Below are 71,421 nucleotides of genomic sequence, written 5' to 3' on the forward strand. Positions count from 1 at the left end.
TTCCTAATATGAGATTATGATTGCTTGAGTATGTTATGGTTAGATTTTCCCTTGTCTGAATACTGCTTGATTTGTGCATTGTGGGATTCTAAGTGATGGGAGTTAGCCATTAGGTGGATACGTCACGTCACATGTGATCAGGGTTGAATAATCTCAGAGTGCTGGATTTGGACCTTTTACGCAACTCTTGTTTGAGTCGAACCGTTGTAGGGACGAGTCTTTTACTCGAAGGATTATCTAAACCTCGTCAGATGTGATGGTATCCAGGTGATGGATAATTAGCATCACAAGGAGGCCTTCAGCGGCTGAGGACTGGTTTGGTTTGAGTCAGAGGTTTCCCTAGGGTAAGCCTAGGATGAGGTAGTGCTGTGAGTAGTAGTAGTAGAAAGGGGACCTGGTGGAGTCGAAGCAGTTCTTGAGGAAAGTACGGATAGATGTGGAAGGTAGTATGGGCCCGTACTAATGAAAGCAGAGGATCCGTACTCAATTCGGGAAGGGACGAGATAAGACCGGGAAACTGGTAGTGTGTGCGTTTGGTCTCGCAGCAGTGATAAGTATTCTGATAAGTGGTTGTACTATATTTTCAGCATGGTGATGTTGCGAGAGAGACCAGTGGGCGGATCAGGCGCCGGAGAGGGATCAGGCTCGGGTTCAGGAGCCGAGCAGCTCGAGGAGCGGATGAGGGAGTTGATATCAGCTGAGGTTACGCGCAGCATACTAGACCAGACTCCTGTGATCTTTGGCACGGTCAAGGAGGGTATACTGAAGATCTTGGATGAGAGGATGGGAGCCTTCCGTACCGAGATGATGGCTTTGATGGGAGCGCGTACATTGACTTTCCGAGAGTTCAGGGCTTGCGTGGCACTAGATTATCATGGGGCTAGGGACCCCATTGCTAGCATCAGATGGTTGGCTGATGTTGCCAACGCATTTCGTACGAGCCGGTGTCCCGAGGGGGACAAGGTCAGACTCGCCTCCTATCTTCTGAAAGACAGAGCGAGGGATTGGTGGGAGGAAATTGGTCATGCCATTGGTGACGATGCCGCGTTGGACGCGATGACCTGGAGCGATTTCTCAGCCAGGTTTAGGGCTAAGTTTTCACCGATTATTGACGTACAGCAGTTGGCACGGGAGTTTCAGGATTTGACGAAGACTATTGAGACTGTGGTGGAGATCACCGCCAAGTTCAGGGAGAGGTCCCTTCTTGTTCTGTAGTATGTCGCGGATTAGGAGATGAAGAAGGCCCGATACCATGAGATGTTGAGGGATGACATCAGGCAGTTTGTGAGCAGGTCCAGCTGCAAAATGTTGGAGGATATGATCGCGCGAGCTAGAGAGAGGGAAGTCGGATGAGGTTTAGGTAGCCACAGGTTCGGGCAAAAGACCCAAGGGATCGGATTCGAGATCGAGGGATTATCAGGACCGCAGACGGTGCGGGAAGTGTGGTAGGACGCACGGGGGTACGTGTAGGAGTGGTAGCGGTAGTGAGTCTGGCTGCTTCAAGTGCGGTCGGACTGGTCATTTTAGCAGAGATTGTACTGTTACCACCACACAGGAATCTGACTTGATATGTTTTCACTGCAATCAGCAGGGCCACAAGAAGGCCCAGTGTCCCAGTTTGCTTTCGGCAGGACAGGTGATGACACCTGCTCCTGCAACCTTGAGGATCATAGACGGCTGTCAGGGCCGAGCAGAGGCGCCTGCGGTAGGAAGCAGGGCTTTTCAGATGTCTACCATGGAGACGTGAGCAGCGTCGGACGTTGCAGGTATGCGACTTCCATTTTCTATTTTTCTTTATGCATTATTATATTGTTATGGTTCTACATCATTATCTGTATTAGTATTTTAATTTTGTGCGGCTTGCTTGTGATTGAGTTATATGCCATCTGCATACCTTGGATATCTAAATGGTAGTTAGGGAATGTGCCCTATCGGAGAAAGTCACTTAGGATGCAGTAACGGTAGCATGCCTGTGCAGGACTTGGAATGTCTCGCTAGTTCGGAAATGTATCGTCTTAGAGATGGACTAGTTAGATCCCTAGCTATGGTAAGCTTGGGTTCCTCGGCAGATTGATTATGGAATGTTAGAAAGGATTGGGAATTCTTTTCGAGCATTGAGCAGCGAGGTGTAAGCAGGATCGAAGTGGGGGAGAACCCTCTGAGTGTACAAGGGTAAGAGCACGCAAATCCAAGATGAGTACACGACCTCTGAGGATGAAAGGAAGTAGCACTGTGATTGATGGGTTGAGGAGTTCAACGTTGGGAGTTTGAGAAACTCCCCATCAGTTGGTTCGCATATCGAGGTGGTCAGCATCGGGTTTGGAATTCGGGTTGGAGGATCGCCTGCATGACTCGAGTGAGTCAGAATGAAGGTCTTGAGGACAGATAGCATGGGATGTTTTCGTGTTAGTAGACCGTGACAGAGTCAGCATGTAGATCATGGTAGAGTAGCGGGTGAGCCTCATCATTTTCTAGCAGTTAGAGGTGGGAAGTGTTGTAAGATTACGGGTAAGCCGTAGCATTCCCTAGTAGCTTCGTTAGCCAAGCTGGGGCGAGGCTCTTATCTCCTAGTGATCAAGGTAGTGATCAAGAGTGGGTAGTGGTTGAGGATAGTAGGGAGCTTGCATGTATAGCCCTAGAGAGGTGAGACCTTGGGAGAGGCCGCTCCAGGATGTAGTTGGGTGGGACCTGTGGGCAAGGGCCGTATGTGAGTAGCAGTGTAGGTGATACCTGAGAGCAGGGTTGCTCAGTAGTATGGTTGGGTGAGACCTGTGGGCGAGGCCCGTGGGAGAGTGGGTAGACAAGTGAGACTAGAAGGATAGATCACTTAAGGTTATATGCAGGTGAGACCCGTGGGTGAGGCCCGTGAGTTTTAGTAGCGCAAGTGAGACCTCGTAAGGACCTTAGCGTCAAGTTAGGGGATCGAGGATCCCAGTATTTGTAGCGCTAGAGTGGCAGAGTAGAGGGGGAGGTATTTGATAGCGTAAGTTTCTTCGGAAGTTGCTGAGAGCGACTAGGAGTTGGTGTTGGGGCTAGCGACCGGTGGGAGCCGGTAACCTAGATATTGATACATCAGTAGGGACCAGGGTGGTCTCGGTTCATCCGGAAGGCGGATAAGGGACAGCAGAGATTTTCAGTTAGTGGCAGTGATGGTAAGCAGTCTATGGTTGAATTCAGTTAGTTGATCGAGGGGTGCTCAACACTAACTTATAATAGTGAGAAGTGTCCAATGGATACTGGCGGTAATGACTAGTACTGAAAGTAGCGGGGGTAATGGAGTTGGTGAAGGATAGGACATTCACAATGACAGAGGAAGTAGTTGATTATGGAATGTTTCCTTGGAAAGGCCAGAAATTGCACAAGGAAAGAAAGGGGTGAACCCCCGGGGTGTTCAGTATAAGTACTCGGGGAGTATCAGAAGGTTTGTCAGTTGAGTAAGTTGTGTTCCCAGAATGTTTAGGGTCAGGGTTGACCTGAGATTTTTTTATCCGCAAGGAGTAATGTTGGTCAGAATGACCGGGCGGAAGGCCAGTGAAGGTATTCAGCGGATGTTAGCTCTACCAGCAGAGTGTTGGAAGCAGATCTTAGGTCGGTTGGCCATAGTGAACTTCGAGGACGAAGTTTAGTTTAAGTGGGGGAGAGTTGTAACACCCAAGATCAGAAAGGCCAAGAAAGGAAAGAAAACCCTAAGTCAAAGGGTCAACTCGCCAGGTCCAGGGAGGACCTCGACGAGTCGGAGCGTGATCTGTGTCGTGGCTTAAGTGACCAACTCAACGTGTCGGGGAGAGTGACTCGGCGAGTCTGATCTGGGTTAAGAAAGCCCTAACTCCAGGACTTGGACCCTATTTAAGCATCTCATTCTCCTTCTATCAGCCTCATTTGTAGCCCCCATTGTCCAGAAGCTATTCCACGAAACTCTAGTGCTCTCTTTGAGTGTGTGAGCCATTGTTGAAGAGTTGGAGTGTTCTTGAAGCCTAGAAGAAGAAGAAGGAGTTGAGGGTTCAAGAGGAAGGTTGTGGATCCAGAAGATTCATCTATTTAGCTGCTCATTTTGGTAATCAAGTTCCTTCCTTGCCTTGTTAATTGTTGGATCTTTTCATGTCTCTCTTTATGAGATTTTGGACCAAGTGTGATGCATTTTGAGGTTTGGACGTTCCCAAGCTGAATCCCTTCAGCTCCAGTTGTGTCTTGGCCTAGAGAGTCATAAAGTACCAGCCTTGAGAGTGTAGATGATGCATGGTTGTCTTAAACTCTAGTTTGTGGTGTGTTTTGCCTAGATCTCCTTAGCTACACGTAAAGGTTGCAACTTTACGTGGGGAATGGGCTTTGGGAGAGTGGATCTATAGTTTGGAGTCCCTACATGACTCAAAATCCTCTGAGTGTATGAAGGATTAAATAGACTCGGCGAGTCCTTCGAGTGGACTCGGCGAGTAGTACGAAGATTTGGAGGAAATCGACGAGTTTGATGAACAACTCGGCGAGTCTGTTGAAGATTGTCATGGACTCCATGAGTCTGTTCTTGGACTCGGCGAGTCAATTCGTGAAACCCCAAACCCTTCGAGTTACGACTCAAATCAGTGAGTCAAGTGGAGACTCAGTGAGTTGGTCAGGAGAGGACTCGGGAATCAGTTGACTCGGCAAATCATGGGCTGACTTGGCGAGTCGAGTCGCGGATGGAAGGACTCTGAGCATATGAACTTCGCGAGTCAGTAGGCAGACTCGGCGAGTAGGGTTGACCTGGAACGTTGACTTTGACCAGGACTAGGACTTTGACCAGAGTTGACTTGGTTGACTTTTAAGAGGTCAGTTAGACTAAGTGTTATATTAATATTGGTAGCTCGGGGAACTAGTGGAGCCGCAGTTTAGAGAGTTGTCGGGCAGCATCCAGAGGGGTTATCAGCAAGTTCAGCAAGTGCAGGTGAGTGTCCCTTTTGTGTGGATGGGTCTACGGCCACAATGCCGACCCATATAGTTATGAGTAGGAAGACCCGAGGGTTAGCCCTGGGCACGGTATGCTAGAATGATAATCAGGACGAGGTCCAATGTTAGCAGGCGGGTGCCCAAGGAATGGTTTGCATGATAGTTATACTTGTTGTTTGTGTGATACATGTATGTGCCTGGTAGGAAGGTGAGTGTGGGCAAGGTCCTGTATCTCACCAACAGTAGAGTATGGACGGTGGTCCATATCTCATTAGCAGCAGAGTAACAGATGGAAGAGCTCAGGGTGATCGCATGGCACACACCATAGATTAGACAGCCTGGGATGATTTACTCTGATAATGAACATATGTTTTGGAAATTAATACTCTGATTATGTTATTGATTGATAATTGTGTTTTAAGTAATGTTTTATAAAAGGAATTTTTAGTCTTGAATTTTGGGACGTTACAAGTTGGCATCAAAGCCTTGGTTTGAGGGATTCGGAGATACTCTCGGGTGTGTCTGAACTCAAACTAAGGAATTGGTATAGAAGTTTTCAAAATGAAAAGACAGTTTTGTAAAAAGAGTTTTGAGAAAGAAAACAGTTTTAGAAAAGCAAAAAAGAATTCAGAAAGAAAAGAACTTTGAAAAGAGAAAAGGGGTGTGGTGCATGCAATCAACCGAGCTCAAGTAAGTACCCCAAAATACCCATACAAGTTTATGTTATGATTATCAGTTAATAGAACAACATGCTAGATTAGGATTAAGGATCTAGGGAGGATGGCTTATGTGCCTGTTATATGTGCTTGTGAGCTGCATGATAGTGTTGGTTAGACAGTAGTAGGATAACTTGTTTAGGTTATGCCTGAGTTTATGAGCTTGTGTTGCTTGCTATTACAGATTCCTGATATGAGATTATGATTGCTTGAGTATGTTATGGTTAGATTTTCCCTTGTCTGAATGCTGCTTGATTTGTGCATTATGGGATTCTAAGTGATGGGAGTTAGCCATTAGGTGGATACGTCACGTCACATGTGATCAGGGTTGAATAATCTCAGAGTGCTGGATTTGGCCCTTTTACGCAACTCTTGTTTGAGTTCAACCGTTGTAGGGACGAGTCTTTTACTCGAAGAATTATCTAAACCTCGTCAGATGTGATGGTATCCAGGTGATGGATAATTAGCATCACAAGGAGGCCTTCAGCGGCTGAGGACTGGTTTGGTTTGAGTCAGAGGTTTCCCTAGGGTAAGCCTAGGATGAGGTAGTGCTGGGAGTAGTAGTAGTAGAAAGGGGACCTGGTGGAGTCGAAGCAGTTCTTGAGGAAAGTACGGATAGATGTGGAAGGTAGTTTGGGCCCGTACTAATGAAAGCAGAGGATCCGTACTCAATTCGGGAAGGGACGAGATAAGACCGGGAAACTGGTAGTGCGTGCGTTTGGTCTCGCAGCAGTGATAAGTATTTTGATAAGTGGTTGTACTATATTTTCAGCATGGTGATGTTGCGAGAGAGACCAGTGGGCGGATCAGGCGCCAGAGAGGGATCAGGCTCGGGTTCAGGAGCCGAGTAGCTCGAGGAGCAGATGAGGGAGTTGATATCAGCTGAGGTTACGCGCAGCATACTAGACCAGACTCCTGTGATCTTTGGCACGGTCAAGGAGGGTATACTGAAGATCTTGGATAAGAGGATGGGAACCTTCCGTACCGAGATGATGACTTTGATGGGAGCGCGTACTTTGACATTCCGAGAGTTCAGGGCTTGCGTGACACTAGATTATCATGGGGCTAGGGACCCCATTGCTAGCATCAGATGGTTGGCTGATGTTGCCAACGGATTCCGTACGAGCCGGTGTCCCGAGGGGGACAAGGTCAGACTCGCCTCCTGTCTTCTGAAAGACAGAGCGAGGGATTGGTGGGAGGAAATTGGTCATGCCATTGGTGACGATGCCGCGTTGGACGCGATGACCTGGAGCGATTTCTCAGCCAGGTTTAGGGCTAATTTTCACCGATTATTGACGTACAGCAGTTGGCACGGGAGTTTCAGGATTTGACGAAGACTATTGAGACTGTGGTGGAGATCATCGCCAAGTTCAGGGAGAGGTCCCTTCTTGTTCTGTAGTATGTCGCGGATTAGGAGATGAAGAAGGCCCGATACCATGAGATGTTGAGGGATGACATCAGGCAGTTTGTGATCAGGTCCAGCTGCAAAACGTTGGAGGATATGATCGCGCGAGCTAGAGAGAGGGAAATCGATTTGGAGCAGATCCGGAAGAGGAAGCCGGATGAGGTTCAGGTAGCCACAGGTTCAGGCAAAAGACCCAAGGGATCGGATTCGAGATCGAGGGATTATCAGGACCGCAGACGGTGCGGGAAGTGTGGTAGGACGCACGGGGGTACGTTTAGGAGTGGTAGCGGTAGTGAGTCTGGCTGCTTCAAGTGCGGTCGGACTGGTCATTTTAGCAGAGATTGTACTGTTACCACCACACAGGAATCTGACTTGATATGTTTTCACTGCAATCAGCAGGGCCACAAGAAGGCCCAGTGTCCCAGTTTGCTTTCGGCAGGACAGGTGATGACACCTGCTCCTGCAACCTTGAGGATCATAGACGGCTGTCAGGGCCGAGCAGAGGCGCCTGCGGTAGGAAGCAGGGCTTTTCAGATGACTACCATGGAGACGTGAGCAGCGTCGGACGTTGCAGGTATGCGACATCCATTTTCTGTTTTTCTTTATGCATTATTATATTGTTATGGTTCTGCATCATTATTGGTATTAGTATTTTAATTTTGTGCGGATTGCTTGTGATTGAGTTATATGCCATCTGCATACCTTGGATATCTAAATGGTAGTTAGGGAATGTGCCCTATCGGAGAAAGTCACTTAGGATGCAGTAACGGTAGCATGCCTGTGCAGGACTTGGAATGTCTCGCTAGTTCGGAAATGTATCATCTTAGAGATGGACTAGTTAGATCCCTAGCTATGGTAAGCTTGGGTTCCTCGGCAGATTGATTATGGAATGGTAGAAAGGATTGGGAATTCTTTTCGAGCATTGAGCAGCGAGGTGTAAGCAGGATCGAAGTGGGGGAGAACCCTCTGAGTGTACAAGGGTAAGAGCACGCAAATCCAGGATGAGTGCACGACCTCTGAGGATGAAAGGAAGTAGCACCGTGATTGATGGGTTGAGGAGTTCAACGTTGGGAGTTTGAGAAACTCCCCATCAGTTGGTTCGCGTATCGAGGTGGTCAGCATCGGGTTTGGAATTCGGGTTGGAGGATCGCCTGCATGACTCGAGTGAGTCGGAATGAAGGTCTTGAGGATAGATAGCATGGGATGTTTTCGTGTTAGTAGACCGTGACAGAGTCAGCATGTAGATCATGGTAGAGTAGCGGGTGAGCTTCATCATTTTCTAGCAGTTAGAGGTGGGAAGTGTTGTAAGATTATGGGTAAGCCGAAGCATTCCCTAGTAGCTTCGTTAGCAGAGCTGGGGCGAGGCTCTCATCTCCTAGTGATCAAGGTAGTGATCAAGAGTGGGTAGTGGTTGAGGATAGTAGGGAGCTTGCATGTATAGCCCTAGAGAGGTGAGACCTTGGGAGAGGCCGCTCCAGGATGTAGTTGGGTGGGACCTGTGGGCGAGGGCCGTATGTGAGTAGCAGTATAGGTGATACCTGAGAGCAGGGTTGTTCAGTAGTATGGTTGGGTGAGACCTGTGGGCGAGGCCCATGGGAGAGTGGGTAGACAAGTGAGACTAGAAGGATAGATCACTTAAGGTTATAGGCGGGTGAGACCCGTGGGCGAGGCCCGTGAGTTTTAGTAGCGCAGGTGAGACCTGGTAAGGACCTTAGCGTCAAGTTAGGGGATCGAGGATCCCAGTATTTGTAGCGCTAGAGTGGCAGAGTAGAGGGGGAGGTATTTGATAGCGTAAGTTTCTTCGGAAGTTGCTGAGAGCGACTAGGAGTTGGTGTTGGGGCTAGCGACCGGTGGGAGCCGGTAACCCAGATATTGATACATCAGTAGGGACCAGGGTGGTCTCGGTTCATCCGGAAGGCGGATAAGGGACAGCAGAGATTTTCAGTTAGTGGCAGTGATGGTAAGCAGTCTATGGTTGAATTCAGTTAGTTGATCGAGGGGTGCTCAACACTAACTTATAATAGTGAGAAGTGTCCAATGGATACTGGCGATAATGACTTACACTGGAAGTAGCGGGGGTAATGGAGTTGGTGAAGGATAGGACATTCACAATGATAGAGGAAGTAGTTGATTATGGAACGTTTCCTTGGAAAGGCCAGAAATCGCACAAGGAAAGAAAGGGGTGAACCCCCGGGGTGTTCAGTATAAGTACTCGGGGAGTATCAGAAGGTTTGTTAGTTGAGTAAGTTGTGTTCCCAGAATGTTCAGGGTCAGGGTTGACCTGAGATTTTTTTATCCGCAAGGAGTAATGTTGGTCAGAATGACCGGGCGGAAGGCCAGTGAAGGTATTCAGCGGATGTTAGCTCTACCAGCAGAGTGTTGGAGGCAGATCTTAGGTCGGTTGGCCATAGTGAACTTCGAGGACGAAGTTTAGTTTAAGTGGGGGAGAGTTGTAACACCCAAGATCAGAAAGGCCAAGAAAGGAAAGAAAACCCTAAGTCAAAGGGTCAACTCGCCAGGTCCAGGGAGGACCTCGACGAGTCGGAGCGTGATCTGTGTCGTGGCTTAAGTGACCAACTCGACGAGTCGGGGAGAGTGACTCGACGAGTCTGATCTGGGTTAAGAAAGCCCTAACACCGGGACTTGGACCCCATTTAAGCATCTCATTCTCCTTCTATCAGCCTCATTTGTAGCCCCCATTGTCCAGAAGCTATTCCACGAAACCCTAGTGCTCTCTTTGAGTGTGTGAGCCATTGTTGAAGAGTTGGAGATTTCTTGAAGCCTAGAAGAAGAAGAAGGAGTTGAGGGTTCAAGAGGAAGGTTGTGGATCCAGAAGATTCATCTATTTAGCTGCTCATTTTGGTAATCAAGTTCCTTCCTTGCCTTGTTAATTGTTGGATCTTTTCATGTCTCTCTTTATGAGATTTTGGACCAAGTGTGATGCATTTTGAGGTTTGGACGTTCCCAAGCTGAATCCCTTCAGCTCCATTTCTGTCTTGGCCTAGAGAATCATAAAGTACCATCCTTGAGAGTGTAGATGATGCATGGTTGTCTTAAACTCTAGTTTGTGGTGTGTTTTGCCTAGATCTCCTTAGCTACACGTAAAGGTTGCAACTTTACGTGGGGAATGGGCTTTGGGAGAGTGGATCTACAGTTTGGAGTCCCTGCATGACTCAAAATCCTCTGAATGTATGAAGGATTAAATAGACTCGGCGAGTCCTTCGAGTGGACTCGGCGAGTAGTACGAAGATTTGGAGGAAATCGACGAGTTTGATGAACAACTCGGCGAGTCTGTTGAAGATTGTCATGGACTCCATAAGTCTGTTCTTGGACTCGGCGAGTCAATTCGCGAAACTCCAAACCCTTCGAGTTACGACTCGAATCAGTGAGTCAAGTGGAGACTCAGTGAGTTGGTCAGGAGAGGACTTGGGAATCGGTGGACTCAGCAAATCATGGGCTGACTCGGCGAGTCGAGTCGCGGATGGAAGGACTCTGAGCATATGAACTTCGCGAGTCAGTAGGCAGACTCGGCGAGTAGGGTTGACCTGGAACGTTGACTTTGACCAGGACTAGGAGTTTGACCAGAGTTGACTTGGTTGACTTTTGAGAGGTCAGTTAGACTAAGTGTTATATTAATATTGGTAGCTCGGGGAGCTAGTGGAGCCGCAGTTTAGAGAGTTGTCGGGCAGCATCCAGAGGGGTTATCAGCAAGTTCAGCAAGTGCAGGTGAGTGTCCCTTTTGTGTGGATGGGTCTACGGCCACAATGCCGACCCATATAGTTATGAGTAGGAAGACCCGAGGGTTAGCCCTGGGCACGGTATGCTAGAATGATATTCAGGACAAGGTCCAATGTTAGCGGGCGGGTGCCCAAGGAATGGTTTGCATGATAGTTATACTTGTTGTTTGTGTGATACATGTATGTGCCTGGTAGGAAGGTGAGTGTGGGCAAGGTCCTGTATCTCACCAACAGTAGAGTATGGACGGTGGTCCATATCTCATTAGCAGCAAAGTAGGGGTGAGGCCCAGGGTAGGGAATGAGTGAGTGTGGGCCAGGCCCGTATCTCACTATCAGTAGGAGCGTAGACGGGGTTCCATGACTCATCAGTTACAGGACATGGGCGAGGCCCAAGATAGGCGAGGCCTTTAGAACAGGATTCGGTAGTATATGTTTAGTTTATTTGTTGTGATATGTTTATGTGTTAGTATATGTTGGTGGGCGAGGCCTAGTGACAAGCGAGGCCTAAGTGAAATAGATATGTATCTGAGCAGGGCTCGAACCCAGGCGGGGCCTGGAGCGGCGGGGTCGTTGTAGCGGGCGAGGCCTGAGGGAGGGGCAAGCTCCAGAATAGCGGGTGTGGCCCAGTGTGTGCAGTATGTATTTATGCATGGTATGTGGTAGGTTGGGGGAACTCACTAAGCTTCGTGCTTACGATTTTCAGTTTTGGTTTCAGGTACTTCCGGTAGCGGAGGGAGGAGCTCGGGGTGATCGCATGGCACACACCATAGATTAGACAGCCTGGGATGTTTTACTCTGATAATGAACTTATGTTTTGGAAATTAATACTCTGATTATGTTATGGATTGATAATTGTGTTTTAAGTAATGTTTTATAAAAGAAATTTTTAGTCTTGAATTTTGGGACGTTACACTATATCTCCTTAGTTATACGTAAAGATTGCAACTTTACGTAAGGAATAAGCCTTGGAAGAGTTGATCTACAGTTTGGAGTCCCTACATGACTAAAAAAGCTTCTGAATGTATAATGGACTGAATAGACTCGGCGAGTCCTTCGAGTGGACTCGGCGAGTAGTATGAAGATTAGGAAGAACTCGGCGAGTTGGATAAACAACTCGGCGAGTCTGTTAAAGTTTGCCTTGAACTCGGTGAGTCTGTTCTTGGACTCGGTGAGTCGGGTCGCGAAACCCCGAACCCTTCGAGTTAAGACTCGAATCAGTGAGTCGGGTGGAGACTCAGTGAGCTGGACAGGTCAGGACTTGGAAATCGGTGGACTCGGCGAGTCATGGGCTGACTCGGTGAGTCGAGCCGCGAATGGAAGGACTTTGAGCATATGAACTTGGCGAGTCAGTAGGCAGACTCAGCGAGTAGGGTTGACCTGGAAGGTTGACTTTGACCAGGACTTTGACTTTGACCAGAGTTGACTTACTTGACTTTTGGAGGACAGTTAGACTAAGTGTTATCTTGATATTGGTAGCTCAGGGAGCTAGTGGAGCAGGAGTTCAGAGTGTTGTCGGGCAGCAGCTAGAGGGGTTATCAGCAAGTTCCGTAAGTGCAGGTGAGTTTCCCTTTGTGTGAATTGGTCTACGGCCACAATGCCGGCCCATGTAGTTATAAGTAGGAAGACCCGGGGGTTAGCCCTAGGAACAATATGCTAGTATGATATTCAAGACAAGGTCCAGTGTAGCGGGCGGGTGCCCAAGGAATGGTTTGCATGATAGTTATACTTGTTGTCTGTGTGATACATGTATGTGCCTGGTAGGAAGGTGAGTGTGGGCGAGGTCCCGTATCTCACCAACAGCAGAGTATGGACAGTGTTCCATACCTCATTAGCAGCAGAGTAGGGGCGAGGCCCAGGTTAGGGAAAGAATGAGTGAGGGTTGGGCCCGTATCTCACTATCAGTAGGAGCGTGGACGGGGTTCCATGACTCATCAGTTGCAAGACATTGGCGAGGCCCAAGATAGGCGAGGCCTTTAGAACAGGATTCGGTAGTATATGATTGGTTTATGTGTTGTGATATGTTTACGTGTTAGTATATGTTGGCGGGCGAGGCCCAGTGACAGGCGAGGCCTAAGCGAAACAGATATGTATCCGAGCGAGGCTCGATGCCAGGCGAGGCCTGGAGCTGCGGGGCCGTTGTAACGGGCGAGGCCCGAGGTAGGGGGCGAGGCCCAGAATAGTGGTCGTGGCCCAGCGTGTGCAGTATGTGGTTATGCATGGTATTTGGTTGGTTGGGGAACTCACTAAGCTTCATGCTTACGGTTTCCAGTTTTGGTTTTAGGTACTTCCGGTAGCGGAGGAAAGAGCTCGGGGTGATCGCATGACACACACCATAGATTAGACAGCCTGGGATGTTTTACTCTGATAATGAACATATGTTTTGGAAATTAATGCTCTGATCATGTTATGGATTGATAATTATGTTTTAAGTAATGTTTTATAAAAGAAACCTTTAGTCTTGAATTTTGGGACGTTACACAAGAAGACCTGCATGACGTAAAATGTCATGAGCATATTTACTTTGATTGAGAAACAAACCATCCGAGGTGTAAGTAACTTCAAGGCCAAGGAAATAACTTAATTTGCCTAGATCCTTAATAGCAAATACAGTTTTCAGGCGACTAATAAAATGTGCATTGGATGGGGAGTGATTTCCAGTTAACATGATATCATCAACATAAACAAGGAGGTAGAGTAGGCATGACCCTTGACGAAAAATAAAAAGTGATGTATCAACTAGACTACATTTGAAGCCTTGAGCAACTAGGAAGGAACTAAGGCGTTGAAACCAAGCCCTTGGAGCTTGACGAAGGCCATATAACACCTTGTTGAGACGACACACATGATTTGGATGCTTAGAATCAACATACCCCAGAGGTTGCTCCATATATACGGTTTCACGTAAATTACCATTTAAAAAAGCATTTTTAACATCAAGTTGATGAATATTCCATCGATTTGTGACAACCAGGATAAAACAACACGAACAGTTGTGGCCTTAACAACTGGACTAAATGTGTGGGAAAAATCAAACCCCGGAATTTGGGTCAACCCTTGTGCTACTAGACGACCTTTTTGCCGATCAACACAACCATCAACATGATATTTAGTACGAAAGACCCACTTATATCCAAAAATGTTGACATTTGATGGCCGTGGTACGAGAGTCCAAGTATGATTATCCCATAGAGCTCGAATTTCTTCATTCATGGCACGACACCAATGATCATGTTTGGATACGGATTAAAAACCCTTAGGTTCTTTAGCAGCAAATAAGGCAGCATGTAAATGTGTCGGAGCAATTGAAAGAAGATCAAAAATATGGCGGGGTTTAATAGTGCCAGCTTTCCTTTAAGTGATCATCGAATGCCCAGGTGGTGAATGAGCAGCTGGTGGTGATGGCCGCGGCGGTAGAGAGGGCTGTGGTGAAGGCGGAGACACAGGAGTCAGAGATAACTATGGTGAGGGCGGTGGTAGGGTTGCAGCAACAGTGATAGGATCATCATGCAGACACGTAATATATGGGGCTATAGAAGGACTCGAAGTTGATGATGGCGAGGAAACAAGTGTTGTTGCTTTATCGAATACAATGACAGGTATGTCATCCGAATAAGAACTTAAAAATAAAATGAGCTCGTCAGTAGATGATGGACCACCAGCAAATGGGAAGAAAGTTTCTTCAAACTTGGCATGCCGACTAATAAATGCTTTAGTAGGAACGGGATCAAAACACTTGTATCCTTTGTACTGTGTGCAGTAGCCGAAAAAGATGCATGCAATGCTCCGTGGTGCTAATTTATGTTCCGCATAGGGTCGTAAGTAAGGGAAAACCCGAAAACCAAAGGCCTTGAAATTGTTGTAATCATGGACAACTTTGAAGAGAATCTCGAAAGGAGATTTATTTAGTAGTAATGTAGTTGGCAAACGATTTATGACATATGTTGCAGAAGTGAAAGCTTCTACCCAACGATCTGCAGGGGCATTAGCACTAAATAACATGGCGAGTCCGGTTTTAGTGAGATGGCGATGCTTGCGTTCAACACAACCATTTTGTTGAGGAATATAAGGACATGACATTTGATGGTAAGTGCCATTTTCAGCAAATAATTTAGCAACCCAATAATTAAGAAATTTTGTACCACCATCACTTTGAAAAATTTTCATCTTGCAAGAGAATTGGGTTTGAACAAATGTCAAGAATGTGACTAAAACCTCATAAAAGTCAGATTTCTTTTTAAGCGGATAAAATCAAGAAAACCGAGAGTAATCATCAACAAACAAGGCATAATATCGATAACCATCAACAAAAGTAACCGGAGTTGGTCCCCATAAATCACAGTGAACTAAATCAAGAACATGTAAAGATCGTTTCTCATTCAACTTAAAGGGTAAACGATGTTGCTTGGAAAGTGCACAAGAAGATCATATACTAGAACTTGGTAAAGCCGAAGTAACACTCAAATATCCATGTTTATTAAGAAGAAAAACAATATCATAAGCGGCATGACCAAGTCTTTTATGCCATAAATCAAAGGATGCTTTATTAGAAGAGACCACGGATACCACCAAAGCTTGAGATGCGGAGTAAAGCACATATAGACCATCCTTATGCCTGCCGGTTGCCAATATCTTTTTGGTGATTTTTTCCTAAATAGTAAAGGAGGACCGAGACGATATAAAATCAACCGGGTAATCATTAGTTAATTTGCTGACAAATAAAAGCTTCTTTTTGATATGGGGAACGACAAGAACATCTCGCAATTTTAAGTGAGGAGCAATTGATAAAGTACCAGTATGAGAAATGGGAAGCATATTACTGTTCCCAAAGACAACCTTGTCTTTGCCATGATAAGGAGCGGATAAATCAAGATTAGCCTAAGTCGGAGCCATGTGGGCAGTCGCACCTGAATCGACATACCAATCCGTAGGAGATTCATTGATGTTGCAATCCGCATGAAAAGCTTGAGCGAGGTTTGTGGCAGAATGAGAGGACCGGTGAGCATAGTTGTTGGGATCTGGACAGGCACTCGCATAATGACAATCCGTGCGACATAGCTGGAAGTGAGGAGGTCGTCGACCCGACCGATCTCTGCCTCGATTTGAAGAGTTCCCAAGGTTGTTTGATTGACCCGATCGACCCCTTCCACGAGAGGTATTTGCATTAAAAGCAGAAGGGGGAGGTGTTAATTCATGCCAGGAAAAGAGAAAAAGCTCGTGGTCTTTAGCGTGAGCAACCAAATCACGAAATAGAGGACGCGTAGGGAGAGCGCGGTGGGCAGTGGAAAAGGTCTCAAAATTTGATCCCAAACCACACAAGAACCAGTGACTTTTATCATCGTTAGAAATTGGTTTTCCAATGGCCTGTAACTTATCACAAATACCCTTAAATTGCTTAGCATAATCAGAGACAAAGAGATTACCCTTCTTAAGTTGACGTAAGGAATCTTTAAGATTTTGTGATCGTTCCTGTGAATCGTGACTATAGGCAGATTCCAAAGTAGTCCACACTTCACGGGGGGTGGAAAGACCGAGAACTTCTGCCATGGATTCTTCAGAGAGGGACGATTGAAGGATCAAAAGGACTTTTTGATCGAGTTCCACCCAAGCGTCATGGGCTCGGTTGGGAGCTTTTTTCCGTCAACGGTGATGGTGGATGGTGGGATGGTAGAGGAACCATTGACACGACTCATCCACTTTGATGAAGAAGGAGAGGTGTAATCTGATTCTTCCAGATGAGGTAATTAGAAGAATTTAGCTTGATTGTTAGCATGTGGATGAGGCTATTAAGGGAGAAGGTATTTTCAGAGGAGGCCATCGTCGATTTGAGTGAGGAACAAGAGGAGAGAATGGGCGATTAGGGTTAAGAACGTGAGATGGCTGATACCATGTAAGAAAGTGATAATTGTTCACCTTACCTGTTATTGATCATTAAACGTGTATTTATACAAATTAAAACAAGAATATAGGAGATATACATGGAATATTATAAACTAACTATAGTAAACAAATAATATAATTATATGCGAGATTTATCTCCAATACTATGTAAAAGAAAAAGAGTTATGGAATTATGGGTGTTTAAATTATGTGCAATAACCGGTGCATCATGTTTTGTTACACGTTTCTCTGGAATTCTATGTATGCCGATAGTTATTCGAGAAATGGAATATTAATTTGCTTTTATAATGGCAAGATCTTAAATATATAAATTTGACGTCCATGCTATGTAATGGTTGTTAAATATACTTTTTGTTTAATTTCATGAATATGCATTTTAGCCGTGTTGTTATAAACTTATAATGATAGAAAGATGCATATTGGTTTTAAGAAGCTATCCCACATCGTTAGATGCAGCGAAAGATATATTTATGATATGCTTATATATAGGAAACAAAGGATGTTGCAGGAGGTAAATGGGTTTATCTTTATCTGTGGTTAAAGCTTTTGGGTCCCAATAAAATTATCTTTTAAGCTTCTCAAAATTTTAAGTAATCCTTGTTGACTTTTATAGCTTAATTTAGTTTCAAATTTTTTAACAAGCGGGTACCCTGATTAGGAACTTGTTCAGATCGTCCCGGGGGCGGTTCCAAAATGTTAAGAAACGATATATCCGGTTCCGGTTTCGGTATATTTGGCAGGGTACCCGCCTATGTTCATCTTTAATGTAATGGACAATGGAATAGTAATTACATTTCATGATTATGTTTGGTTGAACCACTTTGTAATATTAATTACATATACATATATTGTATAGTTTAGACTCTATTCTTCTAAATATTGATTTTGACTATATTTAACGAACGTTTATCTACATAAACAAAAACAAAAAAATGGCTTATATTGAAAATTTAATTCCGTCCCATGATTGAATGAGAAAAAAAACATGCCATCTAAGGAATAAATTTAACAAAACCAAAAGAACCACTCGTTCAGTAATTGTCTATTCAATTCCATCGGACAAATCGAATATCAATGAAAATTAACGAAAATGAACACGCTAATTAATTTATAGATTACTAATTTGATACTCTCATACTCTCTATAGCACCATATAGTTCCACTACGAGTAGTATACAATAGAAAAAATACGTAAGTGGCTGAAACTTCTTCTAATTTTAGAAGGGTTGAGGTTTCGTTTTCGCAAAAAGATAAATAAATAAAAGAGTGGTAGACCTAAATGCTCCATACCAATAGATTAAAACATTAGAGGAAGAAGTCACTTTCAAGGTGTCTAGACCATTCCAGGTGGGGTTAAACTCCCTTTATTGTCATATAAATAGCATGCAATGCATCATTCCCTCTTTACATTAAAGAATCATAACTTTATAGATAGGAAGATCATCTCAAGTTTTCATCGCAATATGGTATCTCCAATTTACTTATGTTTATAAAGAAAACCTCTTCCACATTCTACATTATTTTTCTTATAACATTTATTTTTTTATGCTTATCTTTAAGGACCAAGAATGCCAAATCAGCAAATCTAGCATGTATGTCAATTGGAGAAACAAACCGGCTATAGAAGGCCAACACGGTGGCATACTTGCAGCTTCTTTTGTCTTAGGTAAGTCGTTTTATGTATGTATGTATGTATGTATGTGTGTATTGATTTGTTTTGATTTTGTGTTTGTTAAAATATATAGTTGTGGAGGTATTGGAGAATCTAGCATATTTGGCGAATGCGAGCAACCTTGTACTATATTTGTCAAAATTCATGCATTACACACCATCAAGTTCTTCAAACATTGTTAGCAATTTCATGGGGACAGCGTTCCTCCTTGCTCTCCTTGGTGGATTTTTAGCCGATGCTTTCTTCACCACTTATTGCATTTATCTTATAAGTGCTATAATTGAACTCGCGGTAAGAACTTTAAAATACAAAGATTATTTAGTCATATGTTTACTTGACACTTGCATCAATAATTAAACTAAGCTAGATCTAGTAAAATTTGAAGAAAAATCATCTGGATGTTTTTGGGATCTTCAAAAACACTGGAGGCTGTTTGACATAAACTTCTTCCATTACCGAAGTATTTTAACATCAAAGTATTTTATTCGTGAAACGCCCACAATTAAAAACTAATGACTATCCATTTTGTAATCAGTCGTGCCTTGTTTTTTATTTTCATCCATTTTATTCGTAAATACCTGTAATAAAAACTAAAGAGTGGAATGATTACAAAGTTTAAACTATCTATATTCATGGCATCTTTTTTTCAATTCCCATAATAAAAGGGAATTGGGAATAGGACATTTTTATCATTTTTGCATATGCTTCATTATCATAATTGGATCGTATTCTAATGCTTAACTTTCAAGAATGAACTGTGCATGACTTCATGCTGATGCAAGCGATATTAATTAAGTGCTAGGAGTTAAACAGAGAATACCTCTCTCAACCTGAATCCTAATGACATCTTAAAGTTTTGTTTCTATTCTATTTACTCAACGTGACGAATATGCCCTTATCACGTATGTGGTCCATGCACATATATACGTATAAGAGAAGAAAAAATTAAATTGAAAAGTATTCATGTGTACACTAGTATCTTCCAATGAAATTTGTCATCGCATGAACATTAATTTATGGTCTCATCCATGCAATGTAACCACAAATTATAGCTTAATTTCTTCATGCACATATATTCCTCAATTCATAAAGAATAGAGTAAAATACAAAAATGGTCAATGTATTTTCTGAATTTTACGGTGTTCACTCGAAAATCGAAACATTTTTCATTTCTCTTCGCTCTTTCAAAGTTTCTCATCAATTTTGGTCCTTATTTCAAGGTTTCATCACAGAATCAATCCGAAACTTTGAAATAAGGATCAAAGATTGAAAAAAGATGTCAAATTTGGATTTAGCATCGTAAATTGTAAAAATCCGTACTTATTAATTTTTTTTTTAAAGTTGGCATCATTTACTAGAGATTCTTAAAACCATGTCATTGACTAAATTTGACTATTAAACAGGGACTTCTAATACTCACCATGCAAGCCCGTTCAAATTCTTTGAAACCAGAAAGTTGTTTATCAGCAAACAGGAATACAAAGTGCCAAGAAACAGAAGGTGGTAAAGAGGCAGTTTTGTTCATTGGCCTTTATTTGGTGGCATTGGGTGTTGGAGGGATAAAAGGGTCTCTTCCACCTCATGGGGCTGAGCAATTTGATGAAGAAACCATTCAAGGAAGAAAAAAAAGATCGTCTTTTTTCAATTACTATGTCTTTTGTCTCGCTTGTGGTGCACTCATTGCAGTGACATTTGCTGTGTGGATTGAAGATAATAAAGGATGGCAATGGGGTTTTGGTATTTCCACTTTCGCAATTCTGATATCTATTCCCATTTTTCTACTTGGTTCCATGGTTTACAGAATTAAAATTCCGAATGGAAGTCCTATTACAACTATATTTAAGGTAATTATCTTGATGTGTTCAATTATTAAACGAGTTGAAATTTCTGACTTGTTGTTACATAGAATAAATAAATAGTACTTACACTTTGTCGAATAAGTTGCAAACCAAAATTACTTTTTCAAAGTTAAAAAGAAAAATACAAGTAAAAGTTTGCTTTCTAAATTATATTCTAAATTTCTAACTTTCAATTTAACTTTCATCTTTTTGAGAAGAGTCCCGAATGGTAACATATTCAACACTTTAAGGGTCTTGTTATTCAACACTTAAGGGTCTGAATAAATTACTGAAATCGTCCCTGTGGTTTGGTCAAAATTGCACGTTTGATCCCAAACTTTTTTTTTGCACTCGAATCGTCCCTGTGGTTTGATTTTTTTCGTTTTGCGTCCCTATGGTTTGGTAAAAGTTGCATGTTTGGTCCCTAACTTTATGTATGTAAGGGACGAAAAATGCAACAAAATCATACCACAGGAACGAAAAACGCAACAAAATCAAACCATAGGGACGATCCGAGTGCAAAAAAAAAAGTTAGGGACCAAACGTGCAATTTTGACCAAACCACATAGACGATTTCAGTAATTTACTCTGTTGGTTTTCCATTCTATAAGAATAAGAGTAAATTACTGAAATCGTCCTTGTGGTTTGGTCAAAATTGCAAGTTTGGTCCCTAACTTTTTTTTTTGCATTCGGATCATCCCTGTGGTTTGATTTTGTTGCGTTTTTCGTCCCTGTGGTTTGATTTTGTTGCATTTTTCGTCCCTTAAATACATAAAGTTAGGGACCAAACATGCATTTTTTACCAAACCATAGGGACGAAAAACGCAATAAAACCAAACCATAGGGACGATCTGAGTGCAAAAAAAAATTAGAGACCAAATGTGCAATTTTGACCAAACCACAGGGACGATTTCAGTAATTTACTATAAGAATAAATAATGTACACAATATATTGACTCGGTTTACGGTTTAATTCAAACATTTATTTTTGGAACTGAAAAGTCTCAATTATCTAATTTTATACGATAATCTGTCATTTTCCATTAAAAAAATAATGATTGTTTCGTTAACTTGAGCAAAATATAAAATATTCGGGACTTTTCTGTTCAAAAAATAAAAGTTGAAATTAAATCGTAAACCGATCCAAAATATCGAGAATATTGAAACTATTTTCTTAGAAAATATATATAAATTTAAACTGGTTAGCAGGTTGGTATCATGTTAGAAATTCCAACCCTAACCTAAACTTATTTAATTAAACACGTTGAAAATCTAAACCCGAATTTTGACTTCAAAAGATTTTTTCCATTTCTAATTTATTCTACACTCTACCCTACTTACTTGGCACTTAGAGGATAACTCCCAAAACTAAAGTTCTATGTTTACACCAGGTACTTGCTGCTGCAATCTTCAACAATTATTTACCCAAAAACGGCAGAAATGCAGTAGTTAACACAAACGTATCTCCCACATCAAATTCAAACGAAAGAAAAGAAGAGATAACAGAAGATCTAAGCTTCCTCAATAGAGCAATTACCAATAACTCTAATCTTCCAAGATTTTCAGTCACTACAAAACAAGTAGAAGAAGTCAAAATCGTCCTAAAAATCTTCCCAGTGTTCATTTCCACCATAATGCTAAACTGTTGCCTAGCTCAACTATCCACCTTCTCAGTCCAACAAGCCGCCACCATGGACACAAGAATCGGCTCATTACTTGTCCCACCAGCTTCCCTCCCTGTATTCCCTGTCATCTTCATCATGATACTAGCACCCATGTATAACCATGTCATCATCCCATTCGCAAGAAAGATAACCAAATCCGAAATGGGTATCACTCATTTACAACGCATAGGGACAGGGTTATTTTTGTCGATTATGGCAATGGCAGTTGCAGCTTTAGTGGAAAAGAAACGAAAAAAAGTCGCGTTTCAAGAAACCCTAATCAACTCTACACAACCTTTACCCATTACTTTTCTTTGGGTTTCTTTACAGTATTTGTTTCTTGGGTCAGCGGATCTTTTTAGCTTAGCTGGCATGATGGATTTCTTTTTTAGTGAGGCGCCATTTAGCATGAGATCTTTGGCAACTTCTCTTTCGTGGGCTTCATTGGCTATGGGGTATTATCTTAGTTCTGTGCTTGTTGCGATTGTGAATAATGTTACGGGTACTTTTCATCATACGCCTTGGCTCTATGGAAGTAACTTAAATCATTATCATCTTGAAAGATTTTATTGGTTGATGTGTGCGCTAAGTGGGGTAAACTTTGTTGTATATCTCATATGGGCGAAATCTTATAAGTATGGAGCGAAAACGGGTTCAAATGAGACACAAATGTTGTGTAAGTCATCGGGAGTTTGATAATGTAAGGGAAAGTTAGCATATATTCTATAGATGATTGTTATGTGTTAGTAAGTTGATGAGAGTATGTTGTATGATCATTAGAATGGAGTCATGCATGCATGGTATTACTACATGTGTTACTTAGCATCAGTTAATCTTGAATACATGAGATATATTTGTATATGATCTTTGTGCACTTCAAATCAGATTAGGTTGCTAAATGAGTTAGAAAAGAATCAGAAAATGAAATCTGAATGAGTCAACTTCAAGACACAATAATCACTTTGGATTTAGATCCAAAGACATGATATTGGAAAAAAGAAAGAAAAAGGAAAGAGCTAGAAGGACTTTGTTAAATCATGTCTAATCATGTTCAATATGTGGCTCTAATTACATGGTGGAGCAATATGAAGTGATAGCACTTGAAGCCTAATCATATCTAAAGTGAAAGTACTATCTTCTAAAAGCATTTGAATTTCCATTTGTGGAATGGATAATTAAGAAGATTAACTTTTTCACAAAAGCTATAAAAGCATCACATCAAACTACCATACCATAAATCATTGACAGCTTACATTAAATTGAACGATTAAAGTCTAGAAGATAATAACAGATCACAAAGTGGTCCAATATACTCGATGGAAAGCCAAAGAGTAATCATTAATCCTCAAATCTTGATAGTATTTCAATTTTGACATAAATTAAGGATGTGATTTTTTAACAGATTCACTCGATCTCTATATCATCATTGTTGTCTGTACTTTGGATGTACGCTGGTGTTTTAATTGTACAAACATTTAAAGCATAGAAATACAAGAAACTATGAATCAAACCTATCATTTAAGGGAAAGCCGTTGCATGTGAAGATCATTATTGGTTTTGTAGTTCAACAAATGGTACTAAAAATTCAACATAAACTTTACTTACAAATAAGAGGTTAGGAGAACGCAATACAGACTAGAGAAAGAGAGTTGATTTCTCGACGATTGACGAGATTAAAATTGGATGACGAAGGAGGAAGAAAATAGAGCAGCATTTGATCAAACCTGAATGAAATTGAAAGTCGGTTTGTAAAGTCTATGCTGAAGCGATATCATAAGGGGATGTAGCTCAGATGGTAGAGCGCTCGCTTAGCATGCGAGAGGTACGGGGATCGATACCCCGCATCTCCATTTATTTTTAACACTTTAAAAATAATGATAAAAGAGAATAACAGGCTATTTAATTTTATTTTTAATATATTTTGATGTGTTCTAGATGCATGTCAAGGTTAAAATTAATAAGATTATCTTAAAATAGCTTTAAATTTTAGTGTTTAACACTTTTCTAACATGTTATTTTATTTGTTAACGATAGTTTTACTTAGGGATGACTATAGGTGGGTATCCGCCTCATTTTGCAGCAACCGAACCGACGTTTTCTAGAAAGTTAGAACCGAAATCGGAACCACTCTAGGCAGTTCATAAATGTTTGGAACCAGTCCCTTAACCATAAGCGGCAGTTCTAATTACGGGAGCGAGTAACCTAATTACATTAATTTTGTTCACTTTTGTCGATAAAACTGCAATTTAGTTCGATCCAGTGAACTGACAGTTCTGAAGCGATTCCAATTCCAAAAACGAGTACCCGTTTCCGATGCCCATCCCTAGTTTACTTGTTTATTTTACAAGAACCGAAACAGGAACCGAACCGGCGTTTCCTAGAAAGTTAGAACCGAAATCGGAACCACTCTAGGCAGTTCATAAATGTTTGGAACCAGTCCCTTAACCTTAACCGGCAGTTCCGATTCCGGGAGCGAGTAACCTAATTACATTAATTTTGTTCATTTTTGTCGATAAAACTGCAATTTAGTTCGATCCAGTGAACTGACAGTTCCGAAGCGATTCCGATTCCAAAAACGAGTACCCGTTTCCGATGCACATCCCTAGTTTCACTTGTTTATTTTAAAGTGAATTACACGAATGATCCCTATAGTTCGGAGTAATTTGTATGTTGGGTTTAAAACTCGGAATGATCTTACTGTTTGTTTTTGTTGCACGCTTGGTCCCTGTCTAACCTAAAAAGATTATTGTGCCCTTATTAATTTTTTTATTTAAATTTATTATTTATGTACCCTTATTTATTATTTTTGTATTTTTTAAAAAAGTAATTCATTTTTTTTGTTTTTATACAATTATTAAGGATGTACAACCTTCCAAAGCATATATACAACTAGGGGTGAGCAAAAACCGCACCGTAATTAAAATTAACCGCATAAACCGCAACTGATAAACCGCAACCGTAATAAAAACCGATGATAAGGTTTTTTGTTTTTTAAAAACCACAAATTTGTGGTGCGGTGCGGTTATTAATTTTCAAAAACTACAAAAAACCCGCACCGCACCGCATATATTATATACAATTTTTTTTATTAATTAATAATATATTAAATATTAAAAATAAGACAAGTTTCATGAATAAAAGATGAATAAAATACTATAACACAAAAGTATGGTTTTGTGTTATGTTTAACTTTGAAAAAATGATAAAATTAGACAATTTTAAGAAATTTATTTTTAATTACTATTGATTTAACGTTTTTAAGATATTAACTGTTTGTGATTTAAGTTAATTATCTTATACATTATGTTTTTTTTTATTATTATTACAAATAATATGTTTGAACTCTTAAAACCGTTTGAGCTCTAACATTGATTAGTTTACAATCTAACATGGTATTCAACCTAATTTTGTCGCCGCTCATTTTACTATCTTTGCTTCATTTATGTTTTCCTTGTCTAGATCTTTGCCATCGTGCCTCCCTTTCCTATTGTCGACGATTTGATCAACAAACGAGTTGGTGTTGTTCAAGCTAGAGCTGACAAAAATTGATCCATCCTGCCAACCCAACCCGAACCCAACCCAAAATTAGTGGGTTGAGTTGATATTTTCAACTCATTTAACTTAAATGGGTCAACCCGTCTAACCCATTTAATTAAATAGGTTGGGTTGGGTAAAAATTATCAATCTATTTTCAATCCGTCAACCCATTTAACGTTAATATATATATATATATATATATATATATATATATATATATAATTTAATAATTATCTAAATATTATCATGTATTAATCAAAGTATTAATTTGTAAATTATAATTTTGCATTATTATTATCTATGTTTAATAAAATTTAATGTTAACTTTCATCCTTTTTTTAACGCCGATAATAGTGACCATTCTTCAAAATCATTGTGAAACTAAACATTTTTAATGTTATTTGAAAATTTTATTTGTATTTATGAATTAAGCTTGTACTTTTGTCATAATTATGAAGTTTCATTTACATTTTATAATTTAAGTGATATAATATTTAATTATATAATTTATTTAATTGATTTTAAATGGGTTAACTCAAGTTAAACCCATTTATTTAATAGGTTGGGTCGAGAATTATATAAACAAGTCAACCTGGTGGCAACCCATTTTTTTAAAAGGTTGTATTGGATTAGAAATATCAACTCATTTAAATAAACATATTGGGTTGAAATTTTTAACCTAATTATTAAATGGGTTGACCCGAACCCAACCTAGATCGACCCGTTGTCACCTCTAGTTCAAGCCCTACAATCCTTCTACCTATGGTAGGCGTTTTGTCTATTGCTCTAATTTTTCTGTTACATCTGTTTTTCACAAATTTTCTTTCCTACGTCTACTCCTGCATCATCTTTTATTTTTGTTATGTCGTCAAATCAACTCATTGGTTAAATCACAAATCTTTCCTTTCAATTTACTTCACTATTTTGGCTCTAAATATAAATTGTAGCGTCATATTTTTTCATGTGTGAAGGCGCTAAAGTACTCGGTCACATCAATAGAAAATCCAAGTCCTTCGGTGATGAGAATAAAGAGTAGGAGTTTAATGAGTCTTGGTTCATCTAACTAATGAACCTAACTTACTTCAAATCATATCTGATTACACCTCCAAAGACACCTTTGGGACAAATTTGATGAATTCTTTCTAATTAATAAAATTTCTTATATGCTTTAATTACAAGATCAATTTCATAACACCAAAAGAGGTTCTTTACCATTCCCTTAAAAATCATGTTGATTCCTTATCTGGTGTTGATTTTCTTATCGAAACTTTTCAATGACAGTCTTCCCATATGAGAAATCTAGCCATAGAAGCACCTAAAGACCAAGATAGACAAACGACTGTTTAGAAACTTTGTAGCCAGCCAGGATCACAAGATAATTGACTCCCATTTCCAAAACACCAACACCAAACAAATTAGATTTAAGTAGGTTAATTTGTAATCCAAAAACAGAGTGAAAACATCAAAGAATGCTAATAATATTTAGAATATCTTGAACCACTCTCTTATGCAAATAACATCATCTACATAAAACAAATGCATTAAATGCAACCCATCATCACCGAAACCAATTTCATGCACTAAACCAAAATCCACTTGCATCCTTCCAAGCAACATGCAATCTCTCCATGGCTAGAATAATTGTAAAAGATGACAAGGGGTCTCCTTGCCTAAGGTCACACCTAATCGAAAACTCAATTGTTGGGCTTTTGTAAATCAAAATAGATGATATATTGGTACTCAAACAAGCTTTGATTCAGTTAATCCACTTCGAAGAGAAACCCATGAGATCCATAATAGTAAACAAATAATATCATGCAAGCGAATCATATACTTTCTCAAAATCAATCTTAAAAATCATTAGTTTCTTTTTCTTTATTTTATGCAAGTCAACCACTTCATTAATAATCAACGAAGCATCTAAAACTTGTCTGTCTCTAACAAAAGCGTAATGTTATGGGTAACCATAACCACCGAGTCAACCACCTTTTCCTTTCTAAGTGCTTGAAGTTTACAACTACTTGTATTGAACTCTAATATGTGTAACTGGACAAAAATCTTAACTATTTAGAAGTGAGGAGTACAAAGACCGCATTGGCCAAATTTCATTATGGTAAAACAAGTTTTTTTTTCATTTTAGCCAAACAAATTTGACCGAGTCCAGCCCGCTTACCACGACCAAGTACCATTATTTGTAGGTGGATGGAGACTACCAATTCAAGGAAAAAGAAATTGGAAGTGTGCTTAACAATTTTACAAATTCTATTTTATGATTAGTCAAACTTTAAAATGAAATTTGAAATCAGGAGTATGTAATGAAAAAGGGTAATAGATTTTTCCTTATTGGTATGTATCAAAGTAAAAATTAATGATAATTGAGCATTGACATTTGTATAAAAGAAAAGCTAATTACGTGTTTCGTTTACATATTTTGAAGGAGTTTGGAGAAATTGGAAGTGAAAATTATGTTTAGTTGACAAAACCCAAGGAATTAAAACTTTTTAGATTCCATTAAATTCTATGTTTGAAGGAATTAGTCATCCTTTGGCTAAAGGAAAATATTTTAGATTGCATTCTTAAGTTTTACTATAAAGGAAATAATTCCCTCTCATGTCCTCTTTACTTTAGCCATTTTCATTTAAAGCAAAATATATTATCATCATCTCTATACATCCTATTTGTAACTTCCTAAAATATTCCATTTAGGATTTTGGTAAAGTTAATGTAACAAATAAATGATTTTTTATGTTAATGTAAAGAAAAGTGCATAAGAGTTATTGATTTTCCCTTAAAATTATAGGTTGTTTATTGATAGTATATACAATACACAAATACAACATATTGTAACTAACTAGCCATACAAATAGAGGTTTAAAACTTAAATCAAATCAAATCAAATCTAATTGTATTGAAATATCTCTAATACCCCCTTCTAGCTGAGAGGAGGATGTCCAACACGAAGCTTGGCACAAAAAAGCTCAAACAAAGGTCGTGGAAGACTCTTGGTAAAGATCTTGGCTAGTTGTAGATGAGTGGGAATGTACCGTCTGATAATCTATGTCACACTTGGTAAACAAAGGTCGTGCAAGACTCTTGGTAAGAAGCAACAAGTTCAATGAAAAAGTGATAATCTATGTCAATGTGTTTGGCTCTCTTATGACAGATTGGATTTTGACTGAGGAATAAGGCACTCTTATTATCACATAGAAGAGTAGACACAGTTGAAGGGGCAACATGAAGATCACGAAGCAAGTTGGTAACCTAAACGATTTCAACAGCTGTATTTTCCATAACACAATACTCAGATTCACAACTAAAGTGAGAAACGGTGGGTTGTTTCTTGGCACTCCAAGAAACAAGGTTTCCACCAAGCAAAATTAAGTATCCATAGGTAGATTGTCGGGTTTCAATGCATCTGGCCCAATCAGCATCAGAGTATCCAAGCAATGAAGACGTTTTTGGATGATGAAAGTTCAAACCATAGAAAATAGTACTCTTAACATATCATAGAGTCCGTGTAACATCTTTAAAATGGTCATTGGTAGGAGCATGAAGAAATTGACTAACTTGATTAACTACATACGAAAGATTTAGACGAGTGATAGTTAGGTATTGAAGCACACCAACTAATGACCTATAAAGCGTAAGATCAGTAAATAAATCACCAATTGATATGAGAATCTCAATTGTTGACAATGGTATAAACACAGGTTTTACATCAAGTAGCCCATCACGAGTGAGAATATCATGAGCATATTTCATTTGTGTAAGTAATAAGCCATCATCGATGTAAGAGACTTCGAGGCCAAGAAAGTAATTTAAAGGGCCAAGATCCTTTGTAGCGAACTCATTGTTGATTTTAGTAATGAACTGATTGATGAGCAGCTGATCATTACATGTTAAGATGATATCATCTACGTGCACAAGTAGATATACCAAGTTGGATCCTTTTTTGAAAACAAAAAGAGAGGTGTTAGCTCGACTGCAAACAAAACCAAGGTTAACTAAAAAAGTGCTTACCCGTTGAAACCAAGCACATGGTGCTTGCTTTAGACCAAAAAGAGCCACTTTTAAATCGACAAACATGATGGGGAAACACTTGATCAAGGAAGCCTGAGGGTTGTTCCACAAACACCATATTAGCCTACTATGTTAGAAGAAGTAGGACGAGGAACCAGCTCCCAAGTGTGATTGGCTTGTAAAGCAGACATTTCTTCTTCCATAACGATAAGCCAGTGTGGGTTTTTAACAACTGACTTGAAACCTTTAGGTTCTTTTGTAGTGAACAATGTGTGATGAAGTCCCGGATTAGCAAGATGTGACAAACCAACAACATGTTTGGGTTTAAAAATACCATCCCTAGTTCTTGTAATCATAAGGTGAGTGGAGGTAACAGGTTGTTGTGTTGATGGTCGACCCGTTGGTAAAGGAGTTGTTTGCGGTGAGCATAGAGAGGGTGGATGATCAACCACTGACGATTGAGGTGATGGTGGAAGTGAGGCGGTGCATCTGTTGTCGGAAGTGCACAGTTTGGGACAGATTGGACAAGATCATGGAGCAGGCGTTGATGTAGATGCATCTGACGTCATAGGTGACGAGATGATAGAAACAACAGAATCGATCACAGGTTCATCAAAATTGGTGAATACTAAATTAGCACAATCAGATGTAGAGGTTGTACTAGAAAATGGAAAGACACGTTCATCAAATTGGGCATGTTAAGTTGTGTAGATTCGATTTGTAGAAGGATTGAGACATCTATATCCTTTATATTGGTTGATGTATCCAATAAAAATGCAGGCAATGCCTCTTGGAGCTAGTTTGTGGGTTGAGTAGTGACGTAGATAAGGAAAAACTCAACATCCATAAGCACACAAAACATCATAATAAAGAGAGATGCCAAATGAGACCTCAAATGGGCTTTTATTAGTTAATACTTTAGATGGAAGGCGATTGATAATATATTTTGATGAAGAGAATGCATCCACCAAAAATGAAGCTGGGGCATGAGCATTAAATAACATGGCAAGCCCGGTCTCGGTAATATGACAGTGTTTTCGTTCAGCACGACCATTTTGTTTAGGCGTATAAGGATAATAAATCCGATGATGATAGTCATTTGTTGTAAGAATAGTGTTCACATGATGATTTAGGAACTCGGTACCACCATCTGACTGAAATGTTTTGACCTTGCAAGAAAATTGAGTCTGCACAAATGTTAAAAAGGTGGACAAAGTAGTGTAAAAATCTTATTTGGCTTTAAGTGGATGGAACCATGTAAACCGGGAATAATCATCAATGAAGATTACATAGTACACATACCCACATGTGGAGACAATAGGGGCAGATCCCCATAAGTCACAATGAACCAAATCCAATACATATGATGATCGTTTTAAATTTTGATCAAAAAGTAATCTTTTGCTTTTTGAAAGAGCACATGATAAAAAAGTAATAGGTTTGGGTAAAATTGAACTAGTAGATAAATATCAATATTTATTTAACAAAGAAATACTATCAAAAGCTACATGTCCTAGTCTAGTATGTCAATGTTCATAAGAAGCTTTGTTGCATTTATTTCTTAAAGTGGCTAAAAAACTCTTCTACCCTCTTAAGCACATATAATCCTTGATCAACGCTGCCCTTTGCTAGAACTTCTTTGGTTTCCCGATTTTGGATGACAAAGAATTTTTTAGAAAATAGAACATCAACTGGTAATTCATTTGTCAATTTGTTGATAGAAAGCAAATTTTTGTGAGATATGGAACAACAAGAATGTCTAAAAGTTTGACATCTTTAGCGATAGAAGAAGTTCCAATATGAGAGATGTGTGGGTAATTACCATTACCAAAGACCGCTTGTTCCTTGCCTGAATAGAAAGATGAAGAATTAAGATTTGTAGCAGAGTTGGTCATATGTGAAGAAACACCAAAATCGACAAAACCAGTTTAGAATATTAACATTGCACTGAGCTTGAAAATCTTAAGCAAGGTTAGCATCAAAAGGAGAACCGTCAGTAACATAAGTAGCGAGGTCAGGACAGGAATTGGCATAGTGGCAATTCTTACGACAAAATTGACAATGTGGGGGCGTCTACCTCAATCACGACCTACGGAGGAACACCCCCCCCCCCCCCCCCCCTTGAGTTATTGGTACGTCCTTTAGAAGAAGGATTATGAGTGCAAGTAGATTGAGTATTAAAGGCAACCGGAGGGGGAGAGTTGTTCATGGAGGCAAGAAAAGAGCTCATGGCTCTCTGCTTGACATAACAGATCACAGAAGCATGGGTGGGGACGTACAACTCTTTGAGTTGTTGAAAACGTCTCTAAAGAAGACCCAAGCCCGCGTAAGAACCAATGGGTCTTATCCATATCACTAATGGGATCGCCAATAGCCATTAGTTAATCACATGTAGCCTTAAACCTGTGACCAAACTCAGAAACAGTAGAAGAACCCTTGTTTAATTGACGAAGAGTATCCCGAAGGGTTCGTATTCGTTCTTAGGAATCATGATATGCACGTTGAAAGGAGACCCACACCTCTCTTGCAGTTTGGAGACCAATAGTCTCAGTCATGCCTTCTTCTAATAGAGAGGATTGTAGAATAAGAAAGGCTTTCTGATCAGCCTCTTCCACGTAAGAAATTTAGGATTGAGGGGCAGATTTGCCCTCAAGTTCAGTTGTCGCTGGAGGAGCAACTAGGGTTCCATCGACATGATCAACAAGTTGTTGGAAAGACAAGATGGGAACGACCTGATTTTGCGAAAGCAGGTAATTGGTGGAATTGAGCTTCACTGTGAGAAGATGAAGAATAGTAGCGAGAGAAAAGGGTGTTTCTGATGAGCTGTCGGCCATTGAAAAGAAGAGAGGATTTTAGGGTTGGGATTGTTTATAAGGCTGATATCATATAAGAGTTATTGATTTTCCCTTAAAATTGTGGGTTATATATTGATGGTATATATAGTACACAAATACAAAAGATCGTAACTAACTAGCCATACAAATAGAGATTTAAAACTTAAATCAAATCAAATCTAATTGTATTGAATTATCTCTAATAAAGTGCCTTGATGCATGAGAAAATGGGGACAAAAATAAAAAAATATTGTTAAGTGTGCTTGGAGAACAAAATATTAGTCTATTGAACGATTGAACATGTTAAATTATGTTTAATAATGTTAGTTGAGTGTTTGAAATATAACTTATAAAGAGAATGACTATGTTAAATTATGTTTAATAATGTTAGCTGAGTGCCTTGAAGTGTGACGAAAAAGTAAAAGTTAGCGTAAATAGTGCTAAAGTGTGTTAATATAAAGGTATCTGCATGAGAACTTGTTACAATAGATATGAGAAGTGAATAAGAATAAGTGTAAATCATGCTAAAATGTGTTAATATAATGGTAACTTCATGAGAACATGTTACAGTAGGTATGAGAAGTGAATTTGAGTGAAAAGTCACAAGTATAAGCGTGAAAGTAGTAAAATTGCAAACGATGTTGGTATTATATGCAAAATAGGGACAGAAGTGTAAAAAGGGTAAAGGACCCATAAGGACAAGGTCTAAACTCTAAGAACCATTAAGAATACATATAATTGAGTAAATAAGAACGTAGTTATAAGGAATCATGAATATTGACAAGGTCTAAAACACTAAGAACCATTAAAAGAATATTATTGACATATAATTAAGTAAATGAGAACTTAGTTATGAGGAATCATGAATATTGACAACGTCTAAAACACTAAGAATCATTAAAAAGAATATTACTGACATATAATTGAGTAAATGAGAACTTAGTTATGAGGAATCATGAATATTGACAAGATCTAACACACTAAGAACCAATAAAAAGAATATTACTGACATATAATTGAGTAAATGAGAACTTAGTTATGAGGAATCATGAATATCAACAAGGTCTAAAACACTAAGAACTATTAAAAAGAATATTATTGACATATAATTAAATAAATGAGAACTTATTTATGAGGAATCATGAATATTAGTTAAATTAGACATTTTCCAAGTGATGGAAAAAGTTGGAAAAATATGCAAACCTCTGTGTTTAAAGTTGTATATATTGATATCTAGAGCTCAAATCCAAAAACCTTTTAAAAGTAAGTTGTAGTCCTTGACGCAAAGAATCAACACAAAAAATAAGTCGTTTAATGTGGATCTCGTATGAAAAAGTTACGCACTTTTGAAAAGGGCTACAAATTCTTGTGTAAGCTGTCAAAAAGTTGACAACCATTGACTTGAGTTGACATTTGTTGACCTCAAATTTAAGCAAGGAAGCACCTTATTTTCTTGTCGTTTCAGCAAGCAAACCTTTCGAGAGTTAATGTGTGTAACCCATGGGAGATCATGTTTTAGTTTAGTAACACATACTTGTAGTTATATTGTAATGGTTTAATAACCCCCCATTTTTGTTTTGGGCTATTTAATGCTGTTAATTTATCTAATTATTTAATGTTATTAAAACCCTTTTGTATGGATACAAAATTACAAATGAAATAAAGCAAACAATTCTTCCAATTTTTCTAATAACTTCCTCCACATATTATAAAAGTTATAGTGTGTAAATACATATACCTTGGTAACAAATTTGAATCAGAACAAACATAGGTTATTCACAAATCATAATTACCAAAACTTTAATTCAAACAAACAACAGGCTAATCAGCTTCCTGTACTCCCTCTAACACAATCGAACCAACAAACAATCCGGTAGCTGTGGCAGCAAGCGTACCTGCAATGACGGTCTGCACCACCACGAGAGCGGTAGAATCATCTGGGATGTATACAATTGCTAGTATCGCCGCCACCAGAACTGGCAGCGCCGCAGATGCTAAAGCTGCCGGAGAGAATCCAGCCGCGGTTTCAAGCAAGCTGAGAAGCCCTAGCTCCTCCGCTTTTGACAGAATCCCCAATTTCTCGATGGATGAAAGAGTGAATCCTAGCTTCTCCGCCTTGGATAACAGCCCTGCTTTCTCGACGTTGCTCAACACTTTACGTTTTTCTAGCTTTTTGAATACGTCGACGTTTACTTCTTCGGTTCCTTCGAAGAACAGCCCAGCCCCAAACCACTCCTTTTTCCAACTTTTGTCGTACTTGTTCACCTGCAATTTGTGTAATCGTACTTGACTTGTAAATCAAAAGAAGAAAACAATTTGAATCTAGTACAAGTATGCGATTGGATTGGATTGGATTGTAATACACAAATGTGAAGATCCACGGTTATTCATGATGATTGAGATTGAATTCACGTCTCATTTCGGTAACACGAAAACTAAAAATAATCGAAATATAGTTTTGTTTATTGTGTACCTTCTTTTTCGGTGCCATGGCTAAAATCTTGGAGGATTTATTGGCGGGAAAGATACGACGGAGCGGCGAAGTGTTAGCAGAACTGAGACGACGGTCAACGGTCTTGAGAAAAGCGGTAGCGGTAGTGGTCGGAGGTGCTGTTGACACCGCCATTTTTCAACTTTTTTGGAGATTTTTCTCGAAGGGAGACCTCAGCTCAGATCCTCTTCTGTCTGTGTATCTTTGTTTGGGGCCAAATTGCTCGCTCTTCCATCAGCCAATCATATGCTGATAGGCCTATCTATCTCCACCAAATTGTATAAACAATGCTTAATTACTACTTTACCCCTGTTATATAAATTGGATGATACATTATAAAATCATTTATATTAGTCTATTCGTCTCAATATTATTGTTCGCAGATAAAAAAAACACACATGTGTGTTTTTTGTCTTTAAGAAAAACATTAATTATCATTAATTTTATTTAATAAACTGACAGTTTTGTTCTTACTTTGTATTTAATGTTCCATTAATATTTAGTTGGTTAAGTAATAATGAGAGGGTATTTTGGTAAAAATATTATTTATTTTTAGAAGTAAACTATTATTTTGGAACAAACTAAAAAGAAAATATATACTATAATTTTGAGATAAAAGGAGTATTTATTAACTTTTTTTTAATAACCAAAAAATTCAACATTTTCGAACATATTATTGAATTCACATAATACTTTACTTGGAATCAAGATTCTCTCTTGTTTACATTTAGTTTTTATTTAGGTCAATCGGAAAAAATAACTTAATATGAGAATATATTTATCATTTTATATACATTTAATCATTCATATTTTTTTTTTGCACATTTAGTTCTTAATATTTTTTTTGTTGAAAAATAAATTTTTGTTATTTTTGTATACATTTAGTATTTATAACTTTTTAGGTTTTTTCTTACGAATCCTACGTGGGACAATCATTAATGATATGTTGGCGATTGTTGATGCTTATAGCCAACACGACCTCAGTTGTTTGGTTTCTTAGGTCTTGTATTTCTTAGGTTTTGTATTTTGAACGTCTAACTTCTTCATACAATCTTAAATTTTAATAATCTTTATATCCATACGTTCGTATTTAAGTTTACTACAACTTACGTTTAGATTACTATTGTTAAAAAATAATATATTTTTACTTACAAGCTTTATATACCTGAATTTTTTTATGAATGATTTTTTTTATAAAATCGTAAGTTTGAAGATGGTTTTCTTTAATGAACTTGACCCATCCATCCATGAAGTAGTATTTATCTTTGATTTTAACGTATTTGATACTCCATTCAAGAGCAGATTTGTTCTTGAGAACAACTGTTGCTCTTTTGTTGTTGTCTTTTTCTAAATACTTCTTGGCAAAAGCAGGCGGCAATGGCTGCAAAATATGATGAAGAACTAAAAATCTACGTAATGAGAAGCAAAAAAAAATGGTTCATATGTGAGAGAGAGAGAGAGAGAGAGAGAGAGAAATTGTTGCAGATGACTATATAAATGGATGTAATAACTCTTGGCATACGTGACAACGGTGAGTCGACTCACTACTGAGTCATTATTGACTCACCTGCTTAGTTGGCAGTTGACAAGGTAGTGTAACCTTAAAAAATAGGTAAAGTTACGAAGTTAATCGGTAAAACACAAGCTCCTAGTGTTTAAAGGCAAAAAAAAGTCACGAACGACCATTTATTCATTTAAATCAATATACAAAACATTGTTGGGCTACACTGATAACCTATACAAGAAAGCAGAAATAGGAAGGTAATTATCTAATCATAAAGACTACAAAAAGTTATGCTAGGGGTTTGTTCGACTAACTATTTGGTATGAGAGGCGAAGTTTTCTTGACGATAGAAACATCTAAAATATTATTTCCTTTAACATTCAAAAGTACTTTTATATTTCCTTTAACATTTAAGGCCAAATATACTGCTAGATTTCATTTTTAGTGACCAAATTACTCAAACCAAGGAGTTAACAACCAACATACACTATTAACTTGCTTGACGATAGAAAATATATAAGAAGCACTCTTCAATAGGATTCATAGTTTTTCAATGGTAATTTCAAGACCATCTTCTAGTTTAGAGTGTGGAAGATATTTCACTTTCGCATCTGGATTCACCAATTGCCATCTGAAATCCATTTCAAATTCAACGGTAAATTAATGTTAATAGCATGTTCTACCTTTTTAATATAAATCTATGTTCTACTTATGTAATGACACATATTTTAATGACTTCATACTTGTATCCCGTGGATAAATGATGGAGAAACATTGCGATTTGTAAACGAGCAAGCATATTTCCGACACAGATTCTCGGACCCGCACCAAATGCTTGAAAGTTTTCTGGTAGCATTGATCCCTTAAAAACATATACATTACTATTAGTTTTAAAAAAAGGAAAAAAGATACTACATCAAGAAATCTGAGAAGCTTAGAATATCAAACTTACATTCCATCTATCAGGGTCAAAACACAATGGATGATCGAAGTTTTTAGGATCTGTGTGGACATTCCTAAGCCATACAATCACATTCCATCCTTTTGGTATAGTATACCCTACATTATAAATAAAATATTTGGCTGTAAAAACATAAAACAAGTAAATAAATAGTTCCCTAATTACCTTTATATTCACTAGCACCTTGCTAGCATGCATTGCGTTAATAACTTATTTGCCGTCCAAAAAAAAATACCTTGATACTCAAAATCTTTTGTTGCTACACGCACTACAAAACCAGCGATATTCGCCAATCGAATTGTTTCATCCACAACCTGAATGCATGAGTTTCAAAAAAGAAGATTCATACATCAAGACAATTAATAACTCGAAGGAGATGATTTAATTAGCATATAACCAAGATAATCATACCTTCATGGTGTATTCCAACTTTAAAATCTCATCGCTTGTTACAAGGAGTTCGCTCTTATTGCTTTTGAGAGACAAGTTCTCCTCCTATACATAATTGCGTGTGTTAAGATAAAAAAGTTCGAGCCAAAGAAAGTAAACCATATGGGCAAGTGTAGGTATACCCGTAGCTTTTGTAAAACGTTTGGGTATTTCGCAAGATAATAAAGAGCCCACGTCGTGACGACGACAGTTGATTCAAAGCCAGCAAGAAGAATGCCAGTAATGTTATCAAGAACCTCAGTGTCACTCAAATGGTTCCCATCCTCATCCTTGATATTCATCAAACCATCCATTAGATCTTGAATAGGTTGATCATTTTCACCGTTGTTTTTTCTCCTTTTATCCAACTCTTCCCTGAAAAACTCTTGGGTTTTTCTACGACACTATCAAAAATTTCAATGGGGGCAGGTATATCATCTACACCACCTCTAATGATGACCAGTTAACATGAAAAACATATAAGTTAAACATATAAATTAAAAAAATCATGATAATTAACTACCTGAAGTGCATGGTAAAATGTAAATCCTGGAATATTCAATGGGTAGGCTCTGAATCCACTAACCACTCCGGCTAAGTATTTTTTAAGTCTGTCGAGGGTAGCGCCAGGCTTAATACTAGCAAAATACATGCCAATGTTCTCAAATGAAACCTTCTTCATTTCATCATAGAAAGTAATTTTGCGGCATTTGGTCCATGATTGGAGAGCGGATATCATGCGTGGTTGCATGGCAAGAGCGATTTGACGAAGAGCATCTGGCTGATTAATGCTTCGAGATACAAAACTTCGAAGCCTAAGATGTGCTTTTCCATGAACTCCAGCTAGTGATGTCTTGCCTGAAAGCTCGATCATTGCCCATCCATACTTGAAACTTTCAGTATCTCGAAGTACAAGTTTGTTTGTCACAGGTAAAAATGTAATCACTGAAGGTTTACCGAATAGGTGTGTCTTATACATTCCTATCCCATCGCCATACCTATTTAATGTCGTAACATATAATCAAACTTATGAAAAAGCTAACAAAAGGCGGTGTTTTTAAACGAGAAGGAAAAAGATCAAATAATTACTTGTGACGCTTTGAATTGATGTAGTCATCGGGGCGACGAAGGAATTTGAAGTACCATAAGAAACTGATCGTATCACCCAAGATCGGAAGTCCCATGTTGCCCGGAGGCAGCTTGGTGTCGCCTTTGGATGACCGGAGAGTTGCCATAACTAATCCGTACCATACATCGTTCCACCACCAGAATAACCACCCTACCAGTGGCAACAGTCCTATCACCACAGTCGACCATAGTCCCACCGCCATCGTGTTTCTCTCTAGGTTATGTTCTTTGACGTTCTTAATGAAGTTACATGTGACTGCATGTGTTTATGTTTTTGGCGTGCAGGAAAGATACCATTAGAGGAGTAAGATATTCGAACAACACTAGTCGACAAGTTTGTAAATTATTTTATTGTTTCAAGTCTTGGATTTTGTGACAAGTTTGTAAATTATGTTATTGTTTCAAGTGTTGGATGTTGATTGTTGATTGGACGATAATATTGTTAGTGAAATGTCATTATAACCTTGCCCAATACCAAGTGGAGACTATTCTATATATAAATCATAAGTATTGATGTTAAACTCACGGGTCTTCACATTCTTACATTAATAAACTAATTATCCCACATGGAGAGTGCTACTGTATTTATAAATCTTTATTATTGAAATTAAGAAATAGATTCCTAACGCGGGTGATATCACTACAAGAAATACAGCCATTAGCAGCGACCATAGTCGTCCGAAAAAAGTTAGGGGTCGTTTGATAGTTGCGGATTGGGTTAGAGCTGACTGTGTTAGAAATGCTGACTGAGTCCACATCTGACTGAGTTTCACTACTAGAAAATTTGGTTTTAGCTACCAAATATTTCCTACCAAATTTTTTTGTTGGAAATATCCATCTAGTTTCCTACAAACTTGCAACAAAAGTGTAATGCAACAAAATTACAACAAATTGCCTACAGAAGTGGGCACCCTAAATATTTCGTTGGAAAAGTGTTGCCATTTTCATACAAAACACCAACCAACATATATATAAATATTTAAAGTTAATATTATGTTGGAAATTCGTGGGAAAAATAATAGCGGGAATTGAAAAGTGAAAACATCTTCCCACCTTTTTTCTTTACTTCTCCCTCCTAATATTTAAAGGTTTTTTTTCTTATTTTTTATTTGTTTTACATTTTAATATACATTATATAAAAAAATTAACAAACAATTATTACAAAAAACTAAAAATATAGAATTTGAATACAACAACAAAAATAAAACTAAAATTATGAAGTTATTTACAATAGAAATAATAAGAAAATAGAAAACGTACAAACCAAATAAAAACTATAGAAGTTAATAAAAACAATAATTTCTAATATATATAACTTGAAAGGCTTCTTAAATGGTTTGCTCGAGTTCAATTCTCCTTGGCTTTATTTTTTTGGTGGTCCTATTTGAACGAATTAATTAGTATATTAGTCTTGGAAATGGTAAAAATATATCACATGTATCAATTAATCATATGTAACACCCTGTTTCGAGTTGTTTCTTAATTTGGGGTCGTGACCCGAAGATCAATTATCATAAGGCTTCGGACTTTGAGGAAACAAAGGTTTAAACTCATTTTGTTTTGGGTAATGTAGATTATATGATCCAAGAGTTCGGTTTGTGCTTTGGAGCCTAATGGTATAATGGTAGAGTGATGGTTCAGACCTTTCATTAATTAAGGATTTAAGTTCGGAATGTTTTGAGGGAAATTAGAGTTGGTAGGAGTGTATGGCTTCTCATTACCTTTCCGAGCATATAAAGAACGCCGAAATCGGAGTCGAGACGAAGAATTTATGGCTTTCGGAAAATAGGAAGAATTTTGGTCTAGTTTGATACGTTGGGCGTACTGGGCTCGTGTGATCGCAGATGACTAGCTTGGTATGCTGGGTGTACCATGAGTACAGTTGGCATACGACCACCAGACTCAAACCTTAATTTATATGGTTTGGACCATTTTAAGCATCGTTAACTGTAACGCCCCGATTCTCGAATACTAATTTATGGTTATGTATTCTCATGAATTCAAGGTCTACTCGACGAGTTGGTTACCTAACTCGTCGAGTAGCATCGGGTTTGGACTACGTGTTAAGTGACCAACTCACCGAGTCGGAAGAGTGACTCGACGAGCTGGAGGGGAAACCCTAATTTTCGGGGTTTGACACCTTATTTAAGGGATCATTAGCATCCCTTAGTCCCTTTGCAGCCTCTTGAGAGTCCAGAAACCCTAAATCGTGTGTGTGCTCCATATTAGTGTAAATTTAAAGCTTGGAAAGAAGACCTTGTTGCAAGAAGCTTGAAGATCATGAAGTTGGAAGCAAAAACGTTTGTGGATCTGAAGTCTACCTCAGTTTAGAATCATTTAAAGGTAGCAAGTTGTTACATTGACACCCTTATAGCTAGATCTTTCTATGTTCATGATTTGGGGCCATTTTAGCAAGTTGGAGATTAATTTCGGGTGTTGGGCCATGATCTGAGGTTGCAACCTCAGATCTAGTCTCATTTTGGTCCATGTAGTTGTAAAGTTTCATACTTTAGCATGTTAGTGCACTTCTCTTGCCTAGAACCTCTTCTTTAGCTTGATTTGAGCCATTATCACCTTGCATGCACGTAAAGATTGCAACTTTACGTGATAAACATGTTGGATTAGTGTCTAAGCCCGTAACTATATTTGGTAAGTACTTGACCCGGTTGTGCATGGTCCTTTTGAGTTGCCTTCACCATAGCAACTTGACATGGTGATTTATGAAGAGAGAAGAGATATTATTAATATATTATGAGAATAATATATTAAAGAAATAATAATATTATTTGATTAATATTAGTCATAGATTAATTAAGAATTAATTAGGTGATTAAAAGAGGTTAATTGAATAAAGGGGCTTAAACTGTCAAATGTGTGATATTTGTATTTTGGGCTAGGAAACCTTATGGAGCAAGGGGTGGATCAAATTATGGGAGGATCCCATCAAGATTTCGTCCAAGGGCCTTAATCCAGAAGGTTCCATGGGCTGCTTGGTGATTAAGTTGTCCATTAGGGTTTTGGCTGAAACCCTAGAAGCTCACAGTATAAATAAACCCCATTGAGTTGTGGAAATCGGCCACCTTGCTTCCTTGGGAACCCTATAGCCGATTTCTACATCCCTCATATCTCTCCAAATCAACATCTTGCTAGTTGGTGTATGTAAGCCATTAGAGGAGTGACAATTATGACTCTAAGCTCCAAGAACAAGAAGATTCAAGCAAGCAATCAAAGGTATTCATCTAGATTTGATTTCATATGTCAAGTTTCTATTGTATTCACTAGATCTAGAATTGTAAGTCTTGGATACAATGCATGTTCAATTAGAGAAACCTAGATTCAAGCATTATGGTTTGCATGTGCACATAGGAAAGTTCTTATGGCTCAAACCCATCAGTGGTATCAGAGCTTAGATTGATTTCTATTGAATTGATGTCAAGTTTCTATTGTATTCACTAGATCTAGAATTGTAAGTCTTGGATACAATGGATGTTCAAGTAGAGAAACCTAGATCCAAGCATTAGGGTTTGCATGTGCACATAGGAAAGTTCTTATGGATCAAACCCATCAGTGGTATCAGAGCTTAGATTGATTTCTATTGAATTGATGCATTATTTGATTGTTCTTGCCATGAAAAATCGTTTTTTTGTGCCCCTGACTGACAGACTCGGCGAGTCCCATTGTGGACTCGACGAGTAGCATGAAATCGACGAGTCTATTTATACTTTATAGATTATAACTAAAACCCTAATAAGCCAAGCCCATTGGCCCATAGGCCCATGGTGGAGATACGAGTCTATTTATACTTTATAGATTATAACTAAAACCCTAATAGGCCAAGCCCATTGGCCCATGAATGGTGACAACTAATCATATTCTGCCACACATCATCTTTCTAGAACATTCATCCATGTCATACAACCCATGAGCATCAGCAACACACATAATAGACCACCTTGACTATAGTGAAGCCTCATGATGCACATGTGCCGCATCATGAACACTAATGGTCCGACATCCATCATAGTGGTGCAACATGGTGTATTTTTTATTATTATATTTTTAATATTTATTGTTACATGTGAAATTTTATTTGTTACTATATGTGAATTTCTTATCTAAAAAATTTATAACTATTTCACATCCATCGTAAAATTATATATATATATATATATATATATATATATATATAATACGTCTTAAAAATAAAGGATATAAAAAAAATTAGTTAGCATAAAAGAAATTAACAACAACTTGGAGTTACGCTTTCAGAAAGTAAAAAAAGTAAAAAGTATTCTTTTTGAAACTTTGATAAAATTGAAGCGTATGAACTGAAAATAAAATTGAAATCATGATAATATAATATTTTATTGTTGATTGATAATGAATTGATTATAGTTTGTGAATTTAATTTTTGGTTCGTCCTTTTAAAATAACTTTTTTTGGGCTTCCGTAGGAAATGTGTTGGAAAGTTCCAACGAATTTCCTACAAAATCAAAAACCCTTATTCTCGTCTTTTTTAACCTAGCCGCTTTTACATTTGGATGAAAAAATGTGCTGCTATTCTCCCCAAAACCATGGCCGACGACTCCCCAAACAACCTCTAGCCACTGGCAAATTGCGCCACCACACTACCTTTGCTGCGATACACCGCCATCACAACTGCTTCATGCCGACATTTCTCCCCACTGTTGTTGCGACACACCACTAGCACACCCGCTTCATGCCGACACTGTCTCCATTGCCGACACCGGATACTTCTAGACCAGCACTTGCTTCCGCCGTCGGTGACTTCAGGTCAGTTGCGTGATACCACATCTATCAATTGCTACCTGTTTATCAAGTAGTTTCATCTATTGTTTATCAACTAGTTTCATCTATCAATAAGTATGTATGTATGTTAATGTATCACTATGTATGGATGGTATCTGTATACATTAATTTGTACCTGTTCATTTTCTCAATTTGTACCTGTTCATTTTCTCAATTATGTATGATAATTGTGCTCATGGATCTGTATCAGTATGTATTTATGTATGAATCTTGTATCTACTGTGTATCACCATTTTTGTATGAATATGAGAGTGCACTAATGACCAGATTAGTAGATGCAACAAAAAAAAGGCGGATTGCATCACAATTTATTTTGGCATGGTTAATAACCCCTAAATCCATTATACTTACATATGTATGAGTTATGATGAGCATAGAATTAGGCTGGTAAGTATTCATATCATATAAATTTTGGTAATATTTTTTCATTTAACATAAATTACAACATCTATACTTGTAGACGGAAGATTTGGGACGACCACCCACCTTTTTGGAGTTGTTCTTGTTTACTCATCTAGATAAAGCTTCAAAAAAGAAATATTTTGCTGGAGATGTTGAGGGAAAGCAATTTTGCACAGAGATAGAGCAAGGGAAGCTTATGTAAGATATCTTTATCATTTTTAGATTTTTTTGTCCCTAACTTTTTGTACAATAACAATTGTGTTTTTTTATTTTCTTGTAGGAGGTGTACTCTCGATCCTTGCTTGAGAAGTATGGGGATGATTTTGATGATCACCCGGTCGATGATGCTGAACTGTGGGCGAAAACCCAAAGGGAGATAAGTGGAGCTTCTAGGAGTAGTTATATTTATAGGATTGGATCCTCGAATATAAACTTTTTGTTCAATGGGAAATCATCTGCTGCTACGGGATGTTCATCGTCCTTTTGTGGGTCTCAACAAGAGGTATATTTACTTATTAAATAGATTGTCTATATTGTGAATAAAGAAAGTTAATTGCTATAATTAAACACTTTGTGATGAAAATATCCCCTAATATATTTGTTCCAAAACAGCCAAGAAACTTACATAAAGTATTATGTTGTAATTATGAACAAAAAACTGAAGTATGTTGCTATTACGAAGTATTTTTGTATTTTGAATGAAAGCAGTTCCTAAATAAATAGTTTGTTGTTATATTTTGTTAAAATAAAGTGTGTTGCTATTATGGATAAAAAAAATTAAGTAAAAGACCTATATTCATAAAAAAGTAAAGTACGTTCATATTATGGAATATGTTTTTTGTTTGTTTCTATAATGGATAAAGAATGTTGATATATATCATTATATTGTTTGTTTGTTAATTATATGTTTGTTTCTAGGTTAAGGAGCTACGAACTCAACTTGAAAATGTGGAGAGGGAAAGAGTTTTTATGCAACAAAAACAAGAAAATAATGGAACAACAATTGGCTCAACTAATGAGACAATTTGCTAACCCTCCTGAAGATCGATGTTAGATTTGTTGTTGGAAACATTTTATTAAGCATGTTGGTGAAGTACAAAAACCTAATTGTTTTGGTGAAATATTAGAGGATAACTATCATTTTGATGAAGTATTGGATATTTAGATAGCAACTATCATTTTGTTGAAGTATTGGTACCATTTTGGATTTGTATTAAATTGTTTTTATGTGTTTGCTTTTATTATGGTTAATAGTGCATATTTGAAGAAGTTGTATTTGATTTATAGTTCACTATATAATTTCTATAAAAACTGCATATTTTTAAATTTTTGAATATTGGTGTTTTATAGAATTTAAAAAAAAACTTTATTATTACCAACATAATACCTACAGAAAAATGCATCAAATTAAACTCTTTTGAAATGCTAGATCGTTGGAAATTTGTTGCAATGGTTCGTTGGAAATTTGTTGGAATAATGATTTGTAGGAATTCTGTAGGAAAAAAATGTGTCAGGAAGGATAGGGGTGTTTTGTTCGAAATTTGTTGGAAATTTCCTACGAAATATTCTGTAGGAAATCTGTCAGGCGCTTTGTTGGAATTTTGTAGGATCATGGTTTCCCACGGCCCTTTTTCAAACAAACATGTTTCGTTGGAACTTTGTTAGTAATTGTCGTTTCCTACTAAATTCCAACAAAATTGCTTGTAGGTAACCATTCAATTTTCTAGTAGTGTTTATGATGTTTGATTATTTCTCTAACTGGTTGCACTGAATGATAAAAATGACCATATTACCCTTGTGTTGTCCCTTGTGCCGGATAAAATAATTATAAAAATACAAACTATCATATAAAAACAAAATTAAACATACATCATTTAAAATCCAAATACAAAGTGTAATACAAAATCCAAATATAAAAAAAATATAAACTATCATACATAATAAAAAAGTACATCATTTAACGTGAACTTTGAAAGTAACTTATTAGCAATCTGGTCACGCAAAGTAGTCATATAGTTAACTGCTTCTGAACCCCATTCTATACATTGTATGTTTTGGCCCTCACTTCCTCCACCTTCCACATCAGGAGTAACCATAGTGTTTTGTTCAAAGTTCGTAAATAAGTCATCTTCAATATCGTATTTCCTTATAAAATTATGGACCGCAACACAAGAAATGACTATGTCTCTTTGCACTAGAAAATGATAAGGAGCCATTTGTTTTAAAATTGGAAATCTCGCCTTCAATACACCATAAGCACGTTCAATGATATTTCTAAGTTGTGCATGAGCATGATTGAACCTTTCTTCTTTAGTTAAAGCTCTGTTTCTTCAAAAATCGGCTAACCAATATCTAGTATTGCGGCAGGGAGCCATAAAGCTACGGGTGTTGGTGTATGCAGCATCACAAAGGTAATATTTATCTATAGATGATTGACAAATTTATCATATAAATAACATAAATAATAAAACTTATAGAAAAATTACAAACCTGGTGGAGGGAATGGAAATCCAGAAGCCGGATTAAATGCAACTTCTTTCAAAACTTTAGAATCATGTGCTATGCCCTCCCATCCAGCCCATACAAAGGTGAATATCATATCAAAATCACAAATTCCGATTACATTTTGATAACATTCACCTTTTCCTCTTCCCCTATAGCGAGTCTGTAGATCAACGGGCACAACTGCATGTATAAGTGTACCATCTAGTGCACCTATTGCTCCGGGAAATATGTGCATTAGTCGTCTATGTCGTTATGAGGTATTTCTTGTTGGATTAGACGAGGTTGGTACTATAATTTCTCTTGCAAAACACATCATTGCACATAGGACCTCATGAAAACATTGATGAATCGTTTGTGTGGAGTGATGAAATCTTTTTTTAACCGCTCGAAAACGTTCATTATGTCCTATAACATGTAAAAACATAGCCACCTTCTCTTCAACACTTATCGTCCGATTACATTGCAACCAATTTCTTTCGGGAAAATGATTGCATAATAGTACAAATGCATCTTGTGAAACACGCATCATATCATAACATTGTATAGGACATCCGTATATCAAATCTTGCGTATACACATGTCCCTTTGCTACCGGTTCGCTAGCGCTTTTTCTTTTAATTATTCTTTGCCTTTGTCGGACCAACATCAACCAATACCACGAGAATATCAGGAAATATAAAAAGTCATATTGGTTATCCATGTCACCTGTTAAATGTCAAATACAAATTACATTTACAAAATAATTCAAATTACATTTCATAACATATAAAAGGTCATCTTGTTTACTAAACACATAACATTCCATAACATATAAACTCAAATAACATAAATGCACTTAACAAAATAATCCATAACACATAACAACTCTAAACATAAAAATCCATCAAATGAACTATGACATACTAAAGTCAAACAATGAATCATAAAATACTAAAGTCAAACACCTAATCCAAACTTTCTTCCCGCATTTATTACCCACGACTCACAAGTCGAAGAGTTAAGTCGCAACCAAATTTTCCTATTACCCGCACTTTCAGCAAATAACATAAGAGATGTGGTGTATTTCGGATCAAATTCTCCCCACTCCAAGCTTGCCAACTTCGTCATACAATCATCCATCTCCTTGTCAAGATTATTTGCTTGCGTGAATGCCTGTGCAGCCTTGACAATTTCTCTGCCAACTTCTTTCAACTCATCATCAAGTGTTGTTTCCTTAGGACCATTTCGTTTGCCCCCCTTATTTTTAGTCCGCCCAGATGATTCTTCACGTGCAGGTGAAGCACTAGTAGGTTGGGGAACTGTTGAGTTTGGGGTATCTGCATGAGGTGCTTGCTCTTCCATCTCTATATCCTCAAAATCATGTGTAGTAAAGTCTTCATTGGGATGAGGTAGTGTCGAAGATGAACCCCAACTATGAACACCGGTCGAGGTTGCCCCATCAAACAGTTGGATACAAAGATCAGGGCAAGAGAGGGGTGCATTTCTCAGCTTATCTACATACTTGTTCAACTGTTTGAAATTTTAATAAATATTATCAAAGTAGTAAAACAAAATTTAATATATATATATATATATATATATATATATATATATATATATATATATATATATATATATATAATATACCTTTGCTTCCGCTTCCCATTCTTCATTAGTCATGTTAAAAGAATCCGTTACGGGATTGTAAAGATTTCCGGTTTTATTTTTAAGTTTTAACCACACTGCATACTTTGCTTTCAAATAGTTGTATTGGTTTTTCATTTGTTTTTTGTCGACAACAAAATTATGATATTTTTTCAATTTCTCCGTGACTACAGTCCATGAGCTTGTTTTTAGGCCACTATCCTCCCTTCCATTACTTGTTAATTCGTGTATACAAGCTTCCAAAAAATGTTTTGTCCACGGTCTCTGACTTCCAACTAACTCTAGTTCTTTTATCTGTCATGTGTATTGTAACAAAAAAAGAAAAAAAGAAAAAAAAAAGAAAAAACCCTAAATCATCCACATAACACACGTTCACAACATAAATCAAGCATAAATTTGATTTCATCACATTTTTAACAACATATACAACATACAATTTGATTTCATAAGTATATAACAATTTTTGACTTTTGATTTCATACAAACATGTATAACATATTCAACATTTTTCGATTTCAACTATCTAAAATATAATTTTATGCACACATAAGTTCATGTAACAAAAAACGGATTCTAACAACATAATTATAGCATATTCAGATTTAAGATTGTTCAACACATATTTAATTTACAACATATTTCAGATTGTACCAAAGCACTAATGAGCAAGAATGGCTTATAGATAGTGCTTTAATTTAGATGAGATGGAACTTTTAATTTATATGGATAAACTCAAATACTTTGTATGCATGTGATCGGTGTGAGACAAATAAATAAAGGAAATTCTGGATCTAATATTGGTTAGAACTTATGGAGCTTATATCTTCTACACATATGAGATATTTAAACGAAATTAATTTCACATGTGTGGTAAAATCATAATCAAGTTCATAAGAACATTCAGATTTCAGAGTTCATAATCTTTCACAATATTTTTTTTCTACAAACCCTTAAAATCGTTAACAATTAATTACAAAATAATTTTTTTGCTCTCATACACATGCTTGCAATTCATCCATAATTGATTACATAAAAGCAAAAGAAAAAACAGGAGGGGATGTTGCATGTGAAGGACGTCAATAATGAAGTTGCATGTGAAGGACTTTCAACCATGAAGTATTTGGGATGAAAAAACGAACCTGCTGTCGCCTGTGAAGGATCGTTGGTCGGAGGTTGTCACTGGTGGAAGGCGCTGAGGAGGAGCAATGAAAACTGTTGTTGTTGTTTCTGCCGATCAGTTTTTTTCGTATTAGGTATCCAGGGGCAATCGATGATATATAAACGAAAATATAAGCGTGGGCTTTTTCTCTTTTCCAGTCAGCCATAATTTCTCATCTTACCGAGTAAGCCCTTTGGGTCAGCAAGGCTAACCGAATTAGATTAAATGTTATCTTATCAAACAGTCCGACTACTTACCGGGTCAGCAGTCGGCACTTATTGGACCCGGTAAGTTCAAATCAAACAGGCCCTTAGCTAATCGCCGGTGAAAGCAATAGCGACGCTACTCCTCTTTTGTTATTGATCAGATTGTCGCCGGTAATAATGTCGTTAGTAATAACATTTTTCATTTTTTAATTTTTTTAATCAACGATTTTGGGTATAAAAAACCGATACATAACAACGTTAAAAAAAGAAAAAAATTATATAACAACATCCGACTAAATACCAAATACTGTTATAATTAATTCCATTCAAAAATAAAACAACCAAAAGTTTTACAATTCTAACAAGTAGCAATGCGTGTCATCGATATTCTCTTTGGTCGACACTCCTCCTATACCTGTATATTCCGTTCTTCTTATTGTCTTTTCTCACTCTAGTTATTCGTCAATATAACTGGAGACACAGGTAAAGGTATCCCTCTTACTGAAAAACCCTATGTGATCTCGAACATTCATGCCACAATTCCTCTTCTCCATGACTATGATCGCATGAACTACGACACGTGCAGGTAACTTTTTGAGACCCATTTCTGTAGGTTTAGAGTTTTCGATCATCTCCAAACTCCGAAGGATCCTTCCTCCTCCAACATAGTGGAGTAGGAACTCATAGAATCCATTGTCAAAAGTTGGATTTACAGCACGTTGTAAATCCAAGTTTGTTTGTCACAGGTAAATATGTAATCACTGAAGGTTTACCGAATAGGTGTGTCTTATACATTCCTATCCCATCGCCATACCTATTTAATGTCGTAACATATAATCAAACTTATGAAAAAAGCTAACTAAAGGCGATATTTTTAAACGAAAAACAAAAAGATCATATATATAATTACTTGTGACGTTTTGAATTGATGTAGTCATCGGGGCGACGAAGGAATTTGAAGTAGTATAAGAAACTGATCGTATCACCCAAGATCGGAAGTCCCATCTTGCCCGGAGGCAGCTTGGTGTCGCCTTTGGATGACCGGAGAGTTGCCATAACAAATCCGTACCATACATCGTTCCACCACCACAATAACCACCCTACCAGTGGCAACAGTCCGATCACCACAGTCGGCCATAGTCCCATAGCCATCGCGTCTCTCTAGGTTACGTTCTTTCACGTTCTTAATGAAGTTACATGTGACTGCATGTGTTTATGTTTTTGGCGTGCTGGAAAGATACCATTAGAGGAGTAAGATATTCGAACAACACTAGTCGACAAGTATGTAAATTTTTTTATTGTTTCAAGTCTTGGATTTTGTGACAAGTTGGTAAATTAATTATGTTACTATTTCAAGTCTTGGATGTTGATTGCTGATTCGACGATAATATCTTTAGTGAAATGTAACCTTGCCCCAAGAGACCAAGACCAAGTGGAGACTATTCTATATATAAATCATAGGTATTGATGTTAAACTCACCTATCTTCACATTCTTACATTAATAAACAAAATTATCCCACATGGAGAGTGGTACTGCATTTATAAATCTTTATTATTGAAATTAAGAAAGAGATTCTTAATTAATGCTAGAGAAAGTAGTGATATACTTACCATATTAACCTTTATTTTTGAAATTAAGAAATAGATTCTTAATACTTACCATATTAAAAGTGCTCCCATATAAGTGATACTTCAAACTTGTCAGTTGTCACACTACTTCAAAAATTTGTGATTTAGAAGACGTAAGTTGCCACTTTTATCATGTTAATTTTTTTTTTCTAAAATTTATATAAAAAATAATCAATTTAAAGAAATTATTTAGATAAAAACTAAAGTGTCATTAAACTTTAAACTAAATGACAACACGCCTAAAAAACATAGAATTTAAAGATAAAAAACAGAAAATATAAAATTACAAAATGTATAAATTAAAATATGAAATATACATAGACCTATATATTATATTTTTTTGCAATCTTGTCTTTGGCCTTTAGCGTTAATTCCCTTTCGCATCCGATAAAGTTACTAGTATTTCTTGTTGAGGTGGTCATGTTACTAGATTTTTCCTTCTTTTTTGCAACACTCAAGTATTTCTTGAAAGTAGCCTTCAAGTTGTCAATTTTGCTTTTCATTTGCTCGATGTCACTCGAACAACTTGTGGTACCTTTGACCTTTCGTTTGGCTTGGTCTATTCCCATATGTGACGACTAGCTTTTGGAACCTCAATAGAATTATCGTTGTTGAGGTCAATCCCGACGTACGCATCCGACTATTAGCTATGAGTATTTTCAGATGTTTTAGTTTTTTTTATAGAAACCACCCATGAATGATTCCGAAGTTTGGATATCTTGCCACTTTTTTACATCTTAACAATGTTCTGAACATGCTAAAGCCTTTTAAATGATTGTTTCATCGTTTGCACAATTTTGTCATCGTCACTTCATGCTAAAATATATAGTATTAAACTCCATGACAACTTTGTTGATGTTTCTCTACTTCGAGTAAACTTGATCTTTGTTTATGCAGTCTCCAAGAGAAAACGCTTAGTAACTTTCCGGAAAAAAGTAGGCGTATCTTGGTTTTCCGGACCTTTGGGTCTTTTGAAACGTATACCCATGCACGACCCAAAGTTGTTTCTTCCTCCAATGTCCACTGCTTGGAAGGTGCCTTTCCTTTTTTTTTTCCACGGGTTCCGGTTGACGTCAAATCTTTTGTCTCGGAATCTGTATTGGGCAAGGTTGCATAACTCGTTACTCGGTACCTGTTCGGCCGACTAGCGAGTAGCGAGTACCCGGGAGCTATGTAGTCAATAGCGGCGCTATAGAGGTTAACTGAGGTAAGGAAACGTTATTTTAAAATAGCGGTTTAGAATAATGGTGAGGCTATTAGCGCCGTGATTTACCGCTAATTATCGCGATTATGGTTACCCTTATAACGACACTATAATCGCTATATGAATAAATTCAATTTTTGGGCTATTTTACATAAAAAAAAACATTTTTACGCCATTCCATTGAATAAAATTCTTTTGTTTAGCCCAAAACCAAAACTTTTGTGTCATTCTATCGAATAAAATTGTGATTTTGTGACTGTCATGACTTCCATTGAAACCATGTATGTGTTGTCTTGCTAATTGTGTCGAAAACTTGAAGTACCATATTATGATTAACTATCAAATTGTTTAATCATTTCATTTGATAACTGTAATGGTGTTAAAGTATGATAAATTGGGGCATTAGTAAGTATTGCATATGTTTTCTTGTTGACTGTGTTAAAATATGATTAATTGGGACATTAGTAACCGGTTTGTGAAGTATGATCAACTAATTATGATATGTGAGGTATGATTAACTAAATATAATATGTGAATTATGATTTAATGATTAACTAATTAACTGGATTAGGTTGAACTTCAAAGTATGATTTACTAATTAATACTTTAATATATATATATATATATATATATATATATATATATATATATATATATATATATATATATATATATATATATATACACACATTCTAAATAATATAAAAAACGCTATATCACCGCTATATAACGCCACGACGTCGACGATTTCAAATAGTGGCTGGTGACCGCTATTATATTTTTTACCGCAATAACTGCTTAGCCCGAGAATACTCGGGAGTACTCGGATTCGGTAATTCATGTTGAAATTTTTTGAAGAAAATTATATATGTCAAAATCATAAGTTGATTGAAATATATAACAAAATTAGATACATGTGAATACACAAAAGCTAAAAAGTATATAATGGTCTTACTTCGTGAATAATTACTGAAATTTTAAGATATATATATATATATATATATATATATATATATATATATATATATATATATATATAGTAATAATCACATGTATGTGTTAAATAATAAATCATTAAGTATATTATACATATTATTCACTGAGTTGACCGTGTTTTACAACACTACTCAGTTTAGTAAATGAGCTGATTGGGGAGTACTCGGGATTTTGTAACTCACCTCGGTAAGGGTCCGAGTAGCGAGTACTCGAAGGAGTAATCGGCGAAATTCGATGAGTTTTACAACACTGGTATTGGGTACGAATTTAGGTTGTGAGTGAGTTTCAAATTCGGTTTGGGTTTGGGATTGAAATTAGAATTGGGAGTCGGGAAGCTGGTCAATTTGGGATTGAACTTGAGATTGAAATTGAAATTGAAATTGGGGATAGGATTGAGATTGAGATTGGATTGTGTTTGAGATTGGAATTATCATTGGGTTTCGATAGGATATGAGTATTATGCACCTAGATAATGGTAACAAGGAATTGAATAAACAAGGTGATCACTATGATTGGATGAAAGTATGTGATCAAGATGAGATTGAGTTTGTGTTTAGGAAATTTTTCTTGCTAGTTTTTGGAATTTTTGGATAGGAAGGAAAAGCCATTTTTTAAAAAAATATGATGAATTTTTTAGTGAAAAATGTAAGATTGTAGTGTGGTATAAAATAAGGTAGTGAATGGTATTTATATCAATTGAAAAGTAGGTAAAATTTTGAATTAAAAAAACAACATTAAATTAAAAAAACTGGTAACAATTTTGAAATTTGAATTAACCTCCCTTTCTCTTTCATCGGCGTTAACTTATCGAGTTTGGCCACTGAAACTCGACATGCCGAGTTAGAAGGTGCCTTTCCTTTATTCTTGGGTTTCGGATGACGTCAAATCTCTTCCGGCTCGTAATCCAGTTCGGGTGTGTCTTCTAGTTGTGATTGAGTTTCGAATTGGGTTTAGGTTTAAGTTTGGGATTGGAGTTGGAATTGCAAGTCAGGAAGGTGGTTAAATGGGTTGAACTCATTTTCCATTTGGGATTGTGGTTGAGATTGAAATTGAAATTGGGGTTTTAATTGAGATTGCGATTGGAATTGTGGTTGGGATTGAATAGGATATGGATATTATACACTGGGATAATGGTAACTAGGAAGTGAATAAATAAGGTTATCACTTTGATCTTGGGTGAAGTTATCTCATGAAGGTGAGATCAGGTTTGTGTTTAGGGTATTTTTCATGCTAGTTTTTAGAGTTTGGGGGTTGGAAGGGGAATCTATTTTTTCACAAATATGATGAATTTTTTAGTGAAAAATGGAAGATTGTAGTGTGGCATAATATAAGATAGTGCATGGTATTTATATCGGTTGAAAGGTAAGTAAAAAATTAAATTTAAAAAATGCTATAAATTAAATAAAACATTAACAATTTTGAAATTTGAATTTACTAATGGGTTTTATACAAACAATCATATGTGTGCATGCAACCCTAGATTCGGATCTATGTTTTCACTATTAGATACACAAAATTATGAACACATGAAGAACCCTAGCATGCTCCTAGGTATTTCGAAATTTAGATAGTAAAAGGGATTACATACCTCTTGTTGTTATGTTGTAATAACAATCTAAAATTTGAATCTTCTTGACTTTGAAAGCAAGTACCACAAGTGTAGTACCTCTAATGGCTCACAAATACCAAAAGCAAATGGAGAGGCAAGAGAGAGAGAGAGAGAGAGGAGAGGCAGAAAATCGGCTCTAGGAACTTCTAGGATCAAGTGGCCGATTTTCTTAAGCCAAGGGGTCTTTATATAGGTGTCCGGATTAGGGTTTCAACCATTATCATTATCTGATTGCTTACCCACTAAGCAGCCTATAAGATAAGTCTAGAAGCCTTATCATGGACGAATTCTAGGGTCTTATCCCCTTGAATTCGTCAACCCTATCTCATAGGGCATCCATTGCCCTACTTTGCAACTATCACATAATTACAGTTCAGTCCCCCTAGTTTAGTTAACTTCTTTTAATAATAAAATCAATTCTTAATTAATTCTTGACCAATGTTAACTAAACAAATATGATTTCTCTTTTAATATATTATTCTTATAATATACATGATAACCTCTTTCTCTATCATTTCTCCAGTCAAGTTGCTTTGGTGCAGGTAACCAAAAGGACCATGCACAACTGGGTCAAGTACTTACCAAATATGGTTACAGGCTTAGACACTAATCCAAAAGTCTCGTCTAGTAACTATAAATGTAAGTACAATCCGATTAGCAATCGTAGCTCTCAAAGACGCTGTCGAACTCTGATCTTATCAGCAACTTGTCCTTAAGATAAGGGATCGTATGATCCTCTGTTCTAGATATCGTGCGGACAATTACATGGAACATAGTCATACTTATTGTCCAGCAGTTTGTTTCTCAATCTCAGATTCGTTTGACATAGAACTTAATTGAACACATCAATTCAGTCCTGACCGGGCCCGACACATAAGTCAAACCAAATCATCGAGGGGCCCTGATATTGCTTTTACCCTCTTAGGATAAAAGGAACAGATAAACTTCGACTTATATGCATTTAATATCCACTAATTAAATCATACACAACAATGCGTTTTATAACATCAAGTTACTGATGCGTTTTAGCATTATCAATGCACAACCAATCAGCAAACAATAAACCATATATCTAGGTTCTAAGACCATATGATATTATCGTCTTGCGATCACTCGTGATAAATTCCATGAAGTGATTCCAGCAAGCGTGGGTTTATTCCAATGCTCAAAACTTGTTCATAAGCACTCATGAACGTTGTAGCAAACCTTTGCTATGTCTAATACCTTTCAGAAAATCTACACACCAATTCATGACAATCTTCATTCATATCTACTTCCAACATATGAACGACTGTGGACCGTTTGAATAATCTTAATATTGAAGAAGTCAAAACATGCAAAATGAAACAATAGGTAAATAATTAACATAAGATAGTAACTTTACTAATAAATAATACTCATTTACTTAATCATCAAATGTCAATTACATTTATCTATTACACGTTTCTAATCTATCTAATCTAAACTAATATCGTCCCTCAGCCCAATGCTCCTAGCGTGCTGTAGGTCCTTAACCCTACTCATTCCCTTCGTAAGTGGATCTGCTGAGTTATCCTCTGACGATACCCACTTTACTACGAGGAGTCCTTCTTCTACTCGATGTCGAATAAAATGATATTTTTTGTCGATATGTCGAGATCTACCATGATCCCTTAGTTCCTTGGTTAAGGAAACCGCTCCTTCGTTATCATAGAAAAATTCCATGGGCTCCTGTATGGCTGGCACAACTCCAAGGTCTGCAATGAAATTCTTCAACCATATTGCCTTTTTTTTATGCTTCGCTTGCTGCAGTGTACTCTGATTCGCACGTTGAATCAACTACGGTCTCTTGCTTGGAACTTTTCGAAGCCACTGCCCCTCCATTAAGGGTAAAGACCCAGCCCGACATCGAACGGTAGTTGTCCCTGTCGGTCTGAAAAACTGGCGTCACTATTCCCTCGCACCTTTAAGTCATCACTCCCACCGAGGACTAGAAATCATTCCTTGGTCCTCCGAAGGTACTTAAAAATATTCTTGACTACGGTCCAATTTGCTCTGTCAGGGTTCCCTTGATATCTACTGACAATGCTCAAAGCGAAGGCCATATCAGGACGAGTACAAGTCATAACATACATGATCAAGCCAACTGCGGAAGCGTAAGGTACTCGACTCATCTATGCTATCTCGGCTTCAGTACTCGGACTTTGAGTCTTACTCAACTTAGTATTACTTTGGATTGGTAACTCCCCTTTCTTGGAATTCACCATACTAAAACGTTTTAGTACCTTGTCCAAGTAATTATTCTGACGAAGTCTTATTATTATTTTACTCCTGTTTCTCACTATCTTTATTCCCAAAATGTAAGAAGCTTCTCCGAGGTCCTTCATAGCAAAGCACTTCCCAAGCCAGGACTTAACTTCCTACAACGTTGGGATGTCGTTTCCTATGAGTAGTATGTCATCGACATACAATACGAGGAAGCTTACTATACTCCTACTGGCTTTGACATATACACATGATTCATCTTTGCTTTGCAGGAACCCAAAGTCTTTAACTTTCTCGTTGAAACAAAAATTCCATCTCCGAGACACTTGCTTAAGTCCATAGATGGACTTCTCAAGCTTACACACTCTATTGGGATGCTTCGCATTGACAAAACCCTCTGGATAAGTCATGTAAACATCCTCAGCCAACTTCATATTAAGGAAAGCGATTTTGACATCCATTTTCCATATTTCATAATCATTAAATGCAGCAATGGCCAACATCACCCTAATAGACTTTATCTTCGCAACTGGTGAGAAGGTCTCATCATAGTCAACTCCGGGAGTTTGAGTAAAGCCCTTCGCAACCAATCGCACCTTATAAGTGTACACATTCCCATCCATGTCAGTCTTCTTCTTGAAGATCCATTTGCACTGACCGTCTTACAACCTGGTACATGATCAACCAACCTAAAAGCTTGGTTATTGTACATAGACTGAATCTCGCTGTCCATTGCCTCTTTCCACTTTGCAGACTCCGGGCCTACCATGGCTTCCTTGTAGCTGTTAGATTCGTCCAAATTTATTAGTGTACTATCACTAATATACGTATCACCCTCGGTAGTTATATGAAAACCATATAATGCGGGTGGAACACTAACTGTACTGGAACGTCTAAGAGGTAATGATTCATCAATCAGTTTGACCGGAGTTTCCTCCCCGGGTTGAACGCCAGCATTAGAGGTTCATTCTGTTGGATTAGTGTCTAAGGCTGTAACTATATTTGGTAAGTACTTGACCCGATTGTGCATGGTCCTTTTGGGGTTGCTTTCACCATAGCAACTTGATAGGGTGATTTATATAGAGAGAAGAGATATTATTATTAATGTATTATTAGAATAATATGTTAAAGGAATAATAATATTATTTGATTAATATAAGTCATAAATTAATTAGGAATTAATTTGGTGACTTAAAGAGATTAATTGAAGAAAGGGGTATAAACTGTCAAATGTGTGATAGTTGTATTTTGAGCTAAGAATCCTTATGGATATGGGGTGGACGATTTTAGGGATGTGGATCACCTAGAAATCGTCCAAGGCCTTATCTAGAAGGGATATTGGATTGCTTTGTGGCTAAGTTATCTAATTAGGGTTTTAGGGTGAAACCCTAGGAGCTCACAGTATAAATAGACCCTTAGGGTTGTGGAAATCGGCCAACCCTTGTTATTGAAGTAACCCTAGAGCCGATTTCCCTCTTCCTTACATCTCTTAAATCATCTTCTTGCTAGTTGGTGTTTGTAAGCCATTAGAGGAGTGACAATTGTGACTCTAAGCTCTAAGAAGAAGAAGGTTTTCAAGCAAGTAACTCAAGGTATTATTCTAGATCTGTTTTCATATGTTTTGATTGTTAGTTTACATTAGATTTAACCATGAAAGTCTTGGATATATTGCATGTTCAATTAGAGAAACCTAGATCAAGCTATAGGGTTGTATGTGCACATAGGAAAGATCTTATGTCTAAAACCCATCAGTGGTATCAGAGCCATGATTGGTTTCAATTGAATGTGATGCTTAACTGTTTTGCTTGCTGAAAATCATTTTTCTTCACCTCTGTCCGACCCAACTCGGCGAGTCAGTATCTGGACTCGGCGAGTTGGCCCTACTCGGCGAGTCCAAAGCTTGACTCGGCGAGTTCCAGCGTCAGACAAAGGATAATTCGGGATTTTATTGCTGTTTTGTCTTGGATTGATACCTAAATCGTTTTATTATGTAAAAATCCGAATTTTAACCTAATTTAATGATTATCCTTGACATAACAATAGATAATTTCAAATCTTTTGAATATTAATTATTTATATGATAAATATGAACTATTTAAGATTATTTGGTAATTATCTAATGACTAAAATTGAATTAGGTCAAATATAGATAATTATGAAATTAATTGTTTAATTTGAATTATTTGTTATTTGATCCCTATTGTTTTGAAAAGTTCAATATTTATCCTGAAGTTTTGAAATTTGAATTTAGTGATTAATAGTTTAATTTAGAAGAATTTAAATTTCAACCCCTAGAATTTTACAAGTTTAAAATTCAACCCTATACTATTATGTTATTAAAAGCTTAATAAATATATAAGTAAAATTAAAATGCTAGTCTTACGTTAGTAGGCCTCATTCACGAAGTCGGTCTATAAGGTCGGTATAAGGTTGCTGCCTATAAAATGGCGCTTACTGGGTGTACACTCACACCTACTGCTTGCTTGACTGGTGGAGGGTCGTTAGCCGAACGGGTAGGATAGGGCAACTCTCTCTCCTCATTAATAAGTATAATGAATCTATAAAGCAACTAAACTGTTTTATAAAATTCCCAATCTTAGTTACTTTAGGAAAAGTGAATTGATGCAATCCCATGAAATTTCACTTTGCATCCTTGCTAAGAAGTTAGTGGGGCGTGTGTGGTTTACCGGCACACTAATTGGTTCTAAGCAAAGGTGGCAAAGGGTGATTCATTGTTTATCATAGTTCGATGGAGCGTGTGTGGTTTACCGGCACATCGAATAGGTGATTGTAACAATGAAGGCACCGTGTAGATTTGCATGGTTATTCACACCCGCTTTGTGATCCTTGGTATCCCAGTCACAAACTAGAGGGGCATATCGAGATTTAAACATGCCATTGAAGAGTTCAATGAATCTCTAAAATCTAGGAATTCTCTATAAAACTTAAGGTTACGTTTTCATGGTGAAGAATTAGTGAATCGTCATTCACTTACCTCCAAATTATTTGCATATTAGATTATGGTATCCCTTTTCTAATATGTAAATAATGTTGTTGGGTCCTATCCCTAATTTTTCATTTTGGGTGTCTAATTAGGGACTAAATTCTAATCAAACTTCGTCCTTTCTATTTGTAAATGTCAAACGCAAACAACGTTGATGCTAACTCATTCACCTTAATGAGTCTCTGCCAAAAGGTGACCTTCGATGGTACGAACTTTAGCGAATGGGTAAGATACATTCGCACCATTGCACGCTACGAGGACAAAGAGTATGTCCTCGACGAAAAGCTCGAGAAGGTCAACCCGGAAATCGCTACTCCCGAAGAGATGGCTGTCTTTGAGACACACGAACGTGATGCAACGAACGTCCATTGCATCATGATAGCCACTATGAACCAAGAATTCCAAAAGTCCTATGAGGACATGTATCCCTATGAAATCTATCAATACTTGATGGATAGGTACCACCAAAGCGCGAGGCAAGAGCGCTACGAGATCATCACCAACATGATCACCGCCAAGATGGGAAGTGGAGAATCGTTAACCGTGCACTTGCAAAAGATGCAAAGGTATGTCGATCGTCTTCGCAAGTTGAATGTCAAATTTGGGGAAGATTTGTCTATCGACATTGTTCTTCACTCCTTGCCCTCATGCTACAATCAATTTAGGATGACCTACCACATGAACAAGGAAGAGGTCACCCTAAGCAAACTCCAAGGTCTCCTAAGGACTGCTGAGAGCAACCTTAAGGACAAGTCTGTTGCACCAACTCCCGCACAGACCGTTGCTCCTGTTTTGGCTATAGGGCACGGAAGGGGCAAGAAGAGGAAAGCTCCGTCAAAGAGCCACCTCAAGGGAAAGTCCCAAGATGGTTCCTCTTCTAGTGGGACCAAGGTTAATCCTGCTAAGCCTAACCCTAGCCCGAAGGAGGAAGAGTGCCATCATTGCCACAAAATAGGGCATTAGAAGAGAAGCTGCCCGGAATATCTGCAAGCCATCAAGGATGGAAAGATCAAGCCATCTTTTGCAGGTATATACAAAATTAAATCTAATAATTCATGTCATACTATTTCTTGGGTCCTTGATACAGGATGTGGTTACCACATTTGTTCTGATATGCAGGGACTAAGAAGAGATAGAGATGTAGAGCAAGGAAGAATAAATCTAATCATAGGAAATAGAAGATCGTCGCCTGTCATCAAGATTGGAGTGTATTCTTTAGTGCTTAGTAATGGATTAGGTTTAGATTTAAATAATTGTTGTTACTCGCCAGATATGGCAAGAAACATCATTTCATTTCATGGTTTGTTTAGACAAGGATTTAGATATTCGTTTAATAATATGAATGGTTCTATTATTCTTATCTAAATGGTGTTTTATACTTTGAAGCAATGCCTTGTAATGGAATTTATGAAACTGTTATGGTTGTAGATAACCTAGGAAATGATGTGTTGTGTATGGATTCTTCCAATAGTATGGATAAAGCATCTTTGTGGCATTGTCGTCTTGGACATGTCAACAAGAAATGCATTGCCCAACTCCAAAAGGATGGAGTGTTGGAGTCATTCGACCTTAGAGAAGATGACATGTGCGAATCTTGTTTGCTTGGAAAAATGACCAAGTCACCCTTCACTGGCACTTGTGAGAGGGGTGAGGGTTTATTGGATCTCATACATACTGATGTATGTGGGCCCTTTAGATCCACCACAAAGGATGGAAACCGCTTCTACGTGACTTTCACCGATGCTTATAGTAGATATGGGTATATTTACTTAATCAAGCACAAGTCTGAAACGTTTGAAAAGTTCAAAGAGTTCAAGAATGAAGTGGAGAATTAATTGGGCAGAAAAATCAAGATGCTTCGATCCGATCGAGGAGGAGAGTACCTAAGTCTTGAATTCCTCGACTATCTCAAGGAATGCGGAATAGTTTCGCAATTGACACCACCTAGGACACCACAGTTAAATGGTGTGGCAGAAAAGCGCAATCGAACCTTGTTAGACATGGTTCGTTCTATGTGAGTCGTGCTTCACTACCTATCTCATTTTGGGGGTATGCCTTAGAGACTGCCGCCCATATCCTTAACAGAGTCCCTACAAAGAAGGTTGCCAAAACACTTCACGAGATGTGGACAGGGAAAGCTCCCTCGTTGGCACATATCAAGGTTTGGGGTTGTGAAGTTTTCGTAAGACGAGAAACTCATGACAAGCTCGAACCTTGTAGTGAGCGATGTATTTTCATCGGCTACCCGCAGAAATCCTTTAGATATCTCTTCTATAGACCGAGTGACAATGTTGTCTTCGTTGCGAGGAGAGGGGTTTTCCGAGAGAGAGAACTGTTAGGTCCAGTTAGTGTTGCGTCTTGGGCTCGATACATAGTCCAATTAATCTCCGGTATGGGCCTGTCCATCCGTGAGTTATTTTGTAGGTTTTAATATTTATAGATGCTTGCATGCATCCTTAAACAAAAGATTTGATAGAGTTTTTGATAGCGTTCATTGTTGATATCTTTTGTAACCCTAATATCCTCTACAACGGAAGTTATTCATCGAGCTCTGCTGAGGATTGAGTTAATTGAATCATTCGGCATATTCAGATTCATTCCTGTGTTTTATCTCACTATTTTTGCTTTCTTGATTTACCTGTTATAAGATCTAATCGATCAAGGAGTTTTATAAACTCATCAATTTGTATCAGAGCAGGAGGCTGTGTAATTCATACACATCTCTTCTGTGAAAGAAGTGATTAGGGTTTATTCTGCATTAACTGATATTTATTGAGCCGTCACACCATAATTGACGTATCTCATTATTTATTCATTTTGCCCTAGTATTACATATTACAAGTCTGATCTTGCAACAGGTTAAATGATCAAGCATGGATGATTCTCAATCTAATCCTATCAACATCTCAAACAGTATTGGATCTACAACAAAGATTCCAATTCTTTACACTCAAGATTACGAGGTTTGGGCGCATCATTTCGAAGACTACGTCATCGGATCTGAAGATAATAGGTATCTAATATGGGAAGCCATTGTGTCTGGACCATTTGCTCATTCAGGAACATCCAGAATTATTAAAACTCAGAAGGAGTATAATGATCTGTTAAAGGATGTGAAAGACATCACTCAAGACGAAAATGAGAAGTTTCAGTGCAACATCAAAGCATTGAGACTGATTCGATTCGCTCTTCAATCTGACACATTTAGGTTGGTGAGTTCCTGCAGTACCGCTAAAGAAATCTGGGATCGGCTGCGAGAGCTGTATTCCACAGATGAAGATTTGGAGCACTCCATTCAGACGTTGCTTTTGTCTGAGTTTGGAGAGTTCAAGCAAAATTCCGATGAGTCCGTTACTCAGACGTTTGATCGCTTCAATCATCTTCTCAGCAAGATGATCAAACATGATATCGAAAGGAAGCTTATTGAACAGAAAGTTACCTTTTTGAATGGCTTAAGATCCGAATGGAGAGCTGTCGTGTCTACAGTTAAAGCTCACGAACAGTTCAAATCATATTCGCTGGCGAAACTGGTGGGAATTCTAAAATCCCAAGAAAAGATAGTGATGCAAGAGAAGAGTGTGGTCTCAAACTTGGGGTCCTTGGCCCTCCTATCTAAAAGTAAGAATGTAGTAGAAGACAAAGATCTGAACCTGGAGGACTACGATCTAACTTCAAAAGATTATGCTATGATGGTGTCTAATCCAAAAAGGTTCATCAAGAAGAGATTTCCTACAAATAAAAACCGAAATTGGCAGGGAAGCTACAGTTCAGAAAAAGTAAGGGAGGAGCCGAAGACTGAAGAACCAAAGAAAGAGGTGAAGGTTGAAGCGAATTCTGGTGTCAGCTGCTATTACTGTGGAGGAAAGAATCATTACGCCAAGGACTGTGTTTTGAAGAAAATGACGGAGAAATATGAAGAGGCAATCCTGATGAAAAAGCTAGAAGAGATTAAAAGGAAGAAAGCGACTACTAATCCTTCTATGAATGCTCTTATTGTACAGGGTTCGGCAGAGGATGATGAGTTCAGTGGCGTACAGGTTTGGTCGACCGACTCAGAAGATGATGAGGTGAGAAAGCCTTCTCATGGAAAGGCTTATGTTGCAAGAGGTGGTGAAAGCAGTGGAAAGTGTCTGATGGTGACTGACGTATCTCACACGAGGGGATATAACACTGATGGTGGAAGCGAAGACGCCAAGGAGCGAGAGGACTTGTGCTTCACAGCGAAACCTCTTAGTGTGCAGATCAGTGAACTTGATGAACTGATCAAGAAGGTACAATCTCTTTTTATTTCGTTCAAAATTCCACAGAAATCATATGAAAAGGAATTAAATAACTTAAATTCAAGAATCTCAAATCTAGATAGTTGTTTAACTCGAACACGGGTCATAAATTCTAACATAACTGACCAAATAAGCAGGGTGTCATCCAAGAGTGAGGAGCGAAGGATGTGGATTGAGCAGAAGGAGTCGGAGCTGATTAAGTATAAGGATGAAAACATTTATTTGCAAAGAGACAATTTGAAATTGTTAAAACAAAGGAATGTGTTTTGTTAGATTGCTAAAAGACTTTATGCTAACATTACTCAACTGCATATGAATTGTGAAATAGGACAGAAGATACATCATGTGATTTTACCCTTCCTTGAGTTTAAGGAGGATGAAATCGATGCCGAAGCATACAACTGTGAAAGTGTTGTATCTTCCGATGATGTGAATCCTACTTATATGTATGGTCTGGACAAAATAGAATCTTTTATAAAGTCCAAAGACCATAAGGACATGCTTAAAAATCTTTTGGATGAAAACGATAAGCTGAAACTAAGAACCGAAACCATACAAAAATTTGACTCATTGAGTGCCAATTTAAGTTCAGAAAATAAAATTGATGTTGAAAACGCATCTTAACTTAATGAGGACGATGATATGAGTAAATTTTCTGTAGAGGTTGAAGTTGACTGTTCTGAGTTTGTCAAGAGCGAACCTGAAAATCACAAAAATCTAATTTCTAAAAATTCAGTGGAATTCGCTCGTTTTTCCAAAAATAAGTCCCCGGCCCTTGAAGAAAAGGCCGTTGTGTACCAAAAGGTGAGAACCACACCGAATCAAGTATATAAGGTCATAGGAGTAACCGAACATCAAACAGCCGAACTTACTGCCATAGTAAACGAAGATAACGCAGATGGCTGTGATGAGTTTTTCTGGTCTGCTCCTATAGGTAATGCAGACGAAACAGTTGGTCTGTCAGAGCGAACGTCCTGGAAAACCAAAGGAAGATATGTATTAGAGCCGCTGAATAAGCCTGACAACTTTGACGTGCCAAGTACAAGTGGCACAAAAGAAATACCTGTAGAAGAAGTCACCTCCATAAGCGAAATCTCGTCTATGAAGGGTGAACCGGCTGTCAAGAAGCTAAAACAAAAGGCTAATATCCATAGACAACCGAAACAGGTGAAAAATCAAAAGCAACAGAGAATCCTGAGATACAAAAAGAATCTCTCAGAGCGAAAGCATTTTTGGCACTCTCAAAATGCTCACTACTCTTACCATGATAAAGATTCTAAGTTAGAGAAAAAGACTTTCGGGCCACATGAAGCACATAACCGAAAGGACAGGTTCGGTCCCGAAAGCAACAGCAACCGAAAAGTGAGTTTCAGTCCGCCAAGTAATAACAAGTAAAGACCTAGTTTCAGTCCTTCAAGCTTTTACAATAAAAGATCAAGTTTCAGACCCCCAACCAACAACTACCAACAATCCAACTTCAGCTCATCATCGAGCAGCTACCGAATGTCCAGTTTCGGTCCCTCAAATGACCATAAACAAAAGGGTCATTTCGAACCTCAAGTCAAAAGAAATTCCCATTCTAAATTCTCTTTTTCTAATTCTTCTCATTCGCAATTCTCTTCTAAACCCAATTCTGTTCCTGCACAAAATTCAAAATCATCAACGAACTTGAAAGGAAAGTCGAAGATTTCCTCAGTCCAGGAAGACCGAAAGCAGAATAATGCTCAAACACCAGAATCTGAATCCAAAACACCTGTAGCTAACCCTAACAAAATCAAAGTGTTTACTATAAAAAGAAAAGATGAAACAACTTTAATAAAACGAACATATCTTGTTGATGTTTCTCTTACTATTCCTGTTCCTGTGAAAAGCTCACGTGGACCCAAGAAACTTTGGGTTCCTAAATCTGCTTAATTTTTGCAGGTCATAAGTGACGAGCAGTTCGATGAAGAATGGTACATTGACAGTGGCTGCTCACGTCACATGATAGGAAGGAAGGAAGAGCTAAGGGAGTTTCGATCTCTTCAAAATGGTGGGAATGTCAAGTTCGGTAACAACTCTTATGGAACGATAAAGGGTTATGGGATGATAACTAATGGAGACTTCACAATAAGAAAGGTGGCGTACGTTGAAGGGTTGCAGCATAATCTCATCAGTGTATCTCAACTGGTGGGCGGTACCGGTTTCAAGGTTTCATTCGACGACGAAGGTTCAGAGATTATAGAGAAGAAATCCAACAAGATCATTCTCAAATCAGACCAAAAAGGCGAAATGTTTCCTCTTAATCTCAAACCAATCAAAGGAAATCCAGCTATATGTCTTTTGTCTAAAGCTCATTCTGACGAAAGCTGGTTGTGGCATCGAAGGCTCTCTCATCTCAACTTCAAGGACATCAACAAGCTTGTCACCGGAGGTCATGTTCGGGGTCTTCCCTTGCTCAAGTTTGATCGAGAACACTTGTGCGCTGCATGTGAAATGGGGAAACAAAGTCGTCAAATTCACCCATCAATTATAAACACAAAAGTTGTTGAACCACTTGAGTTGCTCCACATCGACTTGTGTGGTCCATCATCAATCGAAAGCATTGGCAGTAGCAAGTATATTCTTGTTATTGTTGATGATTTCTCACACTTTACATGGGTGTTCTTTCTAAAGCACAAATCTGAGGCTACTCCTAAGCTAAAGATGTTTATCAAACAGGTTGAAGTGCAACTGAGAAAAGTCGTTCGCAACATTAGGAGCGACAATGGACTGGAGTTCAAGAACAGAGAATTTGAAGAATTTTTGGCAGAAAAAAGAACCAGTCACAACTTCTCAGCCCCCTACACGCCTCAACAGAACGGAATTGTTGAAAGGCGAAACCGATCCTTGTGTAAGGCGGCCCGAACTATGCTAAGTTTCGCTTCCCTTCCCTTATATTTCTGGGCTGATGCTATTGCTGCAGCATGTTTTACGCAGAATAGGTCTTATCTCAACAAGCGCTTCTCTCTTACTCCTTATGAGATCATCAATAATGGGAAGCCGAATGTAAAATTCTTCTATGTGTTCGGCTCACGATGTTTCATCTTCAACTCCAAAGATCATCGTAACAAGTTTGACGTTAAAGCTGATGAAGGAATTTTTCTGGGATACTCTCTTACTTCAAAAGCTTACCGGGTTTTAAATAAGCGTTCTCGAAAGATTGAAGAAACTTACTATGTGACTTTCGATGATAGCTACGTCAAGAAGCTAAAGACTACTGAAGAAGCAATTGGAGAGATCTTCTCTCAAACAGGTCAATTAACGACCACGATTGCTAACTTGTTCAATCAGTTTGTGGACTTATTCGACGAACCTGAGAAAGCTACTCTATCGGAAGCCAAGGCAACAGACAACAAAATCGAACATCTGAAGCAAATCGTCGAAGATGCAGCCAAACAAATGGGTGAAGGAGAACAAGTTCCAAACGAACCTCCTCAGCACGACACTTCAGTTGAGGGGGAGAATCCATTTTCTTCAAATCAACCGAACTCACACTTTCAGGGGAGAATTCTATTCCTGTAACACCCGAAAGATCTGTTACACCCGAAAGTCCTATAGCACCCGAAAGCTCTGCTACACCCGAAAGTCCACACATGAAGGTATGAACCTACCTGAATACCAAAGAGATTCATCAGTCGAGGGGGAGAATTCCGACATGTTTTATGATGACGACAGCCAATCTGAAATGGAAGAAATGGTCAACGCCGAATCAGATCCATCTTATGATCCAAATTATCCTCCTCTTATTAAATGGACCAGAGATCATCCTGTATCTCAGATAGTGGGTAATGTCTCTGAAAAGGTCATGACCCGATCCCAACTGAAGGCAAAGCAATCATCTCTATTCTCCAAAGTAGAGTTCTGCATGTATAACTCTTTCGTATCCAAAGTTGAGCCAAAGACAGTTAACACAGCTCTTGATCATTCCGATTGGGTACAAGCCATGCAAGATGAACTCAATGAGTTTGAAATAAAAAAGGTATGACGTCTTATTCCAACTCCTAAAGATGCCTCAGTTGTTGGTCTCAAATGGGTATTTAGAAATAAAATGGATAAGGAAGGTAATGTAATTCGAAATAAAGCTTGTCTCATGGTGAAAGGATACTGCCAGGAAGAAGGAATTGATTACGAAGAAACTTTTGCTCCGGTAGCAAGGATGGAATCTGTTCGAATATTTCTGGCCTATGCTGCACACAAGAACTTCGAGGTCTACCAAATGGATGTAAAATGCGCCTTTCTGAATGGAGAACTTGAAGAAACGGTTTACATGGAGCAACCTTTTGGTTTCGTGAATGAAATGTACCCGAATCACTGTTATATTCTGGACAAAGCAGTTTACGGTCTGAAACGAGCACCTAGGGCAAGGTATGAAACGCTAACTAAGTTCTTAAAGATGTCAAAATTCAAACAAGGTTCAGTTGACCCAACCTTCTTTCGTAAGAAGGAAGGTAACCACCATATGATAGTTCAAATCTACGTCAATGATATCATCTTTGGGAACAAATTCTTCTTTCTCCTCTCGCCACAGTATAAAAGGTAACTTCAACCATTATTTACCTCTTTACTGCACCCAAAATTCAGAGAGCAAGAAAAGCTTTGAGTATTCTACTGTTCATCATCTCTCCCAACTTCTTCACTTCAATGGCGGATTCATCTTCTGTTCATGCCACTTCCCACATTCTGCCGATTCGTCCTCAACAGAGTCTGATTATCGATCTTACTCCACACGTTTACGATGCCTTCATGTTCCCAATCATCAAATGCCTCAAATATTCGCCGCTTGCTCCCGCTCTCACCAAAGTTGAAGCTGTTCCAATGGAATATTTATCGCAAATCTTGAGAAGTTGCTGAAAGTTGGCAACTTCCGCTTGCTCCCGCTCTCACCAAAGTTGGCAACTTCTGCTTGCTCCGTGGACTGTTGAGAAGCTGCTGAAAGAAGCGATTGAAACACCCAGCATTCTGTGGCTTGAACCGGTGATTTCACTGGATCGTATCAATTCTGTCGACTCTCAGTTTGATATGCCACTGACCCGAAAGGCCTTCATCTTCCATGCCTTTGATAACATTACTGATATCCCTCATCCTTATCCAAAGGTTGACAGGGATCTGGTCGAGTTCTATCTGAGGGCTGCCCAACCACAGTATCAAACTTGGAGCGCTCAGAAAATAATCAACGTTCGGGTCCTCAAGCCGTTTAAAGAAGGGAACTTCACGAACGTTCGGTTCAAGGTGCTGAGAGGTTCTGCTAAGACCGAACATGCCATATCGCTAGCTGATCTTCCCAATTTGAATCCACATGATTGGATAATTTTGCACAACATCCTCCTCACAAATGAAGCAGAATATGGTCCGATCATTGACCACTTCAAGAGGATGCTTGTCTGCTACATAATGGAAGTTGCCAAGATGGATCACGAGATCGCTAGTGTCTTCAAGAAAAAGCCTACTATCTCACCTGTTGGTTCTGCCAGTGACCTAAACATGATGCAGATGGGAAAGATTGACCCGAAACGCAATTTTGTCATGTTTACCAGAAACGAAGGCCAAAAATGCCTGTTCGCTTTGGCAGACAAACATCTCTACACCACTACATGCCTGGAACATGTTTTAGGAATCATTCATCGTTGCAAGCAGAATTCGGAAGATGACAAGAAGTACTTCGATGACTTGATCCACTGGTACATTCGCTTCAGACAGACAATCCTCGCTCTTATCCCTCGTCTATTTGATCCCACTAAGAAGGTTCCTGCAGCTGGACCCAGCAAGAAAAAGTGATAGTCTTGCTCCAATTGACGCAAAGGGGGAGATTGTTAGGTCCAGTTAGTGTTGCGTCTTGGGCTCGATACTTAGTCCAATTAATCTCCGGTATGGGCCTGTCCATCCGTGAGTTATTTTGTAGGGTTTAATATTTATAGATGCTTGCATGCATCCTTAAACAAAAGATTTGATAGAGTTTTTGATAGCGTTCATTGTTGATATCTTTTGTAACCCTAATATCCTCTACAGCGGAAGTTCTTCATCGAGCTCTACTGAGGATTGAGTTAATTGAATCATTCGACATATTCAGATTCATTCCTGTGTTTTATCTCACTGTTTTTGCTTTCTTGATTTACCTGTTATAAGATCTAATCGATCAAGGAGTTTTATAAACTCTTCAAGAACTCATAAGCCAAGGAGACAGTGGGAGGCAGATCGATCTTGAAGAGATTCAAGAGTCGAGTGATGAAGGAACCTCTACCGCTGGCGCTCAACCCGAGGAGGAAACTCCGGTTGAACCAATTGACGAGTCCTTACCTCTTAGACGTTCCGAAAGAGTTAGAGTTCAACCCCAATTGTATGGTTTTCATATTACTACCGAAGGGGACACGTATATTAGTGATAGTACACTAATAAATCTAGATGAACCTAATTGCTATAAGGAAGCCATGGTAGGCTCGGAGTCTACAAAATAGAAAGAGGCGATAGACAGCAAGATTTAGTCCATGCATGAAAACCAAGTTTGGAATTTGGTTGACAATGTGTCCGGACGTAAGACGGTTGGGTGCAAATGGATCTTCAAGAAGAAGACCTATATGTATAGGAATGTGCACACGTACAAGGCGCGATTGGTGGTGAAGGGCTTTACTCAAACTCTCGGAGTTGACTATGATGAGACCTTCTCACCAGTTGCGAAAATAAAATCTATTAGGGTGATGCTAGCCATCGCTGCATTTCATGATTATGAAATATGTCAAATGGATGTCAAGACCGCTTTCTTTAATGGGAAGTTAGCTGAGGATGTTTACATGGCTCAGCCAGAGGGTTTTGTCGATCCGAAGCATCGAAATAGAGTGTGCAAGCTTGAGAAGTCCATTTATGGACTTAAGCAAGCATCTCGCAGATGGAATCTTTGCTTTGATGTGAAAGTCAAAGAGTTTAGATTTGTACGAAGCG

General features: G+C 38.1%; 5 protein-coding genes, 1 long non-coding RNA gene and 1 other non-coding gene across 9 annotated transcripts; 3 read left to right on the top strand and 4 right to left on the bottom strand.

Annotated features, from left to right (window-relative positions):
• The first annotated feature begins 18,030 nt into the window (after window positions 1-18,030).
• LOC111876054 (protein NRT1/ PTR FAMILY 4.6) lies at window positions 18,031-22,711 on the top strand. The gene is made up of 5 exons (XM_023872578.2): window positions 18,031-18,142; window positions 18,237-18,342; window positions 18,422-18,639; window positions 19,752-20,192; window positions 21,578-22,711. The coding sequence occupies exons 1-5, from the start codon at window positions 18,065-18,067 to the stop codon at window positions 22,544-22,546; spliced, it is 1,812 nt and encodes a 603-aa protein (XP_023728346.1). The 5' UTR covers window positions 18,031-18,064; the 3' UTR covers window positions 22,547-22,711.
• Window positions 22,712-23,627: 916 nt separating this feature from the next.
• Window positions 23,628-23,700, top strand: TRNAA-AGC (transfer RNA alanine (anticodon AGC)). The gene has a single exon. It is a non-coding gene; the product is annotated as a tRNA-Ala (tRNA).
• Window positions 23,701-33,922: 10,222 nt separating this feature from the next.
• Window positions 33,923-34,968, bottom strand: LOC111876053 (uncharacterized). The gene is made up of 2 exons (XM_023872577.3): window positions 34,715-34,968; window positions 33,923-34,506 (listed from the first exon to the last, which is right to left on the bottom strand). Exons 1-2 carry the CDS (start codon window positions 34,865-34,867, stop codon window positions 34,063-34,065), a joined length of 597 nt encoding a protein of 198 aa, XP_023728345.1. The 5' UTR covers window positions 34,868-34,968; the 3' UTR covers window positions 33,923-34,062.
• Window positions 34,969-36,416: 1,448 nt separating this feature from the next.
• Window positions 36,417-39,024, bottom strand: LOC111876052 (ent-kaurenoic acid oxidase 1). Of its 3 annotated transcripts, XM_023872576.3 has the most exons (9): window positions 38,716-39,024; window positions 38,584-38,624; window positions 38,150-38,484; window positions 37,770-38,030; window positions 37,609-37,692; window positions 37,433-37,511; window positions 37,189-37,295; window positions 36,980-37,098; window positions 36,417-36,867 (listed from the first exon to the last, which is right to left on the bottom strand). In XM_023872576.3, exons 1-9 carry the CDS (start codon window positions 38,955-38,957, stop codon window positions 36,777-36,779), a joined length of 1,359 nt encoding a protein of 452 aa, XP_023728344.1. In that variant the 5' UTR covers window positions 38,958-39,024; the 3' UTR covers window positions 36,417-36,776. The 3 variants fall into 3 exon arrangements, with proteins under 3 accessions (XP_023728344.1, XP_023728343.1, XP_042757818.1); XM_023872575.3 differs by having other exon boundaries at window positions 36,419-36,867; window positions 38,150-38,624; window positions 38,716-39,022; XM_042901884.2 differs by lacking the exons at window positions 36,417-36,867; window positions 36,980-37,098 and having other exon boundaries at window positions 37,363-37,511; window positions 38,150-38,624; window positions 38,716-39,023.
• Window positions 39,025-47,157: 8,133 nt separating this feature from the next.
• LOC111876058 (uncharacterized) lies at window positions 47,158-49,460 on the bottom strand. The gene is made up of 4 exons (XM_023872581.1): window positions 49,275-49,460; window positions 48,118-48,429; window positions 47,467-48,000; window positions 47,158-47,196 (listed from the first exon to the last, which is right to left on the bottom strand). The coding sequence occupies exons 1-4, from the start codon at window positions 49,458-49,460 to the stop codon at window positions 47,158-47,160; spliced, it is 1,071 nt and encodes a 356-aa protein (XP_023728349.1).
• A 645-nt stretch (window positions 49,461-50,105) lies between these two features.
• On the top strand, window positions 50,106-50,856 carry LOC122197732 (uncharacterized). The gene is made up of 2 exons (XR_006191386.1): window positions 50,106-50,246; window positions 50,435-50,856. It is a non-coding gene; the product is annotated as an uncharacterized LOC122197732 (long non-coding RNA).
• Window positions 50,175-50,652, bottom strand: LOC111876060 (cytochrome P450 90A1). Its single transcript, XM_023872585.3, has 2 exons — window positions 50,411-50,652; window positions 50,175-50,314 (listed from the first exon to the last, which is right to left on the bottom strand). Exons 1-2 carry the CDS (start codon window positions 50,650-50,652, stop codon window positions 50,197-50,199), a joined length of 360 nt encoding a protein of 119 aa, XP_023728353.1. The 3' UTR covers window positions 50,175-50,196.
• Window positions 50,857-71,421: the final 20,565 nt, after the last annotated feature.

The sequence above is a fragment of the Lactuca sativa genome, chromosome 4, assembly GCF_002870075.4.
Source record: "Lactuca sativa cultivar Salinas chromosome 4, Lsat_Salinas_v11, whole genome shotgun sequence".
NCBI classification, from domain to species: domain Eukaryota; kingdom Viridiplantae; phylum Streptophyta; class Magnoliopsida; order Asterales; family Asteraceae; genus Lactuca; species Lactuca sativa.

What these genes read in the sequence shown, in the direction of transcription:
- LOC111876060 (XM_023872585.3), bottom strand. Translation starts at nt 50,652, where the DNA reads ATGGCTATGGGACTATGGCCGACTGTGGTGATCGGACTGTTGCCACTG. An exon ending in ATCAATTCAAAACGTCACAA is followed by an intron (nt 50,315 to 50,410) that starts GTAATTATATAT and finishes GACATTAAATAG; the next exon opens with GTATGGCGATGGGATAGGAA.
- LOC111876054 (XM_023872578.2), top strand. Translation starts at nt 18,065, where the DNA reads ATGCATCATTCCCTCTTTACATTAAAGAATCATAACTTTATAGATAGG. An exon ending in GTGCTATAATTGAACTCGCG is followed by an intron (nt 18,640 to 19,751) that starts GTAAGAACTTTA and finishes ACTATTAAACAG; the next exon opens with GGACTTCTAATACTCACCAT. An exon ending in CTATTACAACTATATTTAAG is followed by an intron (nt 20,193 to 21,577) that starts GTAATTATCTTG and finishes TGTTTACACCAG; the next exon opens with GTACTTGCTGCTGCAATCTT.
- LOC111876058 (XM_023872581.1), bottom strand. Translation starts at nt 49,460, where the DNA reads ATGGCTGACTGGAAAAGAGAAAAAGCCCACGCTTATATTTTCGTTTAT. An exon ending in AATGGGAAGCGGAAGCAAAG is followed by an intron (nt 48,001 to 48,117) that starts GTATATTATATA and finishes AATTTCAAACAG; the next exon opens with TTGAACAAGTATGTAGATAA. An exon ending in CTTCGACTTGTGAGTCGTGG is followed by an intron (nt 47,197 to 47,466) that starts GTAATAAATGCG and finishes GACATTTAACAG; the next exon opens with GTGACATGGATAACCAATAT.
- LOC111876053 (XM_023872577.3), bottom strand. Translation starts at nt 34,867, where the DNA reads ATGGCGGTGTCAACAGCACCTCCGACCACTACCGCTACCGCTTTTCTC. An exon ending in CCATGGCACCGAAAAAGAAG is followed by an intron (nt 34,507 to 34,714) that starts GTACACAATAAA and finishes CACAAATTGCAG; the next exon opens with GTGAACAAGTACGACAAAAG.
- LOC111876052 (XM_023872575.3), bottom strand. Translation starts at nt 38,957, where the DNA reads ATGGCGGTGGGACTATGGTCGACTGTGGTGATAGGACTGTTGCCACTG. An exon ending in CATTTTACCATGCACTTCAG is followed by an intron (nt 38,031 to 38,149) that starts GTAGTTAATTAT and finishes AATTTTTGATAG; the next exon opens with TGTCGTAGAAAAACCCAAGA. An exon ending in TTGACCCTGATAGATGGAAT is followed by an intron (nt 37,099 to 37,188) that starts GTAAGTTTGATA and finishes TATGTTTTTAAG; the next exon opens with GGATCAATGCTACCAGAAAA.